We start from the raw sequence: 72,089 nt of genomic DNA, 5'->3' as shown, positions 1-72,089 counted from the left end.
TTTGTATCAGGAGAAAATGATATTGGTGATTGGTCTTGTGAGACAATGTACACAGGAATGGAAAACTATTCAATGGGTACAAAAATTGACATTTAGGTAAATAAGTAACCACCAAAATGCTTCATTTAATAAAAAGCAAAAGACATGATTACATTTCCATGGATATAAGAAGATGAATTTTTACCACCTTTACACTCAGGAGAGCCTATAAGTTGCCAATTGATTTCAATGGGAGTCAGTAATCATGCAGTAAATGATTGCTCATTTTAAGTAAAGCTGTCAAAATAAGGTCCTGAACAAGTTAAAAGAGCAGATGAATAATGGAACCAAGGAACTGGGCAGAAAATGCAACTGGGGGGTTGGGGGAGAGAAAGACATGTTAAAAAAATAAAATGCAAGCAAAGAAAGTGTCATCTCACAAAACTGTGACTGATGTTGAAATCTGACACAGTAACAAAAGAGGTGTTATTTTTATCCCACATAGATTGAACCAAGATGGAAGTAGCATCTATTTAGAGTACATTCACAAATGTTCTACACATCAGTCTCTTTAGCAAGAATTTGAAAGCCTAAAGCTAACAATTCCTCCACAATTGACATTCTGTCACTAGAGAGGTGGTCTGTCAAAAGTGAAGTGAAACACCAAGTTTTCACCAGCTACAGGAGGGAGAGGGAATTAAGTAGAGAACCAAATCTAATGGACATGGCAATAAATTAAGATACCAGAAATCTAAAAGAAAGGTCAAGAAATGCACATGCTGCAGTGTGTAGCCAGAGGGAAAAATTAGACAGAAGGGTGGTCACATGCTTATAATGCTAGAAGATAGATAAATTCTTCCAAGAGAGATAAAGCATGTTGTAACCCCCTAGCCATTTCAATTATGTAAATCCCTGAAAATAAACAACTTTCTGAAGGTATTTAGGTAGCTGTGGAGGTGGTGATAATGGTGAGTGGCAATGATGGGTGACCGACTTGTACATTTCATCATTTCATCTACAGTCTTAAAGACAGGCTCATCTGACCTGAAAAGTAATTAAGGTTTTCTGCACTCATAAGTATATACATTTTTGCATGACTATGAGGAAGATGCTGTGTATGTACACAATCATATTCATTTGAAATTGCCTTAGAATTTCTCAGAGTTTTTTCTTTTTTTTTAAGCTGGTTCAAATACCCAATTGGTAAGACCAGTAGGCATAAAACAACATTTCTTTGTATTGATGTAGTTATGTTGAGCAGAACTTACTATTACTTACTTACTAGTTAAGAACTAGATGCTGCCTACCATCCCCAGAAGAGCTGTACTTCAGATGTACTTCAGAATGCAGAGGCATTACATGGATTTAGCTGGTACTGTACTTTAGAGTGTATTATCCATGCAAACTATTACAAAATATCCAGAGCTAGCCTGAACTGCCTATGTGACTGACTCTTTCACCCCATTTCTTCTCACAGCAGTTACACTGTCTGTTACAGGGCCTGATTCACCACCCATCACACATCATCACACATCAGATAATTTGGCTTACATACTGTGGATTCAAATTTTCAAGTGTCAATATACAATTTCATGCAAGGTTCACCTCCAATGCACGGTTGCAGATTTAGGGAACTTTACAGTCAGTTATGGGAGAATRAGCTGCAGCTCCCTCACTGCTACCTGCACTGAACTGAAAACAATTGGCAACCAGTTCTGAATTTGGGAAATCTGCACATTTTGGATCTCTGTTTCTCATAGGTTTCTCTGACCAGCACACTGACATCCCATTGCAGGCTATCAGTAAATGTGAGGCACCTCCCTAGGACACCACAGGACTCGTGTTGCGTCATGCTTCACTAAATGCAAGAATATTGACTTTGTTGAAAAGCCACTCTGAAGAGTRCTCCTGGTTTTAAGGTTTAGCTGATTAACACAGATATAAGTCTCACTCTTAGAAACAGTTCCTTGTGCTTTCTTCTCTTTCCTGGTGCAGTTTGTCTAAAAAGTTGATGTACCTTTCTCTGACTTATACTTACTATTAATTTGTTAGCATCACTTTAAATCTGCCACTGCTATTATGTATCAGCCAGTCCCTACATTTCCAATTTCTCCACAGATAGAGGGTTTTCATATGTCAGTGGAATTTCAAACTAGACTGTTTCCAGTTGCAGTTTCAGAAAGATGCTGTGTCATGCCAAAGCCTTAGAAGGCTATATTCATGAGAATAAGGCTTTAGTTGTGGAGGACAGCAAATAAAAAATTACACTGTCCAAGTATTGCTGTGTTAATATGCATATTCTGTCTGGGCACATTCTCATTAGCCCACGATAAGAATATGATAGAATAAATATCAATGTATTAGTAAATACTGACTACTTTTTCTTTCAAAGTTACAATAATAATAATGCCAGGGTATCATCTGTGAAAAGTGCTAAGTGCAAAATCTGTAAGGGCTATGTTTGCTGCATTTCCACATCCTGAATTAACACCCCAGACAAGCCCACTTTTAACCCTAAAGCAGGGCCATAGTCTTCCTAAGTCTTAAAACCCTACAAGCAATGTGAAGTCAAAGAAAACCACGTCTGGGTAAGCTTGAACTCAAACCTGGAGTCAGAGGTAGAAATTCACAACCGCGAGGAAGCAAGGACTCGTTTCTCTTAAGCTACCTGTAACCAGCAATGTGAACACTCTGCCATGCTAGCCCTGAAACAAAGGCAGAGCACTTCAATCAGCAGCAGTTTCAATTAGAGTACAGCAATGAACACCAAAGAGGCAGTTTATGAAATTTCCCTTAGCATTCCTCAGTTGTTATTGCTTTCCAGATGAAGCATCTTCCTCCCAGCACTGAATACAGGAAGCAAACCAAGGAATCAGTGTGCTAAATCACCCAAGGTACAATTAGCTACAAAGCTTTAACCCATATGCCAGTTTATATATTCTACATGAAAAAAAAAATATATAAAGTATAGATTTTATATATATATGTGCAAAACAAACATTATGGTAGAGCCTATGAAGGTCTCAAGAATTATGTTAAAAAGTTGTCATTGCAGCACATGGGCAAAATGATAAGGTTCTCCCTTTTACATCTACAAAATCTTGTTAACTCCTTAAAACTAACACCAAAACACAAAAGCTCTTGTTATAAAGTGCATCCAGTGAGAACACTGGCAAGCTCGGAATTGTTAGATTTGTCAGGAATCTCAGCTTGAGACAGCTTGGACAAATTAAGTTGAATCCCAGGCCTCATTTCCAGGTAGGTACATGGCCTTAGGAAGGTAAGTACATCTGGGAAATCTAACTTTCATTTACAACCTTTTGGTTCAAGAATCCACATGATTCTAACAGTATTAAGACAATTTACACTAATGTTCATTCTGCTTCTCTGAAACAAGTATTTCCACGCAGAGTCACTATAGCTACAAAGGCCTTGCCTCCTTTAATTACTATTAGAAAATTAGCAGTGTAAAGACTTCAGAGAAGGCCACCAACCTTTTATGTGCAAACAAGCTAACCACATTCAATTCTCACTGTACTACAACTTTTTTTCTTTTTCACAACTTTCCTATTGATTAAAAGTATTGGGATGCCCCGGTGTTCACATGCCCGCCCATGTCTAAATCAAGTATGGCTGTAATGCTGTGTATTTTGGGATGGGGATGGAATTAACTGTAAGCTCTGCAGCACAATTTAAAAATAATGAATTGGGCCAACTCATCCAGGCCTTCGCGACACTTGGTGTCAATGCCGAGAAGCAGAACCACAGCAGCCGTTAGGAGCCGTTGGCGGCCATTAGCGGCCTTCAGCCTATGGCGCCCCGGGGGGGACACACGGCTGCACACGGCGCAGCGCCACACTCGGTGCCGCCAGCGCGCGGCCATGGCACTGCGCCCACAACCCTCCTGTCGGCGGCGGGCAGGTTGCTCTGCTGCCTTCCCCCTCCAYACAGTCTTAAAGCGCTTGCGTGCGGTCTGCCCGCCAGTGCTAGCACCTCTGTTTAAGCCAGTGTCGCAGTTTGATTAAGGGCAGTCTGGAAGCTTACCTTTTGCGTTTAATAAATGTGATCACCTGTTAATCCATTGCCTTTTTGTTCGGCAGTTGTGCGTGAGTCACAGCTGTGGAGAAAGAAATCTTTAATTCATCCATGGGAGCATCAGCGGGGGCTGCAGGCTCGCCCCGGGCCTCTGGAAGAGGAGGGCAGGCCTCTCCCCTTCATGCACCCCACTGGTGCTGTGGTGAGGCTCTGCATGTGTCACGCTTAGGTGCCGGGGCTGTCTGCTAAAAGCTGACAGAAAACACTAATTCATCTGAATTTAGAAACTAGCTAAGAGCTGTATTCTACTGTATTGATTTCCATGTAGAGAAAACAGGCATCCCTGAGACTTGGTGCAGAAATTCAGGTGGAGAAAAGAGTGGAGAGCAGAAGCCGCGATGGTGCTGGCCGGAGCGGGGGAGCGCGTCCTGGCCCCTGCCCTCTGCAAGTTCAGAGTCGCTCACCTGCAGGTGAATAACTGAGTCTTTGTTCTCTGGGCAAACTGGGGAGTAAAGCAAAGAGATTCAGGTCAAAATGCAATGTACTGTCTAATTCTTTTTTATATAAAAAGAAAAAAGGGGTTCATCAGCCTATTAAAAATTAGTCTGTTCATCTCAACAATGGAAGCATCATTTTGAGAAGAAAAATTCCAGTAAGCTAAGGACAGAGAAATTAATATTTTCCCTTACTTTTTCACTGATGTAAAGAAATAAGCCTGAACTTAGTCATTTATAGCTGTGACTGGGTGTGAACTAATGACTATAAAGTATGATGTTCAACAGCTTGGTGAACAGACCCTCCAGCTGGTTTGTGCTTGCAGTTAAATAATTTGAAATAAGTATAACCTTAGTGATGATTAAATAATGAATAAGCCAGTAACATCATAGTGTAAAATATGACATTATTATGTGAATTCAGATTTGCAATGTATATACCTATATAGACAACACAGAAGATGAGCGAATCGATTAACACACACACAGAGTACTTCCCAGTCAGGTGCACCCACTAGACTTAATTTAAGAAGACCTTGCTAAAATTTTACTGTGTTCAGCAGGTTAAAAAGAAAGAAAACCAGATCCTCATGCTTTGTTTAATTGTTTGCTGTAGGGTGTGAGTTAGTTTGCTGATATGGAATTTTCAGTCATAACAATTAACTTTTCAGGTAACTTTTCCTTGTATTTGTTTTAGAAGATGATAACTTGGGGCTGGCAAATAAGTCATTTTGTGCTTCAGGTATAACAATATATTGGGACTTCTTATCCTTTCCTCACGCTGGGAAATGTGTTGTTATTATCAGACATGGTTCAGTTAATATGTATTCAGAGTCTACTCTTGCTAACTTATAAAGAGAACTTATCTGATGTCACTAGGTTTTGACTTTTAAAAGCATGATTTATTCATTCCTGCCCAAGGTGGCTGATAATGTTAGGATGGCTGGCAAATGTCTCAAGTGAAATCAATTTTTTGCTGGCTGCAGCATCAGTTTATCCATGTTTACTGTGTATGTAATAGGATACAATTGGCAATCCATGTGAAAAGCAAAGCCACAGCCTTTTGCCTACCTGTTCATAATGGCTTCCCACTCCAAAATAATTAACAGCATTTTAGCTCCTAAAACAATAAAACTGAAAGTAAGACTTGATGGATTTTCCATTTATAGTCATTTCAATAGGATTTTTAAAATGGAGAATAGGAAAATAGCTATTTCCCTTTCAAGGAAATAAAATCATTTTTCTTTGAGGATATTTTTTCTTGACCACTGATTTTRTCTGATTCTTTTTTCTTCTGCAGATGTCAAAAATAATATACATGAGAATAAATAGGTGTCCTCAAAGCACGATCTGCCTGTTTGCTGACATCTGTGTTATCACATCGTTATATCATTTGCTGTGAAAAAGGCTATGTAAGCCACATGATATTCCCCAATGCTAAAAGTGGGGAAGAAAAAACAAACAAAGCTCTTCATTTGTTCCTACATTTATATATATGCATGTATATAAATACATGTAACTTGCTGCATGAATGCGAAAGTACAAGGATTTCCCACCAAAATAAAAGGACATTTTGTGACAAACAATGGTATGGAGAGTAAAGGAACTGTAGTAAGCAGAGAGAGTTTGCTGCAATGCATTGGATCAAGCCTAGCTAGCAGATTGGTGGAAGCACAAACAAACAAACAGTTGGTTATGCTGACGTTCTTTTTGTAATGTCACTATTCTGTCTGTCTTTTAATATTTTGGCTATGCAGTGCTCACATCACAGCAATGAATGATCAGGAATATGTGTCCTGTCTAAGCATTGAGCAAAAATCTTCATTTCATGTTAATTTAGTCATGTATTTAACATACTGGTTTGTGCTAAATTTATAAAAAAGTGCTCTAAAGCTATGCTTACAGTCTTCTAGCTCAGTGATTCGGGAACTAGGTTTCAATAGCTTTTGTATACATGTGCAGAGACTCTGCTTATTGCTGGGACATCTTCTGAGAGAAATCCATTTTGACATCAAGGTTTATTGACTGTTAGAGCCCTTTTCCAGCCAGAGAACTGGARTATATTTTTGATCTCAAAGATCAATATCCTGCAGTGGATTACTTTTATCTACTCCTTAGTATCGCATCTAGCACTGGCTTTTTGACAGTCACATAGAAAGGTGAGCCCATTCTTCATGACCGTTGATCGTCTTGCCTGAGTTTCCCTTGACATATTAAGTGAAATTCCTGTTCACTAGAGCACTACATGCAAAGCAAGTGCATGCATGTCTTGTCGCTTTCATGACACATCACGAGTGACATTCCAAGGTTGTGGGGACATTGCCATTTTTGCCCTCACCATAATTTTGTGTGTAAAATACTATTCAAGTTATTAATCTTTCTGGTCTGTTACCATCAACCATAAACCTAGAATTCAAACTTGCTGTCACTAAGGAGAAAGGTATAAGTCACTCTCATGGCTGCAGATCTCATAAATTCTTTGTGTGCTTGTTTATCAGAGAATGCTCAGTTAGAAAGACCTGATGTTATTGCTTCTTTCTCTCCTTCCCTGTTTTTTTTTTTTTTTTTTTTTAAAGCATCAGCAAGGGTTATATATCAGAAGAGAGCCTTCAATGAAACAGTCTTGTTTGAGGTCATACCTACACTAAAAAGAAAGGATAGCTATACTACCGGTTCCTTCTACTGTGAACCTGTCCTGGTAAGGAGTATTTTCTTGACAAATTTTTGTACTGATTTCTCTAAGTAAAACAAGTAGTTCTGGCTTTTGCAGAGTCTACTTTGGCTTATTTTGAAGGAGAGCAGGCTGTAGTGGAAGATCTAATTGATCTCATTCTCCATACTGCCACAGATCTGGCACATCTGCCAGATAAGCCTAACCTCAGCAGTGAATATCAGTCTAAAGAGACCAGTTATACTAGCTGTTTTGCTAAAAAAAAAAAAAAAAAGGGGGGGGGCAGGTGGGATCAAAAGGTCAAGGAGCCAAGGAAGATCTCGTTATATCAGATGCACCTATCTCAAGCGCCTCACTTTATCTGTAAGAAAGTAGTAACATAAGACGTTAGTTTTTCTGCACGATCTTTTAGTACCTGAAGCTGTCTTTAGGCTGGTTGTCAGCTCAAAGTTTTGCCTCCCTTACTTTGACTGGTCTTGACCAATACTTCTTTTGGGCTTTTCTCCCATATCCACTTTTTGTCATTTTTAATGTTAATCATCTAATTAAAATTTAATTTAATTTCTCTGTTTGTTTTGGAGCTTATAGGGTTTTTTCCCCCCATTTACTACCTCTTTTCAGGCTAGATGTTGAAATACTTACTTGCAACTTTAGGAAGTCTGCTGAACCAAGATTATTCACCTCAAATAGAAATTTGTGGAGTTCAGGCAACCCATTGCCTTCAGCCCAACAGAATGCTGCTTCTACCTCTTCACCCTTTCCCATAATAGTGTTGGCCTGACCTTGGCCATTTTCTTGGGATGACAATTCACTTCTGCCTTTATTACTGAGAAACCTTGCTCTGCTTTTGGAAACTGTTTTGTAAGACAAAACCAGAAGCCTTATAAAATGTTTTACCTAGCTAACATGAGTTGTGGGCTTAGGCCTGGATCCAGACATGTTTCAAATTTCTCTGACTTTAGCACACAGCTACAAGAGTGTGAGAAATGTAGTAAAACTTAAGGGAAGAGGCTAAAAAACACTCCTATGATTCCAACTGGCAACTGCCCCAGAAAATATTCAAAGATATGCAAGAGCAGGGTATGGGCCAGATTTCCCAAGCCATTGAGTTCCCTTTGAGCTATTTATGCTATAGAAAGTAAATTTGCAGCGCACTATGACTCATAGGTTTAAAATTCAAAAGTAACAGAGATACTGTAGTTCTGTGCAGCCAAAGCCAAAGAACTTTTCCTAAAAATTTCTGCCTTGATTCTACAATATCTATAAGATGAGTTACAAGAGCAGAAAAAGAAGGTGATAGATGGATAAAATTCTCCCTTCTGAAAGAAGAGGATTAATATGGCTAGATTAAGCGTAATATGATATAATAAAGGATTTGATAAGGAGGTATATAAGACTGTTTCTATTTTACTATTGAGTTACCTTTTAATTTAAATATCAACTGGTCACTTTGTTCAAAACTTTGCAAGGTTTTATCTTGTTCTAAACCTGAAGTATAACATGGAAAATATTTGTCTCCTATCATAAACTTCACGTGTATACCATTTAGGATGCAGTTACTACTGTCAGTACAGTTGAATCATCCATGAATCTTAGCAAATAAGTAGCAAAGTAACTGTTAATGCATTGCAAAATCTCCATATACCTCTGAGTCTATCACAGTAGCTCTTTCTATTACCATGCATGTTGATAATGGGACAGAGGGAAAAAGGAAAGTTAGCAGGGTTGCCGGGGATAAAGTAGTCTTGTGAAACTGCTCCAATATCAGAAAAGTAGCATAATCCTTCTCTGTTTTTTTATCTTCTCCAAATTTTTCATTTTGAATTTAAAAATAGAAACTGTGAAATGGTCAATTAGTGGAATTTATTTCTATAAAATGCTATTTAGATAAATTGATGAGGTACTTCTGAAGCAAAGCTAGATAATTTTGTAACAACTTTCTAGGTTTTTGTACCTCGTCTTTGTACCTTACCTCTATCTTAGGTCTTCTGAGTAATTAGGAAAGAATACATGTGGTTAAGGGTTGTTTTCTCCCTAGAGAAGTGTATGAGAGGACAGAGAGACAGATCATTTTTTTTCATCTCTTTGCAATTTTGTTATGTTCAAAGAGGATCCACAGAAATGATAATGGATATAGAAAACTGCTACATGGGTAGAAACAGAAAAAAATGATGCTTTTTATTTTGGAGAATAAATTAATAAGAATCAACTGATAAAAATGTACAAGATAACAAAGCATATACAAAAGCAATTTCAAGGATTTCTGATCCCATAAGAATATGGGAGCAGCATTCAGGAAAGGTGAAAGATGCAATATCAAATTGCTAATAGGAAACATTTCTGCATGCAGTTAACTATTAGCGTGTTGCCAAAGGGTGTCTTAGAGATCAAGGTTTAGACATATTTAAGAATAACAATAACAACCAAAGCTTTATCGCTATGACAGTTTGGTAAGGATATTACCCATTTCTTTGGAGACAAATTCTACCTATTACTGTTTAGCAGAAAGCTTTGCACTGGGACAGGTGAATCTAAAGCTGCCTGCTCTGGTATTCATGTACATCTCTCTCAAGTACCTGCAACTAACTGTAGTTGTGAACAATACCCTGGATTAAATAAACCAGTGGTCTAATCAAGCCTAGCAGCTCTTATACAGGCTTTTCTTCTGCGGTTCAAGAAATTGAACATAAAGAAATAACTCTCTCTTCACCTTTATAGATCCTGTGAGTATATGGTTACTATTCCCTTAAATCTGTAACAGGAAGAGAATTAATAGGAGCTAGGATTAGCATTGCTAAACTGATGCTGTACAATACAGCAGGGTGAAGAGGTTTTCAGGATAATAAATAATGCTGGTTTATAAAGGTCCTTGTTAATGTTGAAAGAAAATTGTTCCCTTCATGGTCCTTTACCACTATCACAGAAGAGTCATTAGTCTAGCCATATTACAAATATTTGTACTTATATTCTCACTGTGATGCCAACAGAAGTCATATCACTAGCTTTACTAAGTGTTCAACACTTTCTACACTCATAGTAATGATTATGGTAGAAAGTCACACTTCAGGGTGTAAATTAATCACCTCCATTTGGAGACTGGAAGAGAATCAATATAAGAACCTGTAGTACTGCCTACATTAACACATTTCTTTCCAAACACATTTCAGCTCATTTTGACTGGTTATAATGATAATTCTCACTTGAAGCTTGCAACCTGTTTTCCCCAGGTTTTACCAGAGACCTAAGCACATCTCTCCCTTCTAAGAGTATAGCTGTCCAAGCCCATTGTCAGCTCTTTCACTGATAAGAGCTGTCCTAAAGAAAGCTAGAAGAAAGGTCCTCCCCCTCCTTTCTCTTGGGAGCCGCTTTTAAGCTGAGGCTTTACTGCTGGTAAACTGCAGCTGTCTGTGCCCAGGATTATGTCTCCTCAATTCTGACCCTGATCAAGACCTGCTGGCTTGGCTTCCTTGGCTTGATCTCAGATGTGCCTCATCACTGCTGAGTGATCACTGGACTGTGCTTGACCTTCATTACTGTAACCAAACCTGGCCCTGATCCTGAACTGCTGCTCCACATCCTGGCTTCTGGTAGGTGAGGTCACTGCTTCTGCTGGCCTTGTTACCATGCTCGGCTCCCAGCTCACCTTCCCTTGAGGAGCAGCTGACACTCCCCGCTTGCCAAAAATTCTGTCCTTTCCTTTCTGATTTTGAGAGGGTGGCAATAATATTTGAAACTTCCATATAAACTTAGGGAAGTCAGGAAATTGCATTATAAAATTAGAAAGACTTCTTAAACAAACAGAATGTTTGACAGATAGCAGTAGAGCACTGGGGCTTAGTTTCTAATATGCTGGTTTGTTTTTAGTCTTAAAAATGCCTTTGGGTCACAAAATATGGTGAATTGCAACACTTAAATAGCTTATATCATTTTTTTTTCAGGTAAGAAAGTAATAGAAACTATAAGGTTAATTATTCATCTGTATATGTCAACAATTCTTGAAGGCAGTAAGAGTTCAGTCAAAGATATAGATATAAGTACCTTAGCTTTATTCCCTTTTTTGTGGGAGCTGGAAGAAAAGAAAATGAACTGGCAACATTATAATGAGACCATGTTTTTCTTTTTGAAAGATTATTCTCCCTTACATTCAGTTTTATTCAAATGTATAAGAAATACTATTTTTGCAATACCTGGTGTGTTAAGGTATTAGAGTTCCCATGCTAAAATTGAAGAAGCAAAACACAGAATCACAGAATAGTTGATGTTGGAAGGCACCTCTGGAGCGCCTTAAGATCTAATCCAACCCTCCTGCTCAAACAACGTCACCTATAGCTGGTTGCCCAGGATCATGTCTAGTCAGGTTTTGAATACCTCAAAGGATGGAGACTCCACAACCTCTCTGGGCAACCTGCTCCAGTGCTCTGTTACTCTCACAGTGAAGAAGTGTTTTCTTTGTTCAGATGAAATTTTCTGTGTTTCAGTTTGTGCTCATCGCATCTTGTTCTGTCACTGGACCCTACTGAGAAGAGTCTGACTCTGTTTTCTTTACTCCATCCCATCAGGTATTTATAAACATTGGTATTTATAAACATCCCCCCCGAGCCTTCTCTTTTCTATGCTAAACAGTCCCAGCTCTCTTAGTCTCTCCTCATATAAGAGATGCTCCATTCCCTTAATCATCTTTGTAGTCCTTCACTAGACTCGCTCCAGTATGTCCATGTCTCTCATGTACTGGGGAGCCCAGTACTGGACACAGCACTCCATATGTTTATCATCGGGGCTGACTAGAGGGGAAGGATCACCTCCCTCAACCTGATGGCAACACTCTGCCTAATGCAGCCCAGGATGCCATTGGCCTTCTTTGCTGCAAGRGCKCCATGCTGGCTCATGGTCAACTTGTCCACCAGGACCCCTAGGCCCTTCTCTGCAGAACTGCTTTCCTGCAGGTTGGCCCCCAATAAGTACTGGTGCATGGGGTTATTCCTGCCCAGATGCAGGACTTTGCCCTTCTCTTTGTTGAACTTCATGAGGTTCCTCTCTGCCCATTTCTCCAGACAGTTGAGGTCCTTCTGAATGGCAGCACAGCCCTCTGGGGTATCAGCCACTCCTCCCACTTTTGTATCATCTGCAAACTGACTGAGAGGGCATTTGGTACTGTCATCCAGCTCATTAATGAACATCCTAAACATTATTGGTCCCAGTATCAACCCAGCCTCCAGCTGGAGTTTGTGCCACTGATCAACTCTTTGAGCCCAGCAGCTCATCCAGTTTTCAGTCCACCTTAGTGACCACTTCTAGCCCATCCTTCATCAGTTTGTCTATGAGGATGTGATGGGAGACAGAATCAAAAGCCTTACTAAAGTCACGGTAAACAACATCCATGGCTCTCCCCTCATCCACCAAGCCAATCATCTCATTGCAGAAGGCTATCAGATTGGTTAGGTATGACACACCCTTTGTAAATCCATTACTACTACTCCCAATCACCTTCTTGTCCTTCATGTGTCTGGAAATGGTTTCCAGGATTAGTTGCTCCATCACCTTCCAAGGGATTGAAATGAGGCTGTCTGGTCTCTCATTCCCCGGATCCTCCTTTTTGCCCTTCTTGAAGATAGGAGTGAAATTTGCTTTCTTAGGTTGATATAAGATTCCATAAATCTTTGGGTCCATTGGTAGCGTTAGGAAATTTAATCTAGTCTTGGAATGAGTTAATATAAGGCAAATAGCACCATTGTCTGATTAGCCAGGATCTATCAGGGCACCACACAGGCCAGCAGCTCCCTGGGGGAAGGGGAACCAGGAGCCACAGGTGATTCCTGAGCTGTCAGGGCCAGGCCTCACCAGCCAAGGCCCATCCTACCACCCCACAAGGGAGAGTAGGGCAGACAGGGGAAGCCCCTGCCCCTGCACCTTTTAAGGGACAGGACTGGGCCAAGACTGAGACTGAGGGTTAGGGTCAGTGGAGCCCGTGGCCAAGCAGGGGCAGGACTGTGGCGCGACTGAAGACTGAGGGCCCCGGGCTGGGCTGAAATGGGGCAGGGCCAGGAAGGCTTGGCAGTGCTGTTGGCACCCGGACAAGATGATTACTCAGCATATGTTGATTTTTTACATATGATTCAGTTTCCTTTGAATTGTATGGAATTTATTTAAATGAATTAAACAGTTTAAAATTGAAATGTAATAGATCATTTTTATCTGAAAGCACTGATAATTCTTTTTCTGTCAGATGTTGTCATGAAGTTTTTTAATTCTATTTTGCTAAAGGAAATATTTTGATGGTCTTCTTTAGCATAGACTTTTTTCCTGTTTGGAATATTTCAATTTACATTTCTAGAAGGCATTCTAAAAGTCCACAATATAAATATTAATAATTTAAGAAATCTTAATTTTTCTGGATAGAAAGACAGTTCCACAGGATGTTGTTTAATTGCTTCAGCACACAGAACCCTATTGCACTGAACTCTGTCTTGATGGAGCTAGAGAAGCAGTGGATGCTAATCTCATTCTGGCATTATATATTACACAGTAGCTTGTAATGTAATTTATGGATGTTTCTAGAAAACTGTTCTGTATCAGTCATGTTAAAATATCCAAATCACATCTTTGCTCATGCAAGTGCTTTCTGGAATTCAAACCATGTCACCAAGATGCACAGATTTTTGGGGACTTCTCACGCAGCCAAATGTAAACAGGATGAAAGGGAATTTGTAATTTCCATAGGGAAGCAAAGATGGCATGGACAGGCATGAAACTGGACTTCCAGTTCAGTTTCGCTGCATGTAGTTGCCCTGTCTTCTCCCATTCTTTTGACCATTTCCTCAGGCCAGAGAAGCCTACACTGGTTGTACTACCTGACTGTTGATAGCACACAGCTCTCTTGTGGTGACTTGGAATTCAGACCCTTCTGAGCAAAGAACTGCTCTCTAATTTTCTAGCTTATTGCCTAATACCAAACTCAAAGCCTTTTAGAGCTGAGTTATTTCTGCTTTCATATTTCGATATGTAATTGTAGTATTCGCCTTGTCCAGATTCAGAGCTAAACACTGAACTGTTTGGACTGGCTGTGAGTAGAACCTGATTCTTTGGGACCATTTCCCCGGTGCCATGAACCCTGGAAAGCCTGGCTTCATGTGCTAATGACCACTCAGAGGGAGCCCAAGTCCTAGTACTCTGCTGGTAGGAAAACAGGCAGTCTGACCATCTGTAAACCCGTCATTGTTGTCTCACATAATTACAGGTTTCTTCTGTTTAACAGAATCTGTGAGTAAGTCTTTGCTCATAATGAGTCATAGTGAGGTCTTTGTAGGTAACACTGAAGCTTCATTAATTGACTGTGTTTTAGAATTTAGGAAGGCAATTAGCAGATTTAGTTTCATTAGTTTACAGTAGGGGAGGCCAGAGAAAGGTATGGAGAAAAAATTAACACGATAAATTTCTCCTTGGTTACAGTAGAGGCAATAGATGAGCAAGACAGTGCATTAGCTTAAGTACATTCCATATAATTCTATATATTTTCTATATATTTTCATTATAGCTATGGGTTACCTAACTACACCATCCAGAAAGCCTGATCCAGGACTAACTCTGAGTAAAAGAAGATGCCAGAGCACATTTTTTTTGTTGTTTGGTTTTCTCCAGAACAAATTTTGCAATGCTACTCAAGTCTGTTTTGTCACAAATTCAGTTCTGGCTTCCTTCTGGTGATACTTCTCTGTTCCCCACAGCTCCTCAGCATTGTTCTGTCTTTCTGTTTCTTGTATTTGAATTCAGTGACTGTCATCCTGTGCATCCTTTCTCTTTACTTCCTGACCTGCATCTCAGTGATCTTTTCTGCAGAACCCAGTGTGGTGGGCCCAGCTGATATACATCTCTGTCTATATTTACTAGCAGAGCTTCTCATAATATATTTGGCCACTGCTGTCACAGAGCACCTGGTATCTTATAGGGCTCACCTGGATCTAGGCAGAGATAGAGCGYGTAGAAGACCAGATTATTCCTGCTGTGATTCCGTCATTAACACTGGAACAGCAGCACAACATAGTACAGTTCCTGTGCCTCATATACCAAGGAAATCTCAAGAGGACAGAACCTGTGCGTGGCAGTTGGCTTAGCAGCAATGACCAGTAATTCTGAGGCCTTGTCCTCCCTTTTCCAACATGGATTTTAAGAAAGGATACATATATAGAGAGATCTATAAGATCCCCATATTGCCTCCATTTTCCTATAGCTGAATTTTTCACTGTGCTTTTAACAGTTCTATGTAGTAGAGAAGTACCATTCTCAGTACTGTATCAGTGGGAAAAACATAGAAAAACTCAGGGAGACTTGTTCAGGTATTCAAAGGCAGAAATTTTAATCACTGTGAAGAGATGGACTCCTCTGCAGGGAGGTTCAGACAGACTAATTTTAGATTCCTGTATAACTCCTCCTAGCCTAAAGAATTTCACATTAAAGTTAAGTTACTCTTTTGAGAATGACTGCTTAGGCACTTCAAGGCCCCAACCGTTAGGCACTTGGCAGCCTCCTGGATTAACAGTCCTGCATCAGGCATCTAGTTGCCAACAGAATATCCAGCAAGTGATACCTTCTGTAATTTACCTACTGTAAACTAGCCACAGTGAGCACTAAAAAGGGATTTACGACTTAGATGTATTTCAAGGAACTGGGTACCTTCAGCCTGTTGGATTTCTTAGCAGGGAATCTGGAATTTTAGTTTTTCCATTTGTGGTTGAAAATAAACATTTCGAGTGCTGCACGGTGGGCTATTAACTAGAGAAAGACCAAGCTCAGAAGTTTTACTTCCTTGTAAAATACCTTTAAAACTGCCGCAGAGAAGTAAATCATAGTGTCATCTGTTACAGAATTGTGTATCTGAACTTGGAAATTTAAAAACTAAAAATATCTAGTGCGAAGAATCAACAGTAAGAAAAGCTGAGCTTGTTTGATCTTCTAGCTGCTAAGTTCAAAAGCTGCAGGAGTCTAGTAGACTAGTTTCAGATAAAGCTGAATTCACTGCTTGTAAAGTATTAGAAGGAAGCAAAAGGAAATCTGCCCTTCTTGTAAATATAAACAGGAAAAGCAACTTACCTTCATACTTAAAAGATATTGTATTATGGGTTTTTTTCTCTTTCTCAAGTCTTATATGATACAAGATTTTTTCCTAGGGTTATTTTTAAATATGATCTGCTTGAAGGCAATGTGCTCAGTCCCTGGGTGGGAAATATGTTTCATTTAAGTCAACAGCAATCTGTACTGCTGATTAAAAAACAAGTGCTGATGGGCTTCACAGGGAGTCTCATCCATCTTGCCTTAGCTAAGAAGCTGGTAGTGAAAATTGTGATGGAAGGAGGGGAAGGATTATGGACAATGTTCCATGAAACATTGAATAACAGCAAAAAGAAATCCTGACTTCTCTGTATGTAAAAGTTCTATCAGTGTAGAAAACTGGCTGTAAAAAGAGAATTTCAAACTGTTTAATGATTAGAAATCCTGGGAATTCAAATGAACTTTGTCACCACTGCCAGTTTCATAAAAGAATAAAGTCTCCAGCAAGGCACAGATGGTATTTTTGAATGAACAGATGATTATGCCAAGAGAATATTATGCTTGGAAACACATTTTATTGATATATGAGTAAAGCTGTTAGAAGGACATGGAAAAGAGGACCTGGGTCTTTTTGGAACACCTGAATACAATAAGAAATCAGGCAGGGGCTGAAAGTTATTTAGAGCACTCTTCAGTTCTACTTCCTGGCAATTAATTGGAAAACTATCCAGAAATTCTGAAATGAAGGTGGTTTTATAATAAACAAGAAGCAAATTAAGCTTTGTAAACAACAGCAAGTAGTTAGTAATCTGTATTTATCTAAACTGAAAAGAGATGACACACTAGCAATTGGATTTCCAAACATCACCCATTTGGAGTGGTTAGGAGGTGGGCCAAACTCCATTTTGATTCTAAGGATAAACTGATTTTAGTGAGGCAAAAAAAGTTATGCTTATTGACGTTTACAGGATCACAAGCCCAAACATATGTACCTCATTGTGCTATCATTAAATTGGTTTACAGTGTTTAAATACATTGGCTCAAATAGAGTTACTTCTGATTGCATCATCCACAGACAAGATAGATCCACTGACTTCAGTGGAAATGCTGTGACTGTAAACCAAGAATTTGATCTGACCAGAGGTCAAATCTGTTTGACCTCTTTTGTTTTACAAGGTTTGAAAATGTTTACTTCATACCTGATATGGCTATTCCTATGTGATGGCTGAAAACAACGTATTTGGATCCAAATACATTTTTTAAATCCAAAGTTTTAAGTCCAAAGTAGCTCCCTTGAGGTCCGTTGACTCTTTCTGGCGACTTCAGGATGGTTTATATAAGGAATGAAATGTATCACATGAGATTCCTCTCAAGGGTGAAAGATATTCAGCAGTGTATCTTCCAGGACCAGACCACAGGTGTCAACCTCAGCTTTTTCCATACATTTGCTTGAGCATAGAGGGCAAGCCTTGGAGGCAGATGACCCCAGTGAAATAGTACCTTCTCTGTAGCTTGTAGGAAAGYATGTTCATCACCAACATGACAGAAGAAATAATACATGTCCCTCAGAAAACATTTATCCCTATGCCAGGGTGAAAATATACGAGGGATTACCTAAACTATTTGAATACTTCTTCTGTGTTCAGTTACAAAATGATTTATGAGATCAGGAATAAGCAAGAAAATTGGATTACACTGCAAAAAAATTAAAATAAAGGATACATAGGTTTTTTGGGTTTCTTATCCAATGTGAAACAAATGCCAATTCCAATAAGAGAGCAATTAGAAGGAAAAAGAAGAGATTATATGAATMCCTTCCTCCCACATGTGCTCTTGCTGCTGTAATTGAGTTTTCTGTTATTAAATGGAATCCCTGGGTCAGATTCCAACTCCATTTTTGCATTTGTGCAAGTCGTTTTCGATGCCAATAAACTCATATTAGTGTAAAGCAGTGAGACACCATCCACAAACACATTTTGTATGTGTGAGATGAATACATTAGCTTCTCAGCAGATGGCTGTGAATTCTTCCAGACAGAGCATGTCTCTGGCTTTCAGGAACCATTTATCAAAGGAACACTGAATTGTCCTCAGTTCTGCAGCAATCATTCAGGGGGAGCAAGTGCTAAATGGCTTAAAGATCAAAAGGGAATTGGACTGCAAGCCATCATCAGCTCCAGGTAGAGTGCCTGTTGGTCTATGTATCATGTCAGTTAGGACTTCAAGGGCAGCTATTACTTGTTTCTTTATGATGCTGGGGATATATTTCTTCACATATTCTTTTAGAAAATATTCCTCTTTTTGGCAGTGGGGTAAAGGTGTGAAAATTACACTGGATATCCAAAATTATTCAGTAGCTCCATTTATGATGTTAGTTCTGTGATTCTACCAACTTGAAGTGAGAAGTGGCCAGTGGAAGTTAAAAGAGAAGAGATCTGCATTATGTAAGCAAGGAAAATATTTCCCAACATTCTAAATAGCACTTTATAATGAAGGCTATGGAAATTTATTTAGTATAAGATTATTAGAGTTCAGCTAAAGGGATACTGTATAATTTCAGTGAAATAATAATAGGGTTATCATTTGTATTTTTGGAGCACCTTCCATTCAAGCATGTCAAAGCAGTGCAGACCTCAACTCAAAAGGCCTCCCAGCATTTTGGTGACATGGACAAATATTCCTAGCAGACTACATTTCTTCTGCACATAAYACATGGGGAGATGAGTGTTAAAACTCAGGGAGCAAATAGTAATATTCTTGCTGGGAATTTTCATGGAGTCAGAACAGGATTTTCTAAGTGGTTGATATTATGCTATATTTTAGTTTTTTAGCAATCCCATAGAAGACATGGTACTTGGGGAATATATAATGAGCTATTAGAAAAATTGAAGCCTGTAAGTGTCTGGATGGCACTGGTCATGTTTATTGGCTGTCATTTAGGGAACAGGAGACAGCTGCTATAGTACAAAATGAAATGTTAAAATCTTTTAATTAATATATTTATACACTTAGAAGGAGTATGCAAAGTTTGGAACAGACACAAAAGGTTACTTCCTTCCCTAATCTATAGCAATCCTGTCTCTAGGACTCTATCACAACTGTATTTCATATGTATCTGGTGAATAAAGCAGACATCATGCTTGAACATGCTACAAATGTTAACAGAACAGTTAACAATTATAGATTATATATTTGTTGTATAGATAGATTGGCACAGAATAGACAAAAAAACATCTAGGAATGGCATTACCAGGCAAGCGTGTACATCTATATAATCAGAAAGGTGCATTGTTCTACTGGATGGAAATATCAGGACAGTTGACATTCAGAGAATGATGGACTGGAACCAATCTTCCAGGTGTTTTTTTTTTTACCGATGTGCCAGTGAAACTCCATGGCTTAGCTGATTTTGGTGACAATGAGGTAGGATTAGTGTTGATTTATGTGTGAATAAATAAAGGCAAAATCAGATCTTTTACCAGTTTATAACATTAATGCTAATACAGTATGAAATAATGGCAGCACTTTTTAGGCATATCTTACTGTTTAAATATGTAATTTCATATAGAACATTAAAATATACCTTTTACAGTTAAAAAGAAACAGTTTTTTACTGAGGAAAATGTCCTTCAAGATTTGGCTATAATGGTTCCATATCAAACCTAAAGCATCAAGAGTTCTATAGTTTCTATTGAAAGTAATATAATCACATGTTCAAATAGCCACCAGAGGAAGCCAATATCATATATAATTGAAAAATGCTACTAATGCCAAGAAAAAATACACTAACAAAACATCTGATACAAATTTTGAGCTGGGCAATAGGACAGTGCTCAAAGTGCTTTGCTGCACAGGGTTATACAATTACAATTTTTTTATGAAGAAAAAAACATTTAACTGGTAAATTTTTAGCTGTTTTAGTATACAAAGTTACAAAGTTACCTAAGGCCAAAAAGAGCTTCTACATAAGAACAAAGAAATACCTGTTCATGTCCTTTCTGACTACTCCTTCCTCTCCCATGGTCTGGAGGAGACAGAAGGCGGAAATCCTCTTTCACATCACCTTATCAAAGAAAATTGCAGGCAAAAAGATCTAATCCTCATCCAAAGGAGCAAAAGTACAAACAACCATCCCATAGAGAAGGAGAAAGAACAAATGCAACCTGTGTGTCTTCACTTTAGGTAAGAGGTGGGGAGGAAAAATAGCTCATGTCCTCTAATAAACTACTTCATCTTTCATGTCAAGAATGAAGAGGATGAAATTTTCTTACCGTGTGGTTTCTACTCTTACAGAGTGGAGTCTCCATGAAAATGTACCTCAACACCTATTAGATTCATACTTTAATATTTACCCTCTTCTTTTCTCCAAAAAAATGGGTGTAGGAGGAAGGCAAGCTGGAAAAGCCATACCATCAGACTTAGCAGTAGTTGCTCCCAAGTTCTCATAAGCTCATGTGGTATTGATGAACACACTGCTCAGAAGAATGTTTGTGACCAAGAAGCCCTCGTTAGATCTCTATTTGGGACATTCAGTAAGTCTAATGGATCTAGGTATGTTTGGCATTGAAGTCATGTTGGAACTGGGCTTGGGTAGGATAAGACCTGTGAGGTAAGAAAAATGGCAAGTAGCACATTGGCTCCTTAGGAAATTAATGCATCAGTTCAAATTATGTGGGAGCCACTCTATTACCTTCTGTTTTCCTTTCCTGTTTTCCTTTTTGTTCTCTTTTAACTGCACATCAAGAAAATGGGTATTGATCTTTGAAATGCTGGTCTCTGAAAACAAACAATATTAAAAAATAATACTTGGTCTAAAGTAAAATCTTACTTTCTGATTTCTCTTGGGGCAACAAAGTAGTATATTAAAATGCTGACTAAAGCACAACACTTTCAGAATTCATAGGCAGAGGATATAATTTAGATATCTGGAGACAATGAAGCTGTGACTGGCATTAGCATAAAAGCATCAACGTTTTCTCTATAAAGGCAGGAAAGTAGTGGATGTATTTTGGGGCAGTGGTGTTTGCTCAGTTTTAATAGTGACGTAATTAATAAYTTGGGATGAATAGGCTACTAGACAGTGGACTGGACAGCTGGGTTCATTATTTCTATGCACATATCAGCAAATCTCTTAATAATTCCTAAGCCCTTGTTTTGTTTTTGTGAAAGGAATAGGTTACTGAGGCTCTCAGATAAGGTAGTGATTGTGGATTATTTTTATTTAATTGATTTTTCTTTGTGCTTAAGGAGAAAAATTTTATAGTAAATAACATTTTATTTACACTGCATTGTGGAAATATAACAACTACTGCATGCTATACAAAACTAACATAAGTGCATGAAGTTGTAACTTCTGCAGTCCAGACTTATGCAGAAAGAAAATTTTCATTCTATACTTACCTATGCACAAGTTTGGAAGAACATAGGTACATAGGTAAGAAGACACTGCAATCTCTTCTGCCGTAAGCCCAAAATATAATTACAGACACATTAAGCAAAGTCAATCAACCACAAAGCATAAATCTGTAAGGAGTTGCTCACAGATTTTTAAATTGTTTAACAAAAAAATGCAATGCAGCTGTGCTGAAACCTGTTATTTTTATCCTTTAAAAACTGCATTTCTAACAGAGGTAGTATGCTCAAATATATTTTATTTAAAGTGTTAATTATCTCAGGAAAGTATAGTTTAAAGTACAACATATTAAACCAAAATATTTTTTACAGGTTCTATTCCTTACCTAATTGCTCTAATTACATTACATTGTATCATATAAATGCTTCAAAGTTGACAGATACTGGAGAAAGTAAACTGCATTATTTTTTCTTGTGAATCACCAGATAATTGGTTATTACAAACACAGGGATTTTATTAGTAATCATAAGTCATGTACAATTTGACTTTCACTTTGGAAATGAGGCATTGGCCAAAACATCTTTTCACTTGCAAATCCATACATTAGGGAAATCATTGAAAGACAATAGAACCCATAATACTGTTATTTGCAGTGCTCTTTTTCAGAGTAGCGCTGCATTTTAAAGGATCTGCTTCACAGCAAGTCAAAGGAAGGAGCAACCCTGTAACTGTCAGTCTTTTGTTGCCCTTCAGACACATCTGGGTTTGGAAAATGCTGATCATGAAGTGTCTAGTAATGATGAAATAATTTTACTATAARGTCAATCTACTGCAATATTTCTTCATAATGCATTATACAAAGGTTTCCATAGATCTGTGCAAAAATACCTTGACACTGATACCGAAGAAATCACATCTCATAAGAGTAGTTTGTCTGACTGCAGCAACTGTATTCAATGTAAGAAGAGGAAAAGAGATTTCTATAAGCAATTCAGGAATGCCTCAAACTGTCCAGAGGTGCAATTCAGTCTCCTGTTTGTGAGAGGAGATGCAAGGAGGTCCGTGGAAAGGCCTTCTTTTCGGAGCTCCACATTTCATGGAGGTCCTGTGTCAATGTCAGAATTTGTTCTGATGCAAGAAATAGTCAAATAATAGCAAGAGGAAGCCATGTGCCTGATGTGGGAGAATACAGAGTGTTTGGTTCAGTGGGAAAGCTCCTACTAAAATGAGAATATACCAGTAGATTTCAGGAAGGGCTGGATTTGGCCCTATCTGAGAACATGTGTCACATTTTGTGGGACAGAGGAGGGGAGAAAATGAAAGTTTCAGCCTCCTGAGTATAGGCAGGCCAAAATAGTTCTTAAGATGTTCACTTTCAGTTAAAACAATAATCCAGCCTACAGCTCAGGAATCTTAAAACATGCTGGACACCAGGGATAATTTCCACAGTTACAGAAAAGATTATGTGTATCACTGAAGATATGGATTTTGAGACTTGAAGGGGTGTAGGTTCCAAAACAGAAGACATGCTTTTGTGCTGAAACTGAGGACTCTCACTGATTTAACACAATCAGATATCAAAGAGGAATACAAATTTCACAGGATTTTGTTTAGTGGAATTGTGTTAATCGACAATAGAATAGGATTGTAATTTTCATGAAAGAAGGCTGCACTACTTTTTAGAAATTCTAGTATGTCAGTTCTGGTCAAAAATTATAATTAGAGAGAAAACTTATGTTTCACACACACAACTCATGCTACCAAAATTTAGAGCTGCTTATTGGAATGAATTCTGCCTATCCATTCCCTGGAGCCTTTCTACTGACTTAGGCAGTGGTGAATCAAGCCTTGAGTGACTTATGGAACAAAGCACAAATAAATACAGATTATTTGTTCTTTCTTCAAGTAAATCTCTCACTGTTTTTATTGAATGTTAACAATGAAAGGCTCTGAATCTATGTGCCTGATTCATTGGAAAATTATTCCAATCTATATCAGGAATAATAGTACTTCCGGATAATAATAATAAAACTAAAGCAAATGAAGAAATCAAGGCTTGCCTCAAACTTCAGAAAAGTTAGTAAAGAGTAACAAAAGGGCAAAGACAGTATTTTAACTTTGAGGCTTTTCTTAAAGCAATGACAAAAATAGATCAGCCACTGTGACCTTATTTATGTTGCCCTATAGGACAAAAAACAGACCCCTGACAGATGGTTATTATTATCTTATTTTTATTTCTTACTTATTGAATATATTAATTAACCCATTTTATTCTGGCTCAGAATTATCTTTATTTCCTTCCTTGGTCAGCAGTTATTAAATTGTCTTGTAATCAACTGTAGCTAATTTTGATGACTGAAAACTGCAATGAAATTATTGCACTGAGATTAGGTATATAGGCAAAAATCCTTACAAAATCAGTACTCTCAAGCTGTGAATGCCATGTCTCTGATCTCCATTGAATGACCAGATATTTCTTAGAAGTAATAGCTAAAAACATCAGACATAGCACTTGTGTAGAACTCATGACTGATCTATACTGCAGGCCCTCTGGCTGGCTCAAGGGCATTCTTACTAATTAGTCTGATGAGGCTTTTAGCATCCTCAGTGTTCTTACTGAAGATGAGAGGCATTAATCATCAAGCCAGATGACCTGTTCTGTTAAAGAAGTACAAATGACTAATTCACATTCCCAAGCAAAAGAGACAAAGAAAGATGACAGAAGAACTATCTAAAGACAGAACAGCAAAATTGTACTTTGATGTGAAAMAGACCAGAAATATTCAGATAGTACCTGCCTCCATTTTTAAAGTAATTTTGAATAATTATTTGATCCCTCCATAAAAGAGGAACAGGAGATGGGATCTTGATCCCATTGAAGTAACTGAGACAGCATTTTAACCCAAATGTGTTAACAGATTCTAAATAATAATCACTAGTTATTAACAGTGTTGCTCATTTTTTTCCCCTAAAAATTCCAAATACTTCCAATTATTGCAAGGCAATGTTACTATTTTACTACTGCAAAGCTTGTCACATTGGATTAAGCCATTTATGGAACTAAAGAAAATAATGCTGGGAGGAACTGTGAAAGGTCATCTAATCCATTTTTTTACTCCACTGGTCCATTTATTCTAGTATCTTGCCTCTGGTATTTGCCCATCTACCTGACTGATACCTGATTTTACCAGTTTGTACTTTTTATGTGAACTAACAAAACTGAATGAGGAAAAATTCTGCTGATCTTTCCATTTCAGAATTGTGATTATTTCTAGTCCTACYTCTTTACGTGATAAGTAGCACATAACTGCATCTTTAACTAAAATCTGTCGTCGGGGAAATTGTGTGGGCAAATATGCTTATACCCTTTATTCCAGCTACAGAAAATAGAGAATTTCCAGATCGAGGCAGTCAAGACTCTGGAAGGATGAAGGGGGGAAAAATTAAAGATAAATGTTTCGTAAACCCTTTAAAATATTGCCTTTTAGTCTGGGCGTTACAGAGAGGGTGGAGGACATGGTGGTTAATTCCACCAAATAGAGAAACTAATAGCATAGAATAACATAATGTTTGCAAAAAAACTGTCACCATTGATTTGGATTTTTCAGTTTATACATCATTTAAAACATGTTGCAGTGAGTCTATTAAATCAGAATATATCCTTAAAGCAGAGCTGAAAAGAAATGAGTAAGTGCTCTTTGGATTTTGCAGACTCCTGTAATGTTCCTGCCTAAACCTACTGGGTGGGTTTCCCCACCCAAACATAAGTGTGCATTGCCATTGAGATGCCCTAGGTATCTCAGCTGGCGTCCAGCTACATCTCCTGAAGGTACAGGTCTCCTATAGGTCCAGTGTTATTTCTGCCAGCCCCATGCAAACGTGTTGGAAAGCTTAGTGCATCTCAGATGGCGCTAGACTGAATCCCACCTATTGTATTCAGTTGCAGCTATAAACCACAACTCGTGTTAAAATAGTGAAAAATGGCTGCAGAGTGCCATTGGGATTGTTGAGAGAGCGCATGCTGTTTCAGCCCTTTTGCTGTTCTTAAGGCAGGAGCTATGGAGTCTTCACACATTTGCCTTGCCTCTCATCAGGAGTTAGTGATGTTTTCAGGAGCGGGAGAATCTAGTTTCTGTGTCCTTCCATTCCCTAGAGAAGTTTAGAAACTTCTCTGAAGTTCAAAGAGTGGCAGTTCAAAGAACAGCAACCTATAGTTGCTCAGTTAGGTGAACTCTGCCAACACTATGATAATTTTGTTTCATACCAGCCTGTAGAGTAACTGATTTCACAACAGTGTCCCAGCACTCTCAGATGTGTTCAACCTGTTACAGCAGATTTCAGCACCCAGAACTTCTCTGTATGGTGCAGCTTTCTAAGAACTTTGATCCACTTATGGAATTAAGTCTTATCTAATCTAATTCTCTGAGAGGCCCCTTCTTTCAAAGCTCTTTGAGTTTCCACTGAGCAAGGTTCTATTCAAAACCATCAAAAGAGGAATTGTTGAAGTCTTTTCTGTAACCTGACTAACTCTTAAGTGATCTGTGGTTAAAGAAATCTTTCAGAATCTCTCTTGACTGGTTAAAGTTCAGAAGTCCTTGTGGTATCTTTTGTTTTCACCTAATTAAATATATTGAAAGTCAAAGACATAGCAAAAAAAAAAAAAATAGGTCTCAAGTTATGACCTATATGGCTTGAAAAAGTAATAGATAACCCTACCCTTCACTGAGCCTGTTTTCATTTGGATTAAAGTTTACCTTGTTCACCATTCTGGCTGATAAACTCAGAAGTGCTGAACTTACTGTTTTAAACAACGTTAAGGACGAGAGGTAAAGATAAATACATACAAAGTGATGGTAACTAGGCAAAGGTTGCGTTTACAGTGTACTTTCACACACAAGGCAAGATTCTGTTTTCCTTGTGCTTGTTAAATCTCTATGTATCCATTCCCCCAAGTGAATGTTCTGTAAATAGTGTGCCAATATCTAGGTATCCTAAGGGATAAACGCAGTTATGTTCATAAGGAGAGGCTGTTTGGGCTGCAGCCAGTCATGTGACATCCTACATGCTGACCCAGGTGATAGGAATGAAGGGGGCTACAGTCCTCTAACTTTTGCCAGCAGATCCTCTGCCGCTTGTATTTTCAGTCCCTCTTTCTTCCGATAGGGCTTCATACTTGAAATATGCAACCCCTGACTGATGTTCTCATCTCAGGCAGATTGCCAACATTGATATGCTTGTGTCCAAAGACACTAAATAAACACACAGAAAAATGGGATACCTAATTCCATCTTATCTGGAGTAGAGATTTCTGCTTTTACCTTTGGTTTATTGCCTCTGGAATGTAATGGAAGTGCTTCTCCACAAGTTTGTACTTAGAAACAACAGGTGCAATCTGTTGATTCACTGGTTCACTCTACAGGAGAGGTCTGCTTTCAGAAGAGCAAGATATAATGAATTCTCTGCTTTATAAAGAGGGTTCTTTTCACTGAAAAATAACATGTATTTTACACAAATGCTTCAGCTTCTGCGAGCATGATTAAATTAATCAGAAGGAGTCCTGGTTTTCTTCTGTACATCTATATATTTCCATACACCTTTCCTTTCGAAACTTGGTGAAAGATAGCTGTCAGAGTCAATTTGGGTTAAATGGCACAGAACTGTGGATTTTCACAGCCTTCATGGAGCCATGTGCCTCTATAGGCATGCTCTTCTACTTGAAACACCAGTATAAGGGTTGGTTCCAGTAACAGCTTAACACATCAGTAGCTTAACACATCATCATATGTTTCAGCAGACTCCTCTCCTCTTCTGGAAGTCTTGAGAAGTAAAGCAAGGAAGGGGAAGAACCACTACCTTAAGATGGTCACTAGCCTCTCTTTCTCCTCGTATTTTTCAGTTTACAAGATTGCCATATATCTCCCTCACTCATCTTCAATTTTAGAGTCATTACTAACATACCTACATAAAGAAAATAAAGCAAAATGAAAAAGAGAAAGAGGCAAACAACTGAGAACTTTTGAAGAAAGTTCTTGTTATCAGAGAGGATATCTTTCACAAACAGCTATGCAAATTTCTTTATGCTGATGTTCCATGGAGAGTTGTGCTGAGGAAGTCTGAAGGGGCCAATTTTCTTTGTGTTTGGCTGTAAATGAAAAGTTACTCCACCACATATAGTGACTCAGATGGTATAATTAAGGGCAGGATCAGTCCCAGGAACTTTTGTCTCAATGCAAAACCAACAGAAAATACAGCCAACAGTTTAATTCCTTCTTTTTTTTTATTGTGAGAATGTGAGAATGCAAATATTTGAAACACTCGTTTATGAAGTATCTAAGCTCAGATCCTCTAAGGTAATTAGGCCTAACTGCAATCAGGGTGAATCTGTAACCTGGAGTGAGGTGCCAGGCTTGCCACAAAACACAGGCACAGCTCTAGTTTTTAAAAGAGGGTTCTTCAGAAACGAGAGTTGGATGCCATCTATACTATCTCTGAATGATATCTAGAGAAGGACATTGGGCTGGTATGATACCTCTAGAACAAGCAGAAAGCATGGGGTGGCTGTTTGAGCAAAGCACTCTGTTAAAGTCTTTTACTTCTTTTGTTAGTATGTGATGAACAGTCCCCAAGGAAGGCTAACACCACATTAAGGATTGAATGAATTGTTGTTCAGCTGCAAAAATATTACAAATCCAGGCCAGAGTTTGTCAATGCGTATTATGCTGCCTAGAAACAGAGACACTAATCAAAGCTGAAGTTTTATAGACTTCTTGATCAGGAATGTAAAAAGAAAGGGGAAAGTCAACATTCCTAAGAAATCTTTGAATATCAATGATAGCTGCCCCCTCTGCCGCTTTGAAGGCTATATTTTCATTGTTTTGCTAGAGGGCTCCTTCAATTAATATTTTATTTCACTGGAGATGACTGGAAAAGGTCCTTYGATCCTAAAATATCATAAATTATGAACTCTCTCCTGGTGTTATGTCTTAACCAGGAGAAAAAGTGAAAAATAAACATGCCTCAGAACAGACAATAGTCCTGTGGCTGTTGGATACAGGTTAACAACATATTAACTCTCCTTACTACAGAAATTCTCTAAGGATAAAGGTCAACATGGTAAAGTACTTGTCATCACCTGCAGGGGTAATGCAACCAAGGGAACTCAGAGAATTTACATCCACCTATTAGCTGAGGCTTATTCCAGTGAAGTGTCCTACCAGTGTCAACTTCTCCCTGCGATCAGGCAAACCTGTGAGACCAAATCTGCATGATTCAGATCCAGGACCTGAAATTACATCCTAGGCAAGTCTCCTAACCAAAGTTTTTGACACACTAACCCAGGTCACTGTCAGTCTCAGCATTCAGAGTGTTTCTTCCTCATATGAGTATTTACTGCAGCTGGAATTTCAACTTTTCACACCGCCACATCCAAATTGATGCTTTCACTAGTAAGACCCAATCTCTTCCTTCCTTCCTTCCTTTCTCCCTTCCTCCTTTCTTCCCTCCCTGTCCCTGGTGTAATGAGTAATCATCCATACAAAGTAGAACAGGTTGAACGGGTAGGAGAGAAAGTGGCCCTCCCTAGCACAGCCAGCTCTCTTAAGATATGGGAGACTAAGGCTCAAATGCTGCTTCTGAAAATACCTAAATTTTCAGTGTGCTGGGTGATTGTTTCAATTATTTGAAGGAACATATACACACAACCCACACACTCAGGACAGTCCTTGTACAGATCTGAGCCTTTGTTTAGAAATATCTGCCAAACTCAGTGAAGTTCTGATGCTGAAAAAGTTTGCAAAAACCTGCACACATAAAATGGAGAAGTGGTATAATTTTTCTTTTCTGTTAGTGTGTAAGATGAGGAATAGAAGAATAAGTTTTCATTTTGTTTTATTTAGATGTAATCACTAAATCACTACTGTAGATCACTACTCTAATCTTACACCTAATCATATATTTAGTAACATTAAGAAACAAGACCAACAGATAGATAGGTACAGGAATTCAGTACATGTATTCCGTTATGTGAGAAGAGCTGTAAATAAAGCTATGAGCTTTGAATTCACCTGCACTGCAACAAGAAGACTTCAGAGGGCTTCTGAGAGCCTGATTACTCAGGGCAGAGGGGACATCTGACCACTGGAAATAATGTTTAATAATGTAACTGATTAGGTAATTCTGCTGTTGGTTGTCCAGTTCTCACACATCTACTAAATTCTACCTTCTACCTTCTACACTGCCTTGAAAGATAGTCTGTAAGCTAGACTGTCTTGAAGTTGATATTGTTATACCTAAATTAATTATCACTAGGAGAATATTTGGGGTTGGGTCTTACCAGCCAAATGAGCAAGAGAATGCCTATTTTGAGAAAACTATTTTAGACTTTTGAGGTTTCAACTTAAGCCATGGCTCTAAGGAGCTTGTTAGCTAATGTTTTGGCAGCATTTTGACAGCCTGAACCTTAGCTAACAGTCAAATGTATAAAAAAAATCCATGTATCTCTCTCCTTCCTGTCTGCTTTCTTGAATCAAGAAAAAAGGAAAAAGAAAATAAATCAAATGCTGCAGTACAATGTGTGTGAGTTACATAAGGAATGGGTAAGAACAGCAGAAGATTCAAAACAAGCCAAAAGGACAGATGTGATGAGTTCTAAATAAATTATATAATTAAATGTATGTCTAAAGTAAGTGGATGATTTGTGACTTGCAAAAGGCATTAATGATAATATCAAACATGAAAGGAACAAAAAATAACACTATGAGAGTCCATAAAAAGAGCCCAGTCATAACTGCTGAAAAATATCAAGGTGTTTAGCACAGAACATGTTAGAAAGGGGTTGTAGGTAAAATCTCCAGAAACTAAGAAAAATAGTGTATTTTTATCTTTTATTGGTCTATGAAAGGTTACTGAGGTTTCTGAAGAATGTTGTTTCAAAAGATTCTGTCATCCTGAATCTATAATTCCTATTGATAGACAGTGAATACGCAGCACTTACTTAGAAGGAGACATCATAAAAAAGAAGTCCAAGTGGAGTTTTATACATCTTCAGAAATACCTTGCTATGCTAGAATACTAATGAGTCAACTCAGCTCCTAAGGCAATATAATTCCATTCAACGCCGCAGTGACCCACTGCATGCAACAGCAGTTTGTAAGGTAAGTTAGACAAATGCAAGAGGAATGAAGAACTGAAAATTGCCAGTTCATAAAACAGGTGTCATTTAAGAAACAGATTTTTGTTCAGGGTGTAGAGCAACTACTATAGTGGAGACCAATTTCTTGGTGTTCTCCAGGCTCTTACTGCAAATAAATAGTAGTAACTCTAAGCACTTAAAATTCAGCACTGAAGACTGCCATTTCAGAAGGCATTCGAGAATAATCTTTTCTCACTTTGATCCTTCTGAATCCTTTCTATCTTGTTCTATTTGCTCTGCCTCAGAACTATTTTTCTTCCTGTAAGTGCTTAGGAACACATGAAAAGATAAATCAGTTACAGAAAAAATTTCTTTCATTTGATACTCAGTAGGCAACTATGCCAATTTCATGATACTTGTCAATGGAGATGGTCCAATTCAGCCTATCCACATCTAAAATGGAAAAGCCATTTCCCTTCTAAACAGTGAGCTGTCTGATATTGAAAGAAAGCCAGAGAAATAGAGATGTACAGCTAAGGAATAAAGTCATCCTGAGAAATGACTGTCAGCCAATTTTATGCCTTCAGAAATTTCAGCCATTACACATCAATATTATCATTAGCACAATCATTAGCACAAGTCATTAATGTTAGCACAATGCTACAGTTGTGTTGCTATCAGAATCTGATTTCAATCCCATGGAGATCAATGGTAGGCTTTCACTTAYTTTCACACAGGGCTCATTCAGCTTGTTAAGGAAGCATGTGTAAACTGTTTGAGTTGAATTCATGTCATCTAGCGTTAGAAATCTAAAAGTTAAGCATCACATCTAAGCTACTTCTCTACACTTCCACTGTAATGAATGGCTAGATGTACCTTCAGAGTGTGCTTCATTTCATTCTGAACTCAGTGTCTGAGAGGTGGGAGGAATCACCCACACTTCTTCCTATAGCAGAAGCCTGCATCACTGAATTGACTTGCTGCCTAATTTTTAGATTACTAAAGCTAGATGATTTCTGTGGAATTCAAATCCAACCCCAACAGCAACACAGACATGTCATTGTAGTAATACGTTTCTTCAGACAACCAAAGAGATAGACAAACAATTTTTGTATTCTGTTTGGTTTGTCCAGTTACAAGAGATTAACAGGAGCAGTATGAGAGAGGAGAAGTCAGTATTAGAAAAGCAACCAATAGTAAGACTGATGTTATGAATATTCTTTTAGGCAGAGTAACTAAGATGCAGATCATCAGCTCATCTGCTTCTTGGCTGCCAGTGGCAGCACTTACCCAAATTAACAATATTTGTAATGGTATGAAGTGTAAAGAGTTATATCAGTACATCTCAAATCCATTACATTTGGTAAAGCTCTGTATAATACAAAGAGAAGCTTGGTAAAAGGTTGAGTTACTAGCGCTACGTCAACAGTATGTTTCTAATTAACAACCGAATGACTGCCAAGCCCTGCAAATGGAACCAACACCAAATTGATCTTTCCATCTTCCTCCACTTATTTTATTACCGGATAGAGCTAACATAATGCGTTTCCCTGCAACTCTACAGTCAAGATAAAGGCCAAAGTAAAGGGGAAGGAAAGCCCCAAAAGGGATATTAGAGATTTGCTTGAAAKAGAAAAGCTTATCAATTTCTCTGCCAGACATAAGCCAAAGCAAAGTGATGTGATTAAGAGGTAATGTATGAGGGACTTTTGTAACAGACGTATAGATTCAAGTATAAAGCTTTAAGATATATTTATTAATGCTTTATATACCCCAAGGCAAGTCTTTCCTTAACTGGACATCGATTAAAGAACATGGAGGAGTGGGAAAGGCAATAGTTYGGCATGGAGGTGTGAGAAGATGGAAGCTGTAATGCCAGAATTATCACAATCAGCTTTACAGCAGGAATGCAAAGAATGATTTCTCAGTCTAACCCTAAAAGCACAGAGCCATGCACTAAGCTAGGTACAGACAATAGAGCTTCTGGAGGGGAAGCAACATCAAGAGCAAATGGAGCTTTTTGGAAATGTTTATTATAGCTGGTTTAGCAGCTAACAATGATTTTACAGTCTGGATCCAGAGAACTGGACCAAATTGTCTCCATTATGGCCCTGTTGGGGGTTCTAAATTTTTTTGGTGGGGGATGATAATTTAAAAATAAGGGCCACTAAAGCAAGGAAAGGTACAGGGAAAGGTAAAATCATTATATAGGTTATATATACCATGTTCTAAAGCCTTTCATTCATATACATAGTACTTATTCTTTCTTATTTCTTTTTTATCAACAGAAATACTCCGTGACATCTTCTTCAAGTATTTATTCATAAGGGAGAGGGAGGAAATCACATGAGAAGCTGACTTAGTAATGGAACATGCTGAAAAAACATACATGTCCATCTCCCCTACCAGACAAATTTGGATGTGCCAAAAGAGGGAAACACTGTAATGCCAAGAAATGAAGAATACCTTCCAGTCATTGCTGGAGACCTTGCTGGTAATACTTAGCGATGTCCTAGGTCTGATGCAAAATGAAAACCACAAACATGAGACAGGAAGAAACTGTCCACTTGGCAGGGAAAAATAAATAATGTATTTTCTTCAATACAAATATTCTTTATCTGTAAAACGCACAGCCTCAATACTAAAGTACTCAGCTTCAACATCAGCTTCTCTCCACTCTATGCTCCCTCCAACACAAACAAGTGTTTGTACTGATACTTCTTTAAAATCCCTGTTTTGCATTTTTCCTCTCAGTAGACATCCCTTTTTAATGTATCTTTATATTTCAAAAATCCATCAGGACCTATATATATATATATGCTCGATATTCTAAAGGCTGATCTATTAATATTTATTCTGGTTTTAGGAACTGTGCAACAGTAAGTTAGATTCTTTGAAGTATAACATTCTCCATCAGACCCAAGGGTTGAAAATGCTTAATACATGATCAAAATCTAGTGCTATTTTTTCCAGTGTGCATCTGACTTCTGATCTAATCTACAGAGAGCAGGCTTTTAGAAATGATGCAAGCTGACAATTGATGTCTAACTTATTGACATTTAGGAGGATAATAGTTTGCTGGCAGCTTGTCCAGAAGAAGTTTCCAAAGCCTGGCAGTGTACATATCACCCAAAGCTCTGACTGAAGGCCAATCCTCAAATGTCACTGGTGGAACATAAACAGATGAAAGGTTGCCCTAATTAAAGCTGCAACGGGATAGCTCAAGAGTACTAAAAATGGGAAAAAAAATATCATGAAAACAGCCTAAATAAAATCTTAGGTGAGAAAGAGGTTTCTTTTTTTCATTTGGAAACAAAATAAAACAGATATATTTCCCTTTTTTTTCCAAGAATATTCCTTTAAACCTTTAGATAATTGATTCTTATTTTAAACAGCTTTCCAATAGCTCTTTCTAAGCTATTGAAAGCTTACAAGCTTCTTCCTTTTGGAAAAGGAATTTCCATTTGGGAAATCCTTGCCAGGTCTTGCAGCAATAAGCAAATTTTGGCATTATTGAGAGCACCAGAAAAGGCTACATAAAGGCTCTCTGTGGGATTAGGATAATGACAGGAAGTGGACTGACAGTCTCTCTCCTTATTCACTGCTATACTGGATACCTGTTCTGTGTTGAACCATAGTCCTACTACTGTGTATGATGACTCATCTGCCTCATCATTGCCATCTTGTCATAAATACTTCTGCCCTTTCCAGCCTCCAGCAAACTGTGTGAATGAAGCTGTTCTAACATTATAATTGAGGGTACTATATAAAAATGAGATGAACTGCTCTGCTAGCTTGATAATTCAATCTCTGTCTAGYGATCTAATGAGACCTGGCCGAAACAACAAAGAAGCACTGGGGAAGATTCAGCCTTGGTGAGTGTTTCAGCCCTGTGAGTTCCCCACTGTGGACAAAGATATTTTGTTACTTTCACCCTTGTGCCTGAACAACTCTATAGAGGAGAGGGAGGAAAGATCCTATATGCACCTATTTTCTTTTTTAATGTCTGGTATTCTGCAGAGCTAAGTATCACTGTAAAATCTGTGAGCTGTGCAAGATGAGAGACATCTTTTCACAGCATCCTCTTCCTCTCATGTCCAGCACTGCTCCCATGTGGGTTTCTATAGCTCCCATCACACTCTCTCACACCTTCACCAAAGAGCTGCCATTGCAAGAACTGAAGTTTTCTCTGTTATCTGGTAACAGGCAAGTCAGGGCTAGCCCTAGATAGGCCATAGTAGGAATGAACTGAAGTTCACAGGATAATGTCTAGTAACACAAAAGAGGAGATTAAAAGAGAACAGAGATGACTGAACACTCACTGCACTAACAATTTTCACATCAGAGTAGTTGCTGTCAAGCCCTCACAGGGCTTGAGGGGCTGGTTTACAGCACCATTTAGAAGAGTTAGAAATGTAAATATGTAGTTTTCCAGTCATATACTATGAAAAATATCAGTTAAAATAAGAAACATGTCAGCAGTGTGTAGACTAATTAATTCCTTACCACTACATCTCACCATGTGGTGTGTCAACAGGAAAATCTTTCTGAACTACAGCCATTTCCCCCATGGACATTACGATGGTGGAACATTGCTTTGTGTAGGGTTTGAGCACAGGATGCAACTATATGTACAGTTTCTGCTGCAATTTTTAATTCTTTGAATAGATTCCTCAACTCATACCCTAAACCAGTCATTCTGGAGCAAATGACTTCAAAGGAGGAGAAGTCCAATGAATGATTCCTGAAACGTCCTGAACTTATGTTCTAAAACATAAATATTCCATCTGAAAGCTCTACTTGCGTTCTCAGAACATGTTGTCATGCACAGCCACAGAGGAGCAGTTCCCAGTCTTTGATTAACTCTTTCAAACATATCAACAACGTGGAACACACTGCCCTTTTCCTTCCCAGTGTGTTGTACCATGACTTAAAGCATATGCTGAAAAAACGTGTCAATACTGTAATTCCCCTGGATCCTTATGTCTGTGTCCTATCAAGATTTCCTCATCCAGAATTTTTGCCTACCTCCTGCCCATCCATTTTCCCAGTTTCTTCCCCTGCTGTGCTGTCTCCCACAGCTTCACCTCTCCTCCACAGAAGAAAGCGGCAAGGAGTCCCCTCTTACTTTGCACACACCTGGCCCAAGTGTCAATGGTGCTTTCCTAGCTGTTAGGCTACTAATTAGAGGGAACTAGCCTTGTACCTCCTTAGCTTCCTGCTAGGTTGAATCTGGCACTGCTTCTATGTCTCTTCCACTACGGAAATCCTTCATCACTGGTCAGCCACCCGCAGGATGAAGGTGGGGAGCGCTCAGTGGTAGCATTAGCCCACTGGTGCTCTGCTGAGCCACCCCAGAAATTCCAGTTGTTCTTGCAACCTTCCCATAAATCTTCTGCCTTTTTACAAAATCTTTCCTCATATCAGGGGTTGGCACCCTGGGGTTAATAAATGATGAATACTGAAGTTTTATACCAGACTTACTTTGAAGGTATTAGAACTGCAATCAGATTTCAGAACTTTGGCTTCCTGCCAAAACCTCCACCTTTGTCCTCTCCCCCAAAATCTGGAGTTGCTTCAAAGCTGACAGTTATATTTTTATGGACCTTACTGTATCTTGTTTTGGATCAGGGATTCACAGCACTTTTTTGCCAAATTTAGGTCTGCTGCCTACACAGCGACAAAACACTTGAAGATTTGACATAAGAGTCAGTATAGGAAAGTGCTTAAAAAGGCTATGGAATCATGAAAGAAAAAAATTGCCAACAAAACCCGTCTGTGTAATTTGGAATACTGGGTTGTGCTGGATTAGCTAGCCCACAATGAAAGTAAATTGCTCATCTATTAGCTTTTACTGCCATTTAAAGATAATGTAAGTAAAACAGGAGAAATTCTGAACTATCAGATAAACAACCCACCCACAACAAATGTAAGACAGCACACCTTATTTAGAAAATAAAAGAAGGAGCTGGAAAGATTATGTCAGGGATAAGCACAGAAATGAGTAGATTGCAATGTCACAGCAGATTTGCAGCACAGCCTCTCTATGGAGTTTGTCATGATCCTGAATTAAAGGCAAGCATTCCACTGACACATTTTTAGTTGGCTTTTTTGTTTTGTGGTTTCCTCTCAAAATTCAGCCCCAAAATATTTGCAATTACTTCTGAAGAACAAACTCCATCCCTTTGGAATTCAGTCTTTCTTTCTTCATAAATTATAAAAACAGTTTAGGGCTTGACTCCAAACCTATTGAAATCAGTGGCCAGTTTCCAACTGATATCAAAAGGATCTGGATAAGTATAGAAAGCTCCATGTCAAAATTATTTTTATAAATCACTTATGAGAAAGTAAAATCTTTCCCTAATCCCCTACTAAATCAGAATGACAACTGTTTTGTACATTACTTTATGTGGAAGAGCTAGACATATACTCAAGGGCATAAAGGTCCTTTTTTCAACATATATTCTTTTACATGCCATTTCTTCTTTGTTAGCTCATAATATAGTAGAATATGGAAGAGCACTATATAGGTCTGCAGTGCTATTAAAAAGCTAGGAAGAAAAGGGATTAGTGAAACAGTGGAGTAATGAATACATACATCACCTGTATTTAATTTGGCAAGCTTAATTACTTAATTAATAATTTAAATGCATTTCTTCTTCAACAATATTTCTCAGGAAATATTTATTCTGCACCTGCTAAAAGCTGCCACCTACACAACTTCAGCTAAATGAATATCGTGAAGGAAAATGTTCTATTCTCTCATAAGAGTTGGTAACACAGACTGTTATTAAGGTTGCCTGACACTTTCTATTCTAAGACTGTTTTCAATTGCTTTTAACTTTGCTAGACTCTAACCAGTTGCCTGCCAGATGTCTACATCAGGATGACATTCTTGGAAGGTTTCATTCAAAACAGTTCAGTCAATTATGGAATTAAGATTGGGGAAAGAATATTGATTTCCTATATTGAAAATATTATGGCAATATTATTTTAAGAAGTTCTAGGAGTTGCTTTAAATGAAGGCTTAAATTTATAGAAAGTGTTTCAATATTTGAGGGGATTTACATGTAAAGTTGAGGGAATCAGTCTGAGATCACAAGCTTTGTGTTACAGCAGTGACAGATAATTTCTTAAAACTGTAGTTTTTCTGCTACAAAAGATTGGGCTGTCAGACAGGAAAATATGTGGACTGTAATGATCTTGTTTTCAGTAAGGGTACTTTCATCCCTGAAGACTATATTCCCTGACTATCTATACAGTTTTCATTTTCCAGTGAGCTGCTGCACGCCATGCTGGTGAAATGAGAGCTGTCCAGATGGACTGATACAGCTATAGCTCTTGCATCCACTCTAGGCGTTTGGTTTTCAGACATATTCCTTTCCTCAGGGATGCCACAGGGTGTACCAGCATTTCTAGCTGAGAAGTGCAAATATCATTGCTAAGCAACCCAAATTTACCTCATAAATAGTTGAATACATACCTGGGTCAACAGCAAAAAAATTGCAAGGTGTTTATTGGTACACATGCATGAACAATGTGCAGGGCTCAGATTAAGTGCTCAAATGCCCTTAATGCCTCTTCCATCAGTCAGCCAAAGCTGGCCTTTTTGAATAGGTAACTGTGCTTCCCAAGGCCAACCTGGACAAACGCATAAGCACACATATAGGGAAAAACCTATAGAGATGGTCCTTATTTGGCTACCAAGCATTCTTAGAGGTATATATCTCTTCCCATCCCACGTGTCAGAGTGGTACTTGTATTTATAGGCCCAGCCCTGCCCATGCTCTATTCAATATTTAGCCTCATCAGCCACCAAGCTGTGCTCACATCTGTCTACATGTGTCACAAGCTACACAAAGCCTACTTTGTGGGCAAGACTGGTAGGCTAGGCTACTGCAAGGGAGGACAAAGGAACTAGCTACAAAGGAAGCTTTCCAAGATGGGATGAAAGGAATTGCAAGCTTTGTCATTGGCTTCACACTGAGGACATCTGTTTTTACCACTTTCTAATCTTCACTACCTGGCAAGGAGCCTTGCTCCCCCMCCTCACAGCAACAGCTGAGGTGCTACAGAGGCAAGTGACCACTGGCTTTCACAAGGTGTACCACTCCTGTCTGGGAGCATTTGCAGAGATGAAGTACATCCTTCTCTGGGGATGGTTTTTGTTCTTTAGAAGCAACATCTCTTGATACCAGGCAGAATCATTCTGCAAGGCTTTTGGGGGGAGATAGAGCCAGAGAGGATCTTCATGGCTTTTCTTGACTTTCATAATCTTCATTTCAGGGTTCTTGCAGCTCAAGATTGGCTCTCTGTTAGGTGTCTGGTTTCAGAGCATACCAGGAAGGGATATGGGGCTACCTCCATATCACCAAGCAGTGGGACACAATAGGAAGGGATCTGTAGAGTGAAACAGATGTTGCTGAGAAACCAGCAACCCATCTACCTATGTTTTGGGGGTATGGGGTGGGTTTACTTTGGACCAGTCCAGTCTGGCCTCAGATTGAATGCCCACTTGCATGGGATATTGGAGCCCTGTGCAGGCATTCAGGAAGGGGGATTTTCTGGAAGCGGGCTCTAGGAGGACTTTTTAGATACCCATGAAGGAGTATCTAGCACATAGCAGACTGTTTTAAAAGCGCTTTTCATCTTTGACTGTCCCTGAAGGAGCTATCAGGAAGAATCCAACTGCCCTGTGACCTCTGTCATAGCCAGTGATAATCATAGTGTCTCAAGGTGAATACCACGCTACGCCTGTCCCTGTACAGAAGATACTTCTTTCCTAGAAAAGCCTTCCCCACAACAAATGAGCACCAAACAAGATGCCAGATCCTTCCTAGGAAATGGGCATTGCATATATTGTAGCCTGTATAAAGGCTAGACTATGTGGAAGACAAACCAGCCTGTGGCAAAGATACTGGGGGTGGCAGGGTCTAACAAAGGAGGAGGGCTTCCCAGCAGCTGCGGGGRGGCAGAGAAGAGGTTAGAAGGATCATGTGTTGCCCATGCTTCACACCGTAACCTGTACTGAGCTACATTTCCCACAGTGAGACTAACCTCTAACTCAAAAATGGGATGTGCATGAGATTGTGTGGAACTCTGCACCATCCTGCCCCATTGCCAAGACTGCATCCAGGATTGTCAGAGAGAGAGAGGAGCATGAAGAGACTGGTGGGCTGAGGCAACAGGACCCCCTGGACACTGCGCAGCACAGTAAGTGTGTTGTACACAAACAAAAGCCATTCCTGTTTCTCTACCTGTGCTAGTGTGTACGTTTAGTGTTTAGTGGTTGTAGGCTGTGTTATTTCCTATTAAAAATCTGTAAGGCTGGCCAGGCTGGTTTCCTCCAGTCAGTGATGAGGAGAGGAGGCATACCTGAGCAGCCACGGCCACACATGGCAACTGCTGAGGGAGGCAATGGCACCAGGCAGAGCTGTGCTCAGTGATCAGCTGCTGTCGGGCTCAGGAAGGTTGCTCGTCAAATTGAGGTCAGCCAAATGCTGATCCTCAGGAAAGGGGGGGAGGAGGATGAGGAKGAGGAGGACAACCTGTGGTCTGAGGCAGGTGAAGAGGGGCATCATCTGGCCACATCAGTCTGTCCAGGAGGAATCTCCCTACCAGATGTTGCATGGATGGGACAGGTTCTGGCCGTCTTGCCTGTGGGCCATCCGATACGTTTGCAGCATTATGCTGAAAAGCTATACTGTGTACACACCTCTGGATTCAGGAGGGTGTAAGGGGCGAACTGGGGCAGATGTCTCTGTGGGATGAGTATCGGCAGGTTTTTGCCTCACTCCTGCATAGCAATTTTCATGACTGCACATGGAGCTTCCCTTGGGGCTATCCTGGCTTTTTATGAGGGACTTTCTTACATCGCCTGCAGGAATGCTGCAAAGTCAGGACAGTGCAAGCACCTTCTCCTCAATAGGGGCCTAAYAGTAAGCCAGGAAACTCAGCATCAGGGGTGTCTGATAGCTTTAAGAAGAGACGATGCTTAGCCTACATGTGACTAATCAGCTGGGGCTTAGCTGGGGCTGTAGCACTTAATGAAGATTAAGTGGGGATCACTGTTCAATATTGATGGGGGACTTAAGAAGTTCTTGGGTTAGATCCAAGAAGAAAAACTGAGGAAAGAGGATCTTTAGGAGATATCTGTGCAAGTTTTAAAAGAGTGTGAGGAAAGTCAGTATTGTTTAAAATTATAGAACAAAGCAACAGCAAAACCACAAAATCAGGAGGGAAGGTTTAATATCTATATCTTCTGAAAACTGGATATTGAACACTTTTTTAAYGAGTAAGACAGTACTGTCACTTTAGCCAAGATCTTCAGACTTCTACAGGCTCCCGAACAGCAGAAGGGAAGCAATATTTTATATGATTATGTTGCTGAAATGGCTCTAGATTATGAACAGTTTTGAGTTACTGCAGGGTTAATGACAGTTGACAGAGGAGTGGTGCTGGGGGAAAGTCTGAAATATGAACTTGTGGGTTGTGTCTGCAGTTTTTTACCTTAGACATAGGTTATACAAGCCATTAAGTTTTTTGTGATTAGAAAATGAGATAGCACAAAACTTAGTGTCTGGTAACACCAATGATCAAATGTTCAGTCTGGCACAGGTGAACACAAAAATCACATTTTCACTTTGGGTGCTTAATGGCAACATTACTGTCCTTTCATGTGTATGTGGGTTGAACTGAGCTATTATATGTGTGTACCCTGAAACTATTTGTAAACCGGTGCTCATTCTGAGATATATTAACAGCTGCAATATGACATAGGTTAAATCTGATAATCAAAGGGAAGATTATCCAAAGGCACATAGACAGTACTTGCCAAAAGCCAAAAGTGCATAACATTTCCCTCTAATCTTCTAAAAATGACAGAGCACCCCCAAGGAGTGCCAGTATTTACCTGCCTGGTACTTGGCTTTCTCACTTTAGATTGTGCCAAAACATAACTGTATTAAGTAGGTATAGAGCTGAGGGGAAAGCAGGTGGCTACACCTTTTTGGTGTGAAATATATGCTCTTTTTATGGTTGTTTCAGTTGCCCTATCAAGCTAAAAAAGGGGAGAGGGAATATATATTAAGGCTGGAGAAATTGCAGTATGGGGGAAGCAGAGTAAAGTCACTTTAAAAGACTGTTTTCATGTTGCCCCTTAAAACTGTAGATTCTTCTGTTTGTCGCATTTTCTTTTTATAGACTTAGTAGCTTGTGCACATATATATTCCAATAATCAGATTAAAAAACAAGTGACAGAGAAACAGATATCCAAATATTTCTTAAAGCAGGACTGACCTCACCCAATTCCTGTTACTCTTTTTCTTCACTTCTGACTCTTTCTGTGGCCGGTTCTACTTTGATTTATATGGGTTTTTACATTGCTTTCAGCACTCTGCTATTTATTATATGCATTATTTTATCTATGTGCAGTGCAAAAAAAAKTATGTACAAAGTCCAGTAGTTCTGTCACACCAAGGGCTATTTATTACATAAACATCTCCATTCAGTTGTCTTTAATGACAATCCCATCATATGACTAGTATTTGTAGTGCTCTCAGAACCACATTACTGTGCTTCGAATCAAACCAACTTAATTGTATGAAGCAAAGAACATGCATTAGATGGAATTGAAAGTGTAAACAGAAGTTGGAAACTAACAGTTTAACAGGTCTCCGTAATCTCTTATTAGAGGAACCAACAGATGTTAAAACAGCTTTATAACTAATATTGATTTGTTTTTCCAGCTGGCTCTTACTTAACTGTGTCTTATGATACATCAGTGAGTCACCAATATATTATTTATGAAAGCAGGATGCATTTAAGTTATATTTAGAATGCAAGTGTATCTTACTAGAAATATAATATTTAGCAGCTCATGTGCAGGGAATACAGAGCAGAGCAATTACTGCTTATGGGCTCAGTTTTTACAAGGTGAAAAAGAGGGTAGAATCATTTATATGCCTGTATAGAGAATGTAAAATACTGCCAAAATGGAGAGGAAATAGATTACTTTATCTATTGGTGTCTGTGACTACAGAAAGTACACATATTACTTTAACCTTTTTTGTTTTATAAGTAACTAATAATGAGATCAGATCTTTCCAGGTGATATAGAACAACCAAAGACCTTTGGTGCATGGGTAATAATACAATGCAAGTACCATCACAGAAAATCCTATATACGATTTTAGGCATTTCTACCAAAGGATGCTTAGCAGTGACTTGTCTTATTATTTGCTATAGTGAACCACTAAACAAATAATACTGGATCAATTGTTCTTGTCTTCTTCCCTTGTAAACTGTGAATTGGTATGAAGTTACACACATCTGAAATATATATAAATGCTACATGAAATGTATTAAGTGTGCAAAGGCACATAGAAGGTGATTGTTAGATGTGAAATTTCACTGGTATACTTCAACAGTTACAATGAGTTGTGACTCTTCAAAAATAGTAGTAAGGTCTCCCAGCTGAGCAAAATTCTTAGTAAGGAAAAAGATAAGGAAAATGAGGGAAAATTACACCAAAATGCCTTCCTATGCCCTGCACTGAGGGCAAGGAGGAAAGCAGAGGAGTTGGTTGGTTCTTTGTCATTTAGTGAGGAAATAAGTTCTGAGAGAGCAGCAGTCTGGTAGGAAATATTTCTGTAGTTTAAAAGCTGCAGAGATGCTCAGCAATATGACCTTATCTTCCTGTATTTGAACCCTATATAGAGCTGCCAGGGATTATTCTACATTAGAGGGTAATAGTTCTCCCTTCAAGCTGTATCCTGTTGCTTAGAGAAACGAATCTGAATGAATGAGATCTAGTCTTGCATTTGTATAGGAGCAATGCAAATGAGTCCTTCTAAGAGATTGCTGTCGACAATATTAAATGAGGAATGAGTCTTCATATCTTTGGAACCTCTTTTCCTATATACTTCTGTTAAGAGTATCTCAACAATATCATGCTTATTTTAAATATGTGTATTGAATGGTTAAATACATATTCTCTTGACATGTGTCAAGTAATTCCTGCTACTGAAAAAAAAAGACTTAAAGCTGTATATAGGTTTCAAAGCAGAAAATTATTGGAAATGATTAGTGTTTAGTAAATTCAAGTACTAATTATTAACTAAAATAATATCTATGTAAAATAACTTTACATACTGGTTCCACTGGTCAAGATAGTTTAAAATTAGTCTTACAAGAATAAAATTTGTTATTCATCGAGTAGTGTCACTGAAACTGTAAGAGATGATTAAATACAGGATTTTAATTCTTTAAAGCAGTGCCTTTAATAATTAAAAGCCATGCTGTATTAACATACACTCATGGTGTGTTACTTCTCAGTAATATCCTGCCCTGAGTTTTACATCTCTGTATAATGCCTTGTTTAAAGGTAACAGTGTCAGCTAAACTTTAATCTTGGTCTGACATAGCGTACAAAGATTTAATAATAATAACAATAATAGAAATGTATCTGCTCTTGACAACAAGGCGAGTGAAAAGTATATGTTTCTCACACTTAAACCATTTGTAGAACTGAAAAATGGACTTGAAACTTGGCACAGAAACCTTTGCATCAGGAATGTGCCTTTGAAAATTAGCCCAAGCCTGTCCACATTATAAACCATTGAAAATGGTTTGTCTCATCTTTTCAGGCTGCCAGAGCTAGCTGTACATTGTCCAAGTATCTAATATCACCAGTTGCACTCTAAGGGCCAATAACTTCTCCCTGGATTTAGAGTTCTCCAGGGAGGCAACTGGGAGCAGGAGACTGTTTCCCCAGGGTGCTCCTGACCTCTGCAGCAAGATCTAGAATGACGCTGAAGGGCACTGTCATAGACAAACATAAACAGGATAAGACTAGAAACTGCAGGGTAAAGAAAAAGGGTGACTATAAGATGGAAAAGCAGCTGTGACTTTAGCATGTGAGAGCCTCTCCTAGAGCAAAAACTCTTGAAGGGGAGAGAAACAGACAAAAAGGGTCTCTCCCACATCTCTCATATAAATGTAATAAATAGAAAACCAATATTTGAATTTATTCCTTTCTCCTTGAAGGAAAAATAATATACATCCTGTGAAGAACTATTGATTTTTAATTCAACCATGGTACTGGTCTCCAGAAATTCTTGGAAGGAGGGAGAACACGTTAGGCTGATAGTTATCTGACATACATGAAGAGTTAAAACATAATTTGTAACCAGGTAGGAGATTGTCATAGGGTGGATCAGTCACTTCAAACAATGTCAAATCTGAGAATGTGTTGGGCTTTATGAAAGTATTTCTACTGAGGAGAGAGAAAGAGAGACTTGCAGCATTTGCTGTGAGACTTTACTAAATAACGCAATRGATTGGATTCATGCCTCAACTCTGATCACCTACACGTATGACATGGCAAAAGTATGGTGTTGCATGAAAGGTGTAAAGTATTGACAGCTTAGTTTTAAAATTGGGGCTAAAGTTCCAAATGTAACTACTGAAAAGATGCTCTAAACTGTAAGTGTCTTAGTTCTGAAATTTTGTTAGCATTAATAGAGTTTTAACTTGGAGTAGACATCAAGTTCTTACAAATGTACCTTATTGCCTCCATATAGCCTATTACGATGCAAGTTTAGTACTTGTGCTACAAAGCTTGCCAGGCTTTTAAAAATGCAGACTTCTTCCTGACAACAATGTAAATATGGTCTTCCCATCTTTGACTCCAAAATGTTAGTTCTGAGATGTCCCTTCTCATATTTTAGATGTGCTTGATGGAGCTGAAAGGTACTGTATAAATTTCTGATCTCTCATCTTTGGTTCACTGATTCAAGCCCACACTGAATTGCTGAGTAAAGTGAATGGTTTTGCAGGTCAGGACGTATTGCATAACAGAGAGAAGTTGCCCATGCCATAATGTTTGCATGTAAACTGTGTCTAGCCAGAGTAAATACAAGAGATCCCTGCAGGTTTTATCTTCTGGTTGCTAGACAGTACTGAAGCCCCATTCTACCCTCTTCTTCAGTGCTGTCATCTATGCTAGCCATATTAAAGCTATCACAGGTGTGTTGACTCTGCTGCAGCTATACTTTCATCCTGCTATTACTGTATCTTCAAATTATATTTTTCTTTGTAGCAGTGTTTGAGTTTTTAGTGAAGGGACTTGTTTTTTATTTGTAGTGTAAAGGCTTTGGGGTGCCTTGAGAGCATCTCAGGTGTACTTTTGCTGAAATCCAGGGCCAAAATGCACAACTGAGCATGGGAATTACTTCATGTGTATTTGAAACTCAAGTGTAACCCCTAACATGTGTGGTGCACCTGCAGCCATCTCTCAGCGTGTCCCAGTACCCTCTCAGGATGCCTTCCACAGCTCTTCAGGGCCAGTTCTCAGCTCCTTCTCAGTAGCAATACTGTGACTATTGCTGCCATCATGTCAGGCACGCCTATATGAACAAGGAGACAGTGCCCTCAGCTCCTATTCCACTCCTGCTACTGGGGACAGATTAATAATCTTGCCTGAGAAATCAACTGTTCCTTCCCTCCTGGCTAAAGGACTCATTCAGAGTCAGACTTCAGCCAGACTATTGGTTATAAAGTAGCTGTTTTGAATTTGAGAGATATGAGATCAAAGGAAGATGCATGTTCTACGCATGTTCTATGAGGTTACAGACCATGGGTGCAAGTAAAACATCAGGCTGTGGAGGATCATGCTTAGCACTTTCTGCCGAGAGCCTTGCCTGCAGTGACAGCCTGCTCATCTCTATGTCCAGATGTGCAGCCATCACATGCTGGAGTCTGACTATCTAAAGGCCTGCCTGAATAGGGAAATTCACTATCTGAATAGACTTGCACACCTCTGTTCTAATTATCCGCTATATCCTGTGCTCTCCAAAGCAATCAGTAATGCTGGTGTTCCTCATGCCAGTGGAGGTTTAACCAAAATGGGTTTTTCAGCTCTGCGGGGTGATCAGTGAAATCTGTATGCCTAAAACTCATCCCACAGGGGATTCATAATATATTGTTAATACAGGTCTTCCTAGACCACAGTGGGTTTATGGACCTTGGACTACTACACAGTGTTTGTCTGCTTGTAGCTTCAGCTGGATTGGGGTATGTCCTACTCTGTCTGCCTCCTCACAGATAAGAAATTAGTAGCATTAAAGAGCTCAGCTGATGGTGCTTATCATCTGTAAGACTGTATCATCCCTACACAGATGAGTACAGACCACACAGAAACTTTAATAAGGCATTAAGAATCAGGTAGCAGTTGAGCATCTGGACTGTATACTTCACCTGAAGGGAGTCATGACAACTACTGCTTCATTAGAGTCTCATGTAAATGAATCGAGTTGCAATTCTGCTAAAGCTGTGAGATTCAATAGAGAGTTTTGCATTCAAATGTGCGCATCACTGTTTAGCAAGTTCTGCAACAGAAGCTGTCCTGAATAGTTAGCGATGGGATGAAGAAAAGAAACATACAGACAGCTCATCTAGGATGCCTGAGAAATGACATGCAGACTCCAGTGTGTTGCCTTATTTGAGATGTGTTTTGTTGCTTGCTAGAACACCAAACTTTCTTGTGCCTAGCTATGCTATTCAAATATATCCTGGGGTCCTCAGTCTTCTCTCTGATGGGAATATGGGAGGCGGAGAAGGTACTGATTGTGAGGGGAAGTCCATCCTGTTAATTGGTGTATCCGGAGTGTGTTCTGTGGACAGCATCCGTCATTTGCAGAACCTCTGTGCTGTTTCACAGGCACACGTTTACATCTGTGTGTCCACCAGAACTCTGATCTTCCCTATTTCAGACATCTGAACAGTCAGAAATTATCCTTCCAGGCTTTTMGGAAAGTGGACAACTGTGGGATGGGCATGCTGTGCCTCTGTTGTAGTCCCTAAGGGCCCTTCTGCAGTATTCTCCAGTGCCTACAGCTGTCAAAGAGCTTGAGCTCTTAAATTAGACAGGACAGTGGTGATGCCCTGGCCAAAGAGGGTCACAGGCCCTACTTATACTTTAAATAAACCAGGGCCATAACATACACTCAGGTATGGTATGCTGGTATCAGAAAGCTCTCTAGTGTGTTTTTTCACTTGTGCCACGCTGCACTCCCCTATTAGTACTCAGGGAACATTGTGGATCCAGTAACATTCCCAATAAGTAATGAGGTTGTGTCACTTTGGTATGCTACTCTTGGTATGGTCCTCCAGTATTATACCGGCAATCCTTGTGCCTGAAAACCTCCTCTCATGCTACACTGCATACACCCTTGCTGACATGCTACAAAAACCCCACTGCTTATAGGCTTTTAATTCTTTTCTGAGACCTGAGATCAGGGCATGAAGGAAACTGGTGTGGGAGATCAAAACTATGGTCATAATTGGTACAGTGAGGCATCGCAGCATAGTTGGGCCTAGTATGCCAAGATGAACTCCTTATCTGGCCACAGAAAGTACCTGCTCATCTTGGCCTGAGGTGGAGTGCAGTTTAAGACTCCAGCCTCTGACTTGGCCTCTTTTGGATCCAGACCCCTCAAAGGGAAAAGAAGGGGGAGGATGATGGGGAGACCACCCTCTACAGAACAGTTGTCTTCACTTTGGCCAGAATCGTCCAGTTTGGGAGCAGATTCCCCAGCAGAGCACAACTCAAGCAAGCGTCACTTTGGCTTCTCATGGTGATGAGAAGGAAGGGTTTGTTACAGAGTTCTGTGGAGGTTGACACTGCCCAATGTTACCATCATTCAGGGAAAATATATGTCATCTCTTCAATTATGATCTCCTATTGCAGCTACAGCATCAGCCAGGGAGTATGTTGATATAGTCACCAAGTATCTTTCACTGAAAAGTGCCTCCTTGAGTGTATGGCATACTGCTGTGGTGAACAAAGGTGCCTACATGCCCCAAGTAAGCCTCACCCAGGAATTTAGGCATGCATATGCAGATGTAAGTGAATAAATCTTCTGCACCCTGGTAGAAGACAGGATACCACTTTCAAAATATCACTGCACACATAAACCACCTGTCCCTCAGTAAGCATGTAGGTATATTTGTCCCATAGCACCCACCTTTGCTAATAGCCTCTATTATCAAATCTGCCAGTCCAATGGAGGCGAGGCTGCTGCAGGTCCATGCTCCCAGGTCCAACAAGTAGCAAGGCTGAACATATATTTTGAATAAACACACACACAAACACACATATATAATACACATGCACATGGCCAGCCACACGGATCAACACAGACAGAAATGCTCAGTAGTCACACAAACACAAACAGCCCCAGTAACCTCATCCTGCTCCCCTTTCTGGCTGATCAGGATGAAGGTCTGTTAATGAGAAATATATATACATGTGTGCAATGTGAATCCCTCCAGTAGCTGGCCTTAGACACATAGACTGTCCAGTAGCTAGCCCAGGATCCCCGCTCCCCCAGTCACTGGCACCTGGACATACGAGCCCCTGAGGCCTGCAGCCCCACTCTGGCTGTTGGTATATATATATTCTACATATACACACCAACCCTAACCCTACTCCCTGGCTAGTCCAGCTTGATATTCACTGGCCATCACACACTCACTTGCAAACCCTCACTCGCTCCAGTTGCTGGCAGCGCAGACACACAGGCCCTGTGACCCGTGGTCCCACTCYCGTTGTTGGCACCCAGAGCTCCACACACACATGCACACAGGAAAGAATCCCTCACCCAGGAAAATAACTAGAAATGGAACTTAATGAGAAGGTAGGACAGACTGTCCTATCAGGCGCAGGACATGGCTAGACACATGTGCCCCCCTGCCTCCTTCTCTCTCTGGGCTGGTGCCTATGCCTGCCTCCCCTTTGCTCCTGCCCTCCCAGCAGCTGCTTTCTGTTGAGGAACAGTGGGTGCTTGGCCTGCTGCTCACCTCCAAATTATGAGGTATATTTGGCAGGCCACCCTGCTGTCTCCAGGTGCTCCTCAAGGATGCAGCCTGCAAAGGGATGAAGCTACCCCAGCATCTCCCCAAACATTGTTACAGACTTTGGCCCTTGGAAACAGGGAGCTGAAGGAAAGTTATTTAGTACCGGGTGTCTTCAGGAGTTATCTGGGACAGAAATGTCTCCCTGTTGTTTCTCTTGTGCAGATGTTCGAGGAAGAGTTGTCCCCTGGTGCTAGGGGACGTGGCACAGCCGAGGGGGCAGGCGACCTCTTGCCCTTGGCAGAGGAGGAAGAGAGGGTCCCCCAGACACAGCAGCTTGCAGAAACGTGACCACAGAGGAGACAGCATGTGCACTGTGAGAGGCTGGAGACCTGCTAGGCAGCTCCACTGGCACTGCCACACACTTCAGAGACTCAGATGGCTGGGCAGATAGAAACAGCTTTTTAAAAATACTTATACTTTGTGTTGCAGCCTCTCAGCTAAGTGAACTGCAGCATTTGTTGCTGCTCAGATATAGGATGCAAGGGTGCCTGAGAGCAATGGGGCGAGTGCCGAGGTAGTGCTGGCTGGGGGAGCAGGTTGAGGGCCAAGATCTGTGGGGCTGCCAGAAGCCTGGGGAGAGTTGCCTCTTGCAAGGCAGAAGGGCTATAAGCAGGGCATGGCCACCACTGAGGGCAGGGGCTACAGCCCTCTGGGAGCCTGCAGCTCTGACGGTGGGAGAAGGAGCCGCAGAAGCAGGCTGAGAGTTCGCAGCAGGGAGACATAGGCTGTGTCATTTACAAATGTGTTGTCTGTATGAAACGGAAAACCTCTGGGGAACAGGTACATGCAGAAGCGGGAGAGAAAACATGGAAGTCTGCCTGATTTCCTCTCACAGCATATTTCCAAAGCAGATGTTCGAGCACACCAGCATATAGGAACATGAGCTCTGGAGAAGTCAACTGGAATAGGAACTCAGAAAAACTGCCTCTACTGAATCAAACTTTCAGACCATCACTCCTTTAAATTTAATAAACACTGCAGTAGATGTATCATTTTTCTTTTACGCTGTGCTTTTGAACAATAAATGCCTGAAGCTAAAAGCAGAGAACTTATAGAGCACTTGTCAATSGCATCTTAAAGCAGAAAAAGTGTAAGAACTTTCCCATACCAAGGTTCCAGCTATTTAGATTGATTTCCTGAAATTTATTTTACTTTTTTTTGAAACAACATTGACATATATGTTGTTTATTCTTTGATTTCACACCCCACCCCCTTCCCCAAATTAAGTATTGGCAAGCTGACAAATGGAGGCTTTCTGTTTCTTCCAAGCTGCACTGAAACACTTTTCAGAAACAAAAGGTTTTATTCAGAAACCTTGTATTCCATAAAGTGTCTTGCACTTCTAGGCTAAAACAGTCCAGAATACACTTATCTTCAGTTGTCCACGATGTTTACTTGTTAATTTGCATCAGCTAACGGTCTCCAGACTTTGATGGTGCATGGTTCAGGTGAAAGTGTAAGTGATCATTCCCAACAGGAAGAATGGGAGAGGCCAATCTGTTTTGGCCAGAGAAGCAACTTCAGCCATATGGACACGAGCCACGCTGTGCCACTTGCTTTCTGGGCCAGACGGTGGGTTCTCTCCCTGTTTAGTTTACTACTACAGTGGTAGCCCTATACGTGCAAATTTCACAAGCATTATGAATACAAGCATTTTGGACTCCATGATTTTTCCGGTCTTTGGATATGCATAGAAATACAGTCTTCATCATGACTGCCATTTTAGATTTTCTGTTTGTAAGGCACGCACAAAAAAAAAAGATATTAAAGTATTCACATTAATGTACCAAATTTCTTGCTTGTGTCATAATTCTCAGTCTTTCTCAGTTTTACATTGCTTTACTTCCATTGGATTCTATGGGACTATCCCAATAAATAAACAGGTTTACAGCTGTTATCATTAACTTCTAAAATAAGGCATTTACTTGTCTATCACAGATCATTGCTAGACATTATGATCATYTGGGGTCTTCAGTTTAAGGATAAGAAATCTGTAGCTAATCTAGCAATCATATCAGCTGTTCTGTGTTTTATTATCTTATTAGTGAACGCTTTCAGGAAACATTATTAACAATGTAGAAAGTTTAGCATTAAAAATTATGAGTTTTGATTTTACAAGAAGCCTCTTATTTCATCTCTTATCCACACTTTCTAAGAAAATGGATATTTTCTTCTTGATATCTGTCCCTGGAAAAGCAGCCCCTATTAAAATTCAGACCTTAATTCCAACACATAAGGCAATGCTTATTCGAATCACTGAGGTGAAAACCAAAGGACCTTCCTGAAAGTGAGTTTACAAAAATCAACCTAAGCCAACAATCTCTGCTTTGTTTGTTTGTTTGTTTGTTGTTTGTTTGGTTGATTCTTTCTGAATGGAAAGATACTTAAATCCATCTTTCAGGCGAAACATTGTAAATCCAGTTGCCTTAGGGTTCTGAGGATCTGTGAATCTTCAGAAATTAGCAAAAAGTCCTTTCAGCATTCATAGAAGTCTAAGCCAAGGGTTACAAGCACGATAACAGCAGCTAAAGTATGACTAGCAGTGGTTGGGAATAGAGGCCTTTGGGACAAAAAAATGTTGTTTTACAGAAATAGCATTTTCTGTGGTATCTTTTCCTTTTATCTTCTGCTGAGAAAATAAAAATTATGACTGGAGACATTTTTCATACTGCACCTGACAGAGTCCTAGGTTCCCAAACTATGACTCCCATGAGAAAATGTATCACAATACAGAAATACGATTTAACTAAACTTAGAACTAATTTGAAACAAAATGTTTTGGTTCAATTTAAATTTCAGAATAGTTTCCTTTTAATTGAAAATATCAAAACAAAACTGTGTACCTCTGAATCAATTGTTTCTAGAATATTTTGTTACATTAAATATTATGACATTTTAATTTCCTGTCCTGATTCAAACTGAGAACAAATATTGGAATGTAGACTTCTGTAGAGGTTGGAAATTTTGAGTTTTTCTCAGCATTGTTAATTAAAATAGGGAGGTCACTTACCTGTGGGCTTTTGAATTCCTTCAAAGATTTTTTTTTTAATGTTATTACCTTGACTTTTTTAGTCAGTATAAAAATGTCTCAGACTATAGCAAACAGGACCCACTGTTCTGTAAATGGAGTCCTGAGTTTAAGTGAATTTCAGAAAAGGTTATGGTTCGTCACTTGTAAAATGTGCTAGCATTTATGTTATACTATTTCTTTTTATTTTTAAAATTGCTTTTGAAGCTGATTCTCTGCTAGTTTATACATTGAGTAGCTACTCAGGGAGTTCCCACTTTGTCAAGCTAGCTAGGCACCTAAACATGCAGACAGGCACCTAATAGGAGTTTTACAAGCACTAAGTACCCAACTATCCTCAGAAATCTCACCCTTATACTCCCATTTCTGGACTTGTTTGACTGTCACTTTAACAATAGTTATTGGAAAACCACAGAACGGCTCCGTAGACACGGGGCATTGCCAGCCCCTGCAGGAGGGATCGCTCCAGCCACAAGCCCTGCCTCTCTCAGGCCTTGCCTCTGGGGCAGGGGATTCCCACCGGCGCCCGGATGCACCCGGGTGGGCGGCTGTCCTCAGAGCCAGGAGGTGCACCTTCAATTTCTTGCAAACAGAAGAGGCGGCTGAACTTTCCTGCTCTGGGTGCTTCAGCCATCACGCCAGTACTTACGCTGGGCAGAGGACTGAGGACAGGGGGCCGAAGGTCCCTGTGGCGACAGGGGCACAAGAGGGACACAGGGACACAGCGGCGCTGGGTGAGGAGCCCCGTCCTGCTGCTGCRCGGCCAGCGTGGCGTGCCAACACGAGGGGTGCCGTGCCTGGGGACTTTGCCGTGGTTCGGGATCTGATCGGGCTCAGGTGTCAGGCTAAGGTGTGAGGCAGAGCCTTGGGTGAAGAGGCAATTCTAGTAACGCTGGGCCACTTACGTAAAATATTTATAAGATTCTGGCGTGTAGATGCCTCAAGATTGAACAAGAGTGATTTGGAGTTTTCAATATCACAGTTATATATGCCTAAACTCTGTATAAAATATTCTACGGGACAGGGCCCTATTCCAGTTAGATTCACTGGTTCCCAGGATTGTCCTTCACTCCTCCGCTGTGACTGATATTTCATCTTGGCTCAATATGATTCAATGATCCAATATTTAGTCATATTGAAATGCAAATTTTTTGCTTTCATGTAGCTACTAAACTAAACAAGTCACTTTTTATTGGTTATTATTTTCCCTATTAATTATTTAACATTATGAAAACTTTTGTATCTTTCATAAGACGTTTCAGTGATTTTTTTTATTTTCTCTGACAAAAATATTAAATAGCATAGATCTCAAATCACATCCCTGTAGAAAACCTCTACACACATTACTACAGAAGCATTTTCTCCTTACAACCACATTTTGAAAGCCTTTAATTAGCAAGTTTTTAATCCATCTAATATTTTCAGGATAAATTTATAAAAGTGATTCTAGTTTTCTAATAAAAATATGAGTTGCTATTAGTGCAAATGCCTGACAGAAGTTTAAAAAATGAATACATTAGTGATATTATTAACCAGAGCTACAATCTAAGAAAAATATCAAGTTAGTTTGAAAGGATTTATTTTTCAAAAGGTAATGTTGATATTAAGAAAGAGGGGAATAAAATTATTTATTGACRATGAAGTCAGACATTCTATTATGTGCCTAGGATTGATGCTTGATGGGTAGTTTGCCCTTTTAAAATGTTGGCTTAAGATAAGATTTTTTTCAGTTCTCTGGAATTTCCCTTGTGCTCCAAACTTAATTGAAAATCAACATGCATAGCCTAGAACGCTTATTAGCTGATTCCTTTCCAGTTGGTTTAAATGATTGTGTTCCAGACCTTCTGATTAAAAAAAATTGCTGAGCTTTGCAGCTACTGCTTTCAAATTTTTCAGTGAGATTATGGAATGGAGCTTTTCACTTCCACTCTTTAATCAGCTTGGTCTTCTGTCTCAGTTGTGGAGTTAGGTATGCTGGGGTATACATAGTAAAATCAACTCTATCCCTTCTCTAGTATTATTGACCCCCCGCCCATCCATTCAGATATTCTACCAGCTAGCTAGATTCATAATTGTTCTTAGCTTTCTGAAACAAAAACATCATGTACATCATGTATGGATATATGTGCAGTAACATGCAATGTTATTAATTTGGACTTCATTCTGTTTGCATACAACATAAGTAATCAAGACATGATTGCTTGCCCACAGACTCTGCTAAATTTTTGTTCCATGATCACTTTCTCTTCACGCTGTAGTGCTTTGAAGGGGTACCCCAGTAAAATCAATTCTTTGGAGGAAGCACAGGTGCTGCCAGCTGCATACTGAGTACCTAGTTAAGCAGAACAGACAAAGAAAAAGCATCGTACTATGATTGATAAGTAGACAGTTGTTGTTTTGAACATTCTACTACAACTCCTAACTCAGGGACATGGTTTTGACCACTTTAGAGCTATCAAAGCATATGACTTAGATGAGAGGATATTAAAAAATATATTTTAAAGGCCTAAAATTACATTACAAGAATATTCCAAAGCAAATTAAAATTCATTCCTAAAATTAGATTATTTTGTACTATTATTGTTTTCTGTAAGGAAAAATATGCAGAGATAAGCAATCAGCTTTAGTTTATAATAATCAAGAGGCAATATATTTAAGCTACAAGTTCCTTATTTTGCCAGCAAGTAAGTCTGACTTTTACCTCAGTTATCTAGGCATTTTAAAAAAGAATAGAAAATGATTGAGGAGACAACTATATAACACAAAAAAACTTAAAAGCTGTTACACATGGGTAACAGAATGTTTTCCTTTTATGTCTTGATTTAGAAGAATTACAGGCAACCAGTTGGATGCTGCACTGTCCTTTGAGCATTTGGCAATTTCTCATATAAATACAAATARATACAATAAAAAAGGCTTTACCTGAGTAACAGTTACAGATTTTGCCTTTGTCCCACCATCATCCAAAATCCTCTCTCAGTTAAACWTCTAGTAAATATAAATGACCACTGCTTCATTTAACATCAAGCTGATTTTTCAAAAGAAAAGAGATTTACCGTGGCCTTTTGTACTTTTTCATAAAAGAATAAATTATTTGACGCCAGCCAAATACAGACATAGTGAATAGTATATCAAAATTAATTGTGCAGTAATTTCTTCAGAATTCAATCAACCCCTGTATTTCTTCATAAATCAGAGATCTGATTATCTGTACTTGAACCATCAAAAATATCAGTATGGAATATACCTCTGTATTCCAGAAAAGGAATAAAGCTCAAACAAACAGGAGGGCATCTATAAATGATTTTTTTTAGGGGAAGCATAGTATTGTCTTAGCATATCCATGAAAGGAAATATGTTCTATATATTAGCTAGAAAAAACACAGGTGATCCTTTTCAGATAAATTTAACATCTAAGTTTGATTTCCCTTACTAGGCAATGTGAGATCAAATCTTGAGGCTTTCTTGCTTCATTCAAAATTACCTGAATAACCCCTCAATGAAATGGTACATCCAAATTACAACACAGAAATGTGACAGCTTATTAAAATGCAGTGTTATTAACTTTTCCTGCGTGCGCATCAGTCACGCAAATGAGCATGATCTGTATCTACTATTAAATGCTTTAATTTGGAGGTATCCTGCTGAGCTCCCTCTTTCACTACATTTCTACCTGGATTTCTGATAAAACAATCTAATCAGCTGAAACAAGATTGTATGGTATCTGTAGTTGCATAGCATGAACATTTGATCCCAACAGGATTTCTCTATTAAACTCATTTTGTTTCTGTCATTAATCTTATTAAAGATTGTTCCACAATAAAAAAAGGATATAATCTGCCACTGACAAATTTCTTCAATCCCCTTCTCTTTATTTTTGTAGGATTTTTTCCTCCACGTTTCTTCTGGTTACTTAAATAATAAAACACAAGCTGAGAGACGGCATGTTTTGTAAGCCTTTTCATAAGTCTGAATACAAGTGCAGTAAAGACAGTTCAGGCACTTTTCACACATTCTTACTTATGTTTTGGAGGTTTTAAGTTCCAAGTGTTAGATTTTTCCAATTCTGTCTGTTTTGGTTCTGTTGGTGACTTCTCAAACATGATAAAGATCTTTTCCTTGCATTGTACATGCTTGCTGACAATGAAACCCCGCCACATGACAAACTTTTAGTTGCCTAACCATTGAATAAAATCTGACGCCATGAGCTGGCAAAGTCAGAGCAAAGTAAAATCTATTGAGGTCAAAATGGTAAGCAGCAATTTGGTTAAAATAGCCAAAGATAAGAAATACCTAATGTCTCAAGTTTCTCCAAAAGTTACAGGCCTACAGCAACATTTTCTTATAATGTGGAGAGTGTATTTGATGTTACAGTAGTTATAACACTCCTCTTTGTGCTCGCCACTCTTTTTGAGAAGATGCGAGCCTTTCCCACCTCTGAGAAGAGCACCCTGAGCAGCAGAGGCACTGTGGTGCTCTGTCATAGGATGCCTCTGCGAGACTATTCCACTTGCATGTGATAAATACCCCTTTGGTGTATGATGAAGAGAGCAAGTAAAAGTTTCACTCCCCAGCCTGTTGATAGAGAAATCTGTATTGTGCACTCTGTTCCAGTGTTTATTCAATTTGAAATACTTGTGGATTCATTAGATGCAAGTATCCCCCTTCCAAGATGAATACCATCATTAGAGCAGTGAGTGACATTCACGTTTTCACTGAATAGTTCACTGAGCTGTTGATTGTTTCATGCAAAATGAAGCAGCTTCTGCAAAGGAGACAAACTTAGCACTTCACCTTAGAATACCCAGAAGTTTGGTTGCTAGATATCCCACCAGGAAGTGGGAGATAGGGATTCAAGGGCTGTCAGGCAGAGGAGGCAATTAGACCTTAGATTTTTGGGTGAGTGCTTAAGCTGTTTGAAGAAAGGAGAAATGACAACATCTTCTTCTCTTTTACCTGTATTCTTGTGTAAAGCAATCTGTTAAATTTTTAAATCATCCCTTCACCCAAATAAAATGAATATGCTAAGTCTGTGGATCCTGACAGGACTTGTGTAAGATAACCTCAATGTTGTAGTGGCTGAAAAAAACATTTCTAGTCATGCCCAGAATGGAATGGTAGGTGTAAGGACCTCTACTGTCAAAAACTTAGGCAATTACAGACTTTAAGTACTACCTGGCAGTAGCATAGTGAAAATTATGAAGAACCAGATTTTGTACTCAGTGAATGACTTTAATAGAAGTCTTCCTTCATTTTGCTGTGCCTCTGTTTCTGATGTCTGAATAAGAAATAAAGTAAGGAAATACTGTTTATTCCTACAAGGTTATTGTGAGGTCCTGAGATACTATAGCCATGGAAATTCCATAATACATACAATAAATACAAATTTCTAATATAAATTCCCATTGATAGCAGCTGCTATGCATTGCAGTAAGTGCAGTGGTGTTATTTCTTTCCTCATGGTTCAGAATTATTCCTTACTGAGATCCTTAAGTTTATTTTAAAGTGTTCTCAAGGAATTTGTACTGATACTTTCTAAATCTCTGATTTCTCTTCTTTGAGTTAGTTTCAAATGCTGTAGAATGCCTTACATCTATAAATTAGTCTATTTCAAATGCAAGTTCAACCACACATATTACTAAAAATCTAAAACAATTCCACAGATTTCTGAATATCTACAGTAGTAATAAAAAATTAAATCTCTATTAACCACTGTCCAGCACAGGACACTGTTGAGAATGATGTTCAGAGCAACATTTTCAGAGGTTTACAAAATCATATAGCATGTATTCACTAAAGCTTAAGCCATGTAACTAAACTTCTTCATAAAGTCCTCTTGTGAACTGCTGGCAGATGGGGGAACCAGACAATGGGCAATGAATGCATTGTGCTTCAGATACTAGACGATCTGATTAAACCAGTCTCAGCTTACCAGCCACCAGTCTTTCTGTTCTCTGCTGTGAAGAAGACACCCTGCTTAATGCCTAAGTACAGCACAGGAAGAGTGAAACCACTTTACATGGCCCTATTCTTTCTTCCCACCATTGAGGGTATGCTGCAGCTGAGAGCCCTAAAATGTTTTGTTACCTTAACTATAGAAAGTAACCTAGCGTTGCCTACCTTCAGTTAAGCTTTTTGAAAGGGAAGCTTTTTTTGAAACTTTCAAACCAGGTAAGTGCAGACGTGCATCAATGGTAGTTGTCAAAATAAATGTAAGGTAAAAGTAAGGTGACCTTATCCTTTCTGTGACATATTCTTTTAAGTGACATTCATCTTTGTTCCATCGAATATTGGGTCTGATACACATTCCTGTACAAGAATGGCATTTGCTGACTGTACTATATTCAAACTAGCTTAGTGAACAGATTTACTGTTCACATCAATCAGTCACAGAGAAACCTTGTCCTGAAGCATACTTTTTTAAAAATAGACTGGGCTTCTGTCAGTAATCCGATTAGCTGTCATTGACTATATTTGGTGGAATATGTTATATACAGAAAGTGGTGTCTTAGCCCCTTTGAAAACCATCATTCTCTTGAGAAGCAGTGAAGAGCATGGTGTGGAAGTGGAAGAAGGACTACCTGTTTTATTCTTTGGTTCTGTGAAAATCCTCACTGGGGATTTGTATTCTCAGGTGAGTGATAGAGTAATGGATTGTCTTCAGATATATTCCCCATTTTACCAATTTTCCACAGGCAAGAAATCTACATTGTCATAGCTATTCAATAATACATACAGATGTATTTAAATTATATTTTAACTGCAAGGGTAAATGTTCAGATGTCCTTATATTTCTTCCCATTTTCTCTTATAAGTGAAAATTATGCAATTTGCAGCCTTGTTCTGTCCATTTTTCTGTGTCTATGCCTTTCAATAATTTCTGAGACAGGAGGATAGCACTGGTTTAAGAAAGGTGAGTTTTATGACATAGGCCAAGCAGAAATGACTGAGGGATAAAAAGTAAGACTGCAAAGTCACCTCATCATTTATTAAGTGTCAGAACATCCACAAGAGAGAGCACAGTTATAAATGCTGCAATGACAGGAAGGGTTTCATTTGGAAGCTCATTCTTTAGTTCACAGTAGCGAATCTGACCAGCAGACACAAATCCATAGGAAATCAGGCTTTGGCTTCTGCTTCCAGACTATTTGCTTGAATTACTTTGAAATTTTAAGGAAGCATATCATAATACTGCTGAAACTTAAAAAGTTGATAATTAGAGAAAGATGGAAAATAGGTAGCAAGAAAATTAATAAATCCTTTGAAAAACAGTAATTTCTTTTTTTTCCCTGAATGTTATAATTAAGAAGTGTTTATATTATGTTAAATCTGTAATCATTCTGATCTTCACTGTTACACACAATCTTCAGGGCCTGCTTGGATCTTAAGATCTAGAATTAGATTATCTTTTCCACAACGGAATGTCTTTATAGAAGTTGGAGATCTTTATTAACTGAATTTGAATAATACTGGAGAAAACATTGAGGCAGAGAACTCTAGAGTCCCCAGAATACATTAATCTTGTAACAACAATACACTGATTATTAAATCTATGCATCAGCAATATTAAACAATGCAGTAAATAATAACACAGGAAGCCATTGCTGAATAAAGACATATATGTGCCAGCAAAGGATTTTTATCAACTGTCCAAATAACATTAATTTGACATAGCTGAAATTACACTGTCTTTTGCCTGCATAACTATGTTGATATACAGCATAATTATGTTTTTTCCCTCTATGAATTTCTAATACAGCTGTGTTTTTAAAACTGCGCAATGTAGATGAAGGTTCTGACGTCTGAACACGATCATCTCCCCAGATAACGTTAAGCATTCAACCACAGGCACTATGGGGCTCTATGCGACAGTGCCCCAAYAGCATAGCAACATTGGCAGCTGTCAGCCCTAGGACCCTAATGCCAGTACCCAAAGTCCTCTGCCCACATGATCTCTTCTGAAGGAGACATGACAAAAGCACCAACGTCTGCTTGTCCTCTAAGGATGTCTTAACAGTAACTGGCAACATTTCTTGAAGTGAAATTTTTGGCATAACCTATGGTAGATGAGCACATGTCCTCTATTTTAGAGAATCATCTTGGTTTTCAGTGAATTGGAGAATCTAATTCACTGCTCTGAGAAATGCAGAATGCCACTCATCCTTCATTCTGGCATTAAGAGATATATTTTGAAAGCTTCTTTCTTTCAGYAGGCCTAGATATTCACCACTTCGAATAATTCCCTTCATGTGTTTAGTCTAAAAACAACTAATTAGAGGCCTATTACACAATATTGTATCTACAAAAGGAGAAAAKAATCCTGTTCCCACAGAGAATTTGCTTAGGGAGGAACACATTCAGTCACTCATGACAAACTACATTAAAGCATTTTCTTTTTCAGTTTGAAGATATCATCTCTCCATCAAAACTGCTTTTGTTTGGATGTTTTTTTGTTTACATGTTCTACAAACATGAAGCCTTATATTCTGTGGAATCAGTCCTCCTGTTAAAAGTATATAAAAGAATAGCACCACTAAACTTGGGCCTTACATAGATTTATTTGAAAATTCCTCTCTAAATAATTTGCCCAAATTCACATTAGTCAGTGGCTGAGTAGCTAGCAGGCTTCAAATTCAGAGCTTCAGGCCTTTGGGCCAATTAGCTGACAAAGCTGTCATACCTTTACAGTTTGTATGCCCATAACTTCTGCATGTACAATGCTAGGCCAGTCTGAGGCTTGTTGAAAACTGGGCTTTTCATGGCATTACTTCAGTGAGATGAGTATTTTAGAAATCTTTTTATTTTGTACTAAGCCTGCTCCTGAGAACACTTATCATTTGGTTCAAATAGATTAAAAGTTAAAGGAAATAGCCTGAGCATTCAACTCTACAGCATATCTAACAGAATCATAGGCTATAATTACAATTTGCAAAAACGTTCTTAGGAGGTAATATTTCCCCATCGATTAATATATCACAAAAATTAAGGAAAACAGACAAATAAGTATTCATACAATTAAGCATCCATGATCATACTGCTGCAATCTATACATCTCTTGATGGCTCCTATAGGGACCCCACTACATAGTACATGAGTCCCTTGTAATTTTTCCACGTGAGGTTGAATGGGACTACAGCACTGGCTGAGGGCTCTAACCACTGCCTCTTTGGTTTGTGTGAACAAGAGACATGTGGTAAGTGCTACATCCAAATTCCAGCCTTCAAATTTCACTTACCAGAAAAAAAAGGACTAAAGCTCTCACCTGAATTCTGTCTGTTTTCTAACATTAAAAACCAGCCTATGCTTACAGCCTTTTGATTCACCTGTAGCTCATTCATCAGCCCCGAGCCAGGGGTGCCAGCCAGTTCTGTTCAGAAATACTTGTGTTCTCTGTGGGATTCTTAGCTCAAACACAGCACCTTTCAACTGCAGCTTGCTCACATCCAGATGGCTTGGGACATAGGTGGATAAAGGGCAGATCTGTACAAGTCCTGTGCAAAGAATTATTTCCTGAATAAAATAGATGCTGAGTAAAAGCTGTGAAAGAAAAAAAATCACTCAAATATTGTGTTAGCATAAGTTATTTCCCTTTTGTTAGAAAGGACTGAGTTTAGCCCATGTCTTAAATACCTCACTCCAGAAGAAGGTTCACAATTTTGCATAGAATTAGACTTTAGCTTATCTTTCAAGGGCACAGGTCCTTTTCTACACCTCTTCTTGAGTTTCTTACTGGTGTGTTTTAGTGGTTCCCTGCATTCACAAGCGTCATCCTTAGGTAGTAAACACTTCCAATGAGAAACTTGGTATGGGAAGCGTGAGTACCTGACACAGGACCATGAATTCTGGAAGACAGCTTAAGAGACAATCTGCAATGTGTATGTCCCATTCTTGACATAGGCCTCAGAAGCTTGGCTGAGGTCATACAGGAAGCCCATATGGGAAAAGAATTGGGATTTAGATCACATGAGCCCTAGCTTAGGCCCCAAACTCCTCCTCACTGTCTGACTGTTATATTCTGGTCAAGGAATTAGATGTGTAAGTATCAGTGGATATTTAGAGCCTTTTAGCATTACTGAATCAGGACTACCAGAACCGTTCTCTTTCCAGAGCGTGTGAGATGATGGTGTGTCTGTCTTACCACACTGGCTGCGGTTGGCTGGTCAGCCACAGGGGGTGCTAAAAAAAGCTGGTGAAACTGATTTTTCTGCTGCGCAGCTAGAAAACTGCATTTGGGCCAACACTTTCACAACACCATAAGTCTTGCAAATCTCCTCCCTTGTAATATGACTTTAAATGATGAAGGGAAACATTTTTCAGTACTTTGCTTTCTTTCACCTTGCAAATACATTAAGTTCTTGTGTTTTTTTCCTCATTTTCTTATGCCATTTTCATGTCTTGGAAGGTCCTAATATTACTTTTCTATCTTGGAAAGTTTTGAAAAATCAAGTTTGAAATTGTTCCTCTATTTGTGCTCTTTGAAGTCTTGTTAAGACAACCTAAAATCTTTAAGCAATTGATATTTTATTATCTGAGTATGCAGACAGAAACAAAAGCTATAGAGATATTCATTGTATCAATAAAACATTAATTTTAAGGGCTGATTTAGTAGGATGATATATTTGTAAGACTTTTTAACTATATAGCTTGGAGGGTTTGTAAACTTTTTAAATTCTTTGGCTGAAAACAGTGAAGTTGTTTCAGCATCTTTGAATGTGATTTCATTTTAAATTCCCAAAATAAGAGTTTCCTATTATTTAGTCCCATGCTCCTCACTTATTTACCTGTACAGTTTGGCTTATGTAATTAAGAATACCCAATTAAACCATAAAAGGGAGCTGAAGAAAATCTCAAGTTCAACAAAATTCAGTAAGCAATGATATGAGGCAAATCCTTACATTAAAAATGTAGATGTAATAAAAAAGAAAGAACTCAAGTTTTACTATTAAAAATTGCCAGATATTGTCATTCATTTTTCTTTTGCTTCTTCTAGCAAATGTCAATACTGATGCCCACAAAATTAGGAACGCAGTGTGCCATCCTGTGCCCAAATGAAAAATTATTACTGCATTTGCCTTTCTACATATTTCCCTAAAAGGATCTGAAATGAGCATTATCGATTAAAATTATAGCTGGTACTATCTATAAGGGTCTGTACACCTGTGTTTTACTTTTTTTCATTCATGAGTTCCCTTACACATCCAGTAAAAGAACAGTTTTAGCTTGCTGTAAAATTGTAATTTGAGAAGATGATAGATAGAAGATATACACAGGAAGACATAAGAACTGCAGTGGGTAGCATACAGATCCAAAAATGAAAGTTTGATTTCCACCTCTCCACTCTTTACTCCCTTTCCCTTTCTCAGGTCTCTTCTTTCAAGAAAGCAACATATCGTCATATTACAATTGTTTGACATGTATATTGGAAAAGCCTAGAATAATACCAGGATAAAGGCTCTAACAACTTCTAAGTGCTGACATTTTTAAAATGAAACTAATTTGATAAGAATGTCAAAATAACATTAAAAGGTGTAACTTCTGTTAAAATGTTCCCTTTTTATCAACTCTTACAGCAAAATATTATTACTGTCTCTAAAAAGTTAACCAGTTTTAATGTATTATTTGCTGTTGTGCATCATAATTCCTAAGGCAACTAGTAACTAAATCTTTAGACAGAAAATTCAACTCTGGAAAGATTCTTTTATCGTAACTACAGTAAAGTTCCCCCACTATTTTCCTAGTTTAAAGTTCCACACTGTTGCAGGTGCACTATCTGGGAGATGACAGCTGACTGACCCTTTTTTACTTTCCATAAACATTATCTCACACACTACTGTGGGAAARCACTAAATACCTAGACCCTATATCTGTCCTTATGTAACAAGAGATTTTAATTCTTAGTTAAATTGGGCTGTGCCTGCAATAACAAGTAAATTGGCACAATAAGAGCAGATCAATAAATTAAAATGATTGATGGTGTGATTTCTTGCATCTCCATTATGCATGGAGACCTATTTCAGACTGGATACTCTGGATATACATGGTGCTCAGAGCTTTCTCAGGAGGAGCTATCCCACAAACTTTTGCTCCCTCAACTGTGGGTCCCTCTAGAAAATCCTTTTCTGTCCTTTTTGTCTCTCATGCATGTAACGGTAACACATCTGTGTCCACATCAAGGCTGATGCCATCACCTGCGTCTTTCTCCTCATGCTATTTCTGAGCGATTCTATGAAACCTGATGTCCAGTCCATCTTCTCCTTCTGAATCTGGACAATGCACACTGCAGCCCACTGTAGGGGAGCAATGCTAGACTTAAATAATTCAACGGATATATGGGGGAGTTAATTTGCATGAACTGGCACCTATCCTCCTGCAGATCTTTCTCCATTAGGGGGAAAAAGAAGAGAGGTAGAATGCATTTCTGTGAGTCCTTCCTTGCTACTGGGACTGCTCTCGTCATGGTCAACCAGCAGTTCTGAGCCAAGCAGACAAAAACAGAGCAGTGACATCACATCCTCCTTAGTATGTAAAGCARTATCATGGCAAAAAGCTCAGATGTAGAGAGGTGCTGTGTGGACCCTCCATCACAAACTGGTGCTACACCTTCACACACAATTTCCAAAACCCACACCCATGTTCAAGGGGATGTCATCTGCCCTGTAAAGCCTTGCAACCCTTTATACTACCAGTCCGAGGCTTACCGTTTTTGTGGTGGCAGCTCCACCACTGTCAATTAAATCATCCTGGCCTTTGGTCTCTGTGGGTTCTCAAAATATGGAGAGGCTGTTGATGAGATCCACATTCAGGTATATTCAGCAGCTACAACATAATTTTCAAGGACAGCTACTCCCTTATGTAAGCAACTCATGTAAGTCTTAGTAGATCAGTGAGATAGATTTATGGACATTTTGGCAGGCCTTGCCTGAAGGATCCATGATGCGTCCGTCCTCCTCAGTAATGGCTTTGGATCTGATATGGAAACTGGTATCTTTTTTCAAAGAAGAGAGGATCATTCACAGTATTTGGGTGCCTGCATGCATGGTGGTAGATGCAACACAGCCCCTGCCTCATTAGGTCAGGAGGCTTATCCCTGACAATACTTATGTCCAATTTTACCATGTTCTTAATGACGTTCAGATTCTTGAAAAGAAAACCCTCAGCTTTCAAGACAGAAAGAACTTCTGTCTTGTTTCCCTCCACCCTTTCCAGTTGTCAGGTGAAATCATCTTTCTGTCAAGTACTTAAGCTTTTGGCAGTAACACTCTATTTAAATAGGAATTGTGTTTTTACTGCCTCATGTCCCTCAGTCTTTCTTGTTTTGGGAAGGTCAAAAGCCCTTCCAACATACTTAGTAGTACACCCATCTGTGAGGTCAGCGTCCAGCTCCCCTCCACATTAACTGGGATAGGACAAAAAATAGCAAGTAGGAATATCTCATGACAGAATATACAGTTAGGGTACTCTCTGATATAGCATGATGAGGAGTTCACCCCAGAAAAGAGAACTGAACACAGTTTTCCCATGCCGTACCAGGATACAGGAACTTCTACCTTCTGCAGAATTTATGACATAATTTATGGTTAAATTTGTGAATAGTCTTAGGACAGTAAATAAACCACTTATAAAAAGAAAAAAAACCTCACTAGTTTCTATGATGTACTTCTTTTAGATCTCTTTGCAAATTCACAGGTTCTTCTGAGTATATATTCTTGCACCTTTTTAACATAAGAAGTGAAAAACCAAACTAATCAATTATACCTGATTAGAATGGAGGCATAAAAATATAACCCTATTGAGAGTTATAATTTTAAGATAAAAATGTGCAGAGAGATTTGAGTATGCTTTATAATTTACAAGAATGAAATTCCTGATTCAAAATGTTGGTATCATATGTAAAAGTTTAATTGCAAAAGCTTTTGGCCAGGGTTGTCTAAAAGGTTAGAAACATAGGACAGGAAAGACATCTCGGATCACTGGGTTCAGACCCAGACACTATAAGCAATAAGGTCACATAATCTTTTCCATGAATTGATCAGGCTAGATATTGAAACCACTGAAAAGCTGTTGCTGAATTTTATTGCTCTGTCATACAGGGCTGTTCTTCTCAGTTGAATCGTAAATATATAAATGGCTAATGTATGATCATTTGCTCTTCTACTGACAGTTTCCTCTGGAGAAAGCAGTTATTCTYCCTCCTGTCAATAACCATTCCTTTTATGTATTTAGGCAGAGCAATAATGTCTCCTCTAAGCCTCTATTTTAAAAGGCTAAACAAGCCAAACTCTTCTTCCTCTTCTTATGCAATGGGCTCTCATTACCCTGGTAAGCCTTTGCAAAACCTTTTCCAGTTTGAATCATTCATTATTAYCAATGAGTGACTTGTTTGTTGTTATAGATTTAGATGAGAATGTAAAGAAATCAGAAATAAAGAAGACCTGTTATGTCACTATTTCCATCACTCTCCATTTCAGACTTTTGCCCTCTGATACATTTTCTACAAATATGTCAGTTCTGAAATATCTCCAAACATGATGATTCTTAAAATAAAACTTTATTCAAAAGAAATAAATAAGAAATAAAAAAATAATCAGAAGATAATTCCCTATGACCATCAATTTATGCATAAGAATAGCAATGTATTTGGACCTCACAAATGAGCACGTACTGGACACCAATTTAAAATGAACTGATCTCTTAAAAAGAGTTTGTAAAATTATATACTTAGACTTCACTTTGCCTATAATAATAGGCAGAAATTATACCTCAACTTTTGGTACAAAAACCTTATTTGAGTCAACAATAAATAACAAGTGATGTTTTAAGATATACGAGAGCAACAGTGACACAGGTATTAATTTTATGAAACCTCAAGAATTTTCTATCGATCAGCTCTATAAGCCAGTTTTTTTGAATTTGCAAAAATGTTATTGGTCCCATCTGTATGTGTAAGTCTATAAACATAATTAAAATACTTTCTGTCCTAAATCATGTAAATAATTTACCATTCAAAATAAAAAAGTTAAATGCACAAGAATTAGATAGCTACAGATCTGTGTATTAGAAAGAAATCTGAAAGACTAACTTACTTGACAGAGGATCTGAAACCAAATGAGAACCAAGATCAAACCACTATTAAAATAATTTCCATCTAGGCAATGTAGCAGCAAAACTGGTTAAAGCACAGCTAAAAATATCTGCGATGACTCAGAATCTTTGAAAATCCACAATAAAAACAGCCAGTAATGTGCATCTGCGACCCTTTTACTTGATTTAGTAAATGTTTGTCTTCATTTCTAAGAGAAATATTCACAATGCAGGACCTGGAAGTAGAAGATGCCAGAAGTTTCTAGCCTGCTGAGAAACAGCAGGTTTCTGCTGCAACAAACAAACAAACAAACAGAAAAACAATCAGAGATCCTGTTTGTACTGTATGGCTTAAATATTGCTTGAAAATATGCTATGCATTGCTTGCTGCATGATGAAGTAGCAGTCATCTATCTCCAAGTCATTCAGCAAAGTAAATATGAAGGGAGCCATGAAATGGCAGTAGCAGCAAACAGTGGTATGGACACTTAGGTGCTTAGAGGTCTTAAGTTAAAATGGACAATCAAATTTGAGGAATATTGAATTTATCAAAAACACAGGTACAGGATAAAATGCTTTTTAAAAATGGGTTGAATTTAGGAAAGAGTTTTGCCATATTTTTCCACCCTTCCTTCCAACATAGAATTGGAAAACGTTGAAATATTTCTTTTTTGGCATTTTGAATCAAAAATTGTCAAATTTTATATTGTAATGAAAGTTTAAAAATTACCTATATTTATATTAAAGGAAAAGTAAACAGGTTCCATAGTTTTGAAATAAAAATCCAGGGAGTTCCTTTTTCTTTATTTTTTATTTTTTCAGATAAAATGAAACGCATAGGATGGACCCCCAAAAGATTTTTTCTGTTTTTTTTTTTCTTTTTGCTTGTTTGTTGGATGTGGAGTTTTTTTGATCATTTCACTGAAGAAAAACAGAAGATTTTAATTTTTTGAGCTATTTCAGCATTTGTTGTGGCAGCTGGGGTACTTATTTGTATATTTAGGTTGCTTTTTTTAGTCTAGCTTCACACAAAGCTGGAGATGAGCAAGGAATTTTCAGCATTTGAGACATACTTGCATTGCACAATAGTACAATTCAATCTTTCCTTTCCCCTCCTGCCTCCTTGCCCCAGACAGAAGTTCACTGGTATTATAATGCTGCCTACACCAGACAAGAAGAGCTATGATCTCCCTGATCCAAAAACATCTAAGCAGTTGTCTGTAGCATCACCTGTAAAATTTTCATCATCTTGGTGTGTTGTTAATAATCTCCCCAGCACATCCATGACAAATAGCAGTAGTAGCTGGCTCCTCTTTCCAGGTAAAGCTTAAAAGAATTGCATAAAACATGCACAGGATAATTCTGCCTTTTATGCCTAATGTGAAATTACCTAAGAAAATCTCAAGGCAATTCTATTATATCATTACAGTGAATCCAGGCGGGAAGTACTTAAGGGGAGCAACTGATCAGCTAGCCAGATTCATTCATTTTCATTAATATATTTTCATTAATATATCAGCAAAATGTGCAATGTGTGAATGTTTCACGGTCCTACTAATGCTTTCCTTGCCCTTTAACACCCTCCACCCTCCTTAGCATTGCTTTTGCTGAGTAATAACCCAGCACAATGCCTGAATACAAATACTACAATGTAACTTCAATTACATGCCTTGACCAACTATTTCCAGGCAGCCTATGTCACTGCACAACAGTAGATGTACTACAGATGTAGATCTTGGCTTAGCTGAAATATCCAGTGATTTGAATTTAAATTTTGCACTTATTTTTCAACCTGTTTTGAACTAGTTTACTTTTTTGGCTTATTACATCTTTGAGTTTTGCTGTTGGAGTTAAAATGGCAGAGATTGAAGGCAATATTTAAGTAAAATCCTCCTTTATTTTTCAATTGGTTCCAGTTTATATTTAAAAATGCTGGAATTGTTTTTCTAGGCTGTTAAAATCCACACTTCCCAGCGCTGATAGAAAATTCATAAGGCTCTATCGAATATTTACATGTCTTCCTTTTGGAGGATATAGCTAATTCACCTTAGAACAGCATCTGTGAGTTATTGTTAGTTTTAAAATTTTTTTTGAGAAAGGCTATTGAGGATTTGTGATTTTTTTTTGCCACTGTGCTTTGTTTTATAAAACCACTGTAAAGGCTGGAAATCACATGGAAGCAAAATTTAGAATTAGTTCCAAAGAACAGTTGCAGCTGCACTTTTTTTTTTTCCATGATATATTCCTTGCTGGTTATTAAAGGTATCTCTTTTGACTATAGCTGATTGCTGTTGTTTTATACAGTATTAGGATGTATGATTTCTGTGAAATCATAGATGATCTTAGTGTATGTCTATTCTTCATATAGATTACACATGGCAACCAATGGCTGAATCAAGTCAGCACATGCTTCTAGTCTATGTGGAGCTCTACTGGCTACCAGAAACCACTCTCAATCTTCCTTTGTGAACAACCATATGACCTGTTTGAGATCAGTGGGAGAAATCAAGGGGTTGTATTAGATTAAATATTGATCCAAAAGTAGTTTGCTGCTCTTCTCTTTTTTTGTTTTTAATAGCAACACTAATAGCAGTCTGCTCTTACTAGTGCTCTCTGAGAGAGAGAGATGCTTGTGGCAGCTTCCTGTTTCAGAGTGCTCCATGAAGGCAGTTCTTCCCACATTAAAGATCTTATATTCTCTATTTATTTTGGTTTATATAGCATCTATTGCAATTTGTATTCTCTACAATAATTAAAGAATAGAAAAGTTACATTTTTGTATTTTACAAGGGCATGTCTTCGTTAATGTTCGAAGAAGATTAGAAATGCTCTATGATTTATTTTATTATTAATCAGTACTATGAAAATCTTTCTGAAGCATTTAATACACTTAGCAATATAAAACTGCGACTGTCTGTGCTCATAACACATTGCTTCATTATTACTGTCTTTGAAAACAAAGCAAATTAATTTCACATATGCAAATCTGCATAATGTATGAAACTAATGTATGAGCAGAATGAGTTTCCTATACACTACTGGAACAGCATATGCACAACCTTAAAGAAGAGTGTTTGCCTCCAAGCCCCCAAATGTTTAGCAGAACTCTCAGTGGAAGAAGTCAGGGATGGATATTTAAATTCCAATGTCTAAAGAAAAAAAAAATCAAAGCCCACAAAGGGGCAGTAAAAAGAAGTGGTTTACTGCAGACTGACTGGGAAAGAACATTGATTACAATGAAGAAAATGTCTGAGGGGAATATGACCAACAAATTTAAAATGCTGGAATTAGTGAATTCATTCTGAGTGAAAGTACATTCTGTACTCTTCCTGGGTTAGTGTTTATGATTATTTTCCTTTCACATTAATAAGGAATTAATCTGAATCTCATTGTTTGAAATTCATCTGTGTTTTGAGTTAATTCTCCTAACAATTCTATTTCTTACATAGATAACCTTTTAAAGACAGTATAATTCTCCACTGGGCAAAACTTGTATTGTTGTCAGTGCATTTTCCGTGTAGCAGTGGCATGATGAACCTTCTCTCCTTTGTTCTGATTAAATCCCTCCAACGGGAGGCTGTAGAAAATGTGTGGTTTGTCATTTGTTGCCTTTCACAGACCAAAACCTCCCGCTCAGTCTGTCACAGACATAGAATGACCTGTTAGCAGTAGAATGGCTGTTTGTCTTGGTCAGGGAAGAAGGAAGGATGCCAGAAAGGTTATGGATTTGCAGAAGGATGGATATCCGAGAATGTCAAAATACTCATGTCCACTAGTCATTTTTCTGTAAGGTATGGTGGCAGAACCTCTAAGGCAGTAAATACAGTTGTTACTCAAAGATAATAACCGCCAGTTGTCATGGACAGTGGGATATGGATAGACTCTTTATAAATTTTATAAATATCCCTGGCAAGACATCAATGTATTCAGGACTGACATGGGAGATAGGATTTGGACGACTGTGAATTCCAGTGCAGAGAACGCTATTTTTAGCATTCCTCCAAAGGCCTTTGACAGTCATGCTTAATGAATATTAACAGTGAGACTGGGATTTTTTATATAACATCCTGCTTTATCAAATGTAAAGAGGATTTTTGCTGCATTAACCTTAAATTCTAAAAATCACAGCAGCACTTTATCGGCTCTCTCTGAAGTTATCAGAGATCACACTTGTATTCAAAACTATGGACTTTTAAATATATGATGCATCTTGGGGGCCACACACTCTGTAATTTGCAATAACCAAATTTATCGCAGGTATTATCTAGAACAGTATGCTGTCCCCAGCAGTGGCAGATGCTATTTGAGTTTCCTCAGTACAGTGGAATTTGGTGAATAATCATTCTTATCGACTTATTG

Source organism: Apteryx rowi, unplaced genomic scaffold, assembly GCF_003343035.1.
Source record: "Apteryx rowi isolate R43461 unplaced genomic scaffold, aptRow1 scaffold_851, whole genome shotgun sequence".
Taxonomy (NCBI): domain Eukaryota; kingdom Metazoa; phylum Chordata; class Aves; order Apterygiformes; family Apterygidae; genus Apteryx; species Apteryx rowi.
The sequence above is the reverse complement of the archived record's forward strand: the minus strand, read 5'-3'. Positions refer to the sequence as shown.